This window comes from Gouania willdenowi, chromosome 15, assembly GCF_900634775.1.
Source record: "Gouania willdenowi chromosome 15, fGouWil2.1, whole genome shotgun sequence".
In the NCBI taxonomy this organism is placed as follows: Eukaryota; Metazoa; Chordata; class Actinopteri; order Blenniiformes; family Gobiesocidae; genus Gouania; species Gouania willdenowi.
Window position 1 is genome coordinate 19492810 of NC_041058.1, and position 64774 is coordinate 19557583.

General features: G+C 36.9%; 1 protein-coding gene across 1 annotated transcript; it reads right to left on the reverse strand.

The window, feature by feature from the left end:
- Positions 1-18466: 18466 nt before the first annotated feature.
- Positions 18467-57916, reverse strand: mlip (muscular LMNA-interacting protein). The gene is made up of 12 exons (XM_028468619.1): positions 57723-57916; positions 50860-50988; positions 43096-43233; positions 40491-42062; positions 39444-39515; positions 38547-38621; positions 38381-38464; positions 38267-38302; positions 35599-35646; positions 34308-34364; positions 34089-34208; positions 18467-19066 (listed from the first exon to the last, which is right to left on the reverse strand). The coding sequence occupies exons 1-12, from the start codon at positions 57750-57752 to the stop codon at positions 18875-18877; spliced, it is 2553 nt and encodes an 850-aa protein (XP_028324420.1). The 5' UTR covers positions 57753-57916; the 3' UTR covers positions 18467-18874.
- Positions 57917-64774: the final 6858 nt, after the last annotated feature.

The window sequence follows — 64774 nt, forward strand, 5'->3', positions numbered from 1 at the left end:
ACTGTACATGTAAAGTTGCCCTATGATAATAAGTTGCACCAAAAAAATACATCGTTAAAATGTACAATGCAATGATTTTTAAATAAATGTGAAACGTTGATAGAGAAGATTTAAAAACACACAAGTGGCAGGTGAAGTTCATTTTAAAGACTCGAGTGTAAATGAAAGATGAAGATTAGAAAGGTTCATGAGTGGAAACTGTGAATGCTGACTCAACGAAATGTTTACCAGATACCAAAAGCTTAATTCCACCGTTCTTTCCTTCTTTCTATCACATTGCTGTCAAAACTTTCACTCCATTTTAAACGAGGTTTAAATCAAAGCATTAACTAAAACATTCAGTGAGAGTTGTGTAAGTCCAACCTCAAAGCTGACAGTAGTTACACGGAGAAGCTTTCCAAACAGATGTGGTAACAGCTTCATCTCCGGAGTGTGAAAGTAAACAAATCATGTAAATCCTTTCAATAACTGCTGGCTTTTTTCTTACTTTCTTATCACTCATTGCATCCAAGTTGTTCTGTTTTTTTCATCGTTCTTTTCACGGCAATTTTCAAGTCAGCGTTCAGATACTTATTCAAAATCAAAATTAATCAAAGTTATTAAATGTCCTTTGCAAAAATTATTTATGTAAAAGCTACACTGGTAAACTGTCTCCTTCACCTGCTCTTAGACAATATTCAACAATGGAGCATGAAATATTTCACGCCAGTATCCTGCCAGTGCCCATCCACGATGCCATGCACTCAATGTCATCTTTAACACTTCTTGTGTTTGATCCGAACCAAGAGTGTTTGTGGTCACAGCCCACCTGAATCACTCTCGACTTTGATTGGAAATGCTCCGAGTCCGGCGAAAACATGTGCTCGAGAATTGGCCTGTCCAGGCTTTGTTTGCGTGTTCACACTGCCAAAACGAGGCGGACTATCTGAGCAAACACATCCTGGAGTATTTAACCACTTCTTCTGCGTGAACGCATCCTTAATCAACTCAAGATGGACAGACATGGATCATTGGAGACCTTACATTAGGTCCTAAAGAACTTTAAAGATCTGCTGCTGCTGTTTTGTAACACGTTTCTATTTCACATCCTCAGCATTCCGATGTAGTCAATGCCAGTGCCGTATAGAGAGAGAGTTGCGACAACTCCGTTCACTCCAATAGTTCGTTTACTATTGCAGCCAATTAAGCTAGAGTGGATTAGACAGTTTGTGATGCACTTTTGAACAGTAAGACGTTTAAATCATCATATTGGATATTATTATTATTATTATTATTATTATTATTATTATTATTATTATTATTATTATTATTATTATTATTATTATTATCAACGAATCTAAACCCAGTGTGGTGTTTTTTAATGACCCTTTTTTAAAGAAAATTCAAAGCAATACATACTGTATACAATACATGTTAATAAATTTTTTAACCATATTAATGTTGGCCTTAACTAGAGTAAAAGTAGATAAGCTAGCTTCTATAGCGAGGAATACAGATCTTTAAAAAAACACAAAATTGAGGACAGTTACAAAAGAAAGGTGCATTTCGGTTCAGGGTGTCAGAATATGGAACAATCTATATGATGACATCAATTATTAAGCTCCCTTAAATACACAGACAACTTGACTTAAAGCAATACACAAAATAACAACAAAAACACAGAAAATGACTCCAAAAACTCACAAAAATAGCAACAACTACACTGAAAATAACTCGAAAAACACATGAAATATAAAGAAATACCAAATACACAGAAAATGACTCCATAAACACACAAAATAACAACAAATACACAGAAAAGAACTCCTAGAACACATAAAAATAAGGAAATACCACATAAACAGACAAAATGACTCATAATTTAAAAAACATTCAAAGCAACACATACTGTATATAATACATATTAACACGTTTTTTAACCAAATTATTGTTGGCCTTAACAACATTGAAAGAGCAGGTAAGTTAGCTGTTTACACTAATCATTAATACAAATTTACGTTTGGGAAATATTTATGGAACTACGTAAACATATTTTGTATATACACATACATATGATGGTGTACTATATAAATATTGTCAATCAATGCAGTTATTGCAGTTATTGTTCCTTTTGGAGTAAATGATGTTCAAGTCATTCATCTATGATGCATATACTATGATTGCATATACTATGATTTAATCTATATATATATGTATATATATACTGTATGTATACAAGGCTTTAAATGATCAAAATTAGTTAGGAAACAACAAACAGAGATATGTGGAGATATTTATCGGGAGTTGAAAAATCTGAACTGCAAACAAGGGAGGCTGCTGCTGACACGGGAAAATGAAGATGAAAGAGAATCTGAAAAGAAGAAGAAATTGAGGAGTTTTAGTACTAAATAGATGTCGGGTCGTGAGTGGCTGGTATTCAAGCATTTGTTCCCTTTAAAATGTGCACTATGCAGTTTGTGGGGAGTGGGATTTGTTTGCATTTGAAAAGTATGCATGTTAGTAAAAAAAATATCTCCAGTACATGCAATTCTTAGTTAGTACTGATTACTGTACTTCTATTCTTTCTAACTACAGTGTTGCAGGAATCCAATTTTTATCTGTGTCAAGATTGTTTTTTAAGTTATGAGAATATACTTATTAAAAGGTTCACTTCTCTGACACACCCAAAGTTCCATATTGCACCTTTTAGGCATTGTTACAATATTGTTTTTAAATGAAATGTTTATATTTTTTTTAATCATTTTAATGTATTTCTGCATTCAACCAAAATAATAACTATTTAAAAAAAACATGAACGCTTAAATCTATTCTGTGGCACTCATAATGTAGTTTATTTTTGCTGAAAAAAAACCATCTTTAAGTACACATTGAGCGTATACAACATAGCTCTTCAAAATGGATGCTGTGCAAACAAGTTTTTCTGTTAACTGTTTCATACACTAAAAAGTGACATGATGAAATAATATTAATGTCATTCGTCACAAAGCTCATTTCGTCATACATGCCTGGATTTGTGGGCACATACAGCTCAGAAAACTATCTTCAAATCTATGCTACATTTGTTTGTGGGCTTTAAGTTATCAAGGTCATCCTACCATAGAAGGATTTTCAAAGAACTCGCAGACATTTTGGAGCTATGAGTTACAGGAGACACTTGCATTTATTGCAATTCAGTTTTAATAAACCTGTCCTTTAATAAACAGTATCTATATGGTTTTGTATTTATTTCCTGTCTTTTCTTCTAAATTTTTCATTCATCTGTGGCCATGAGAGCAAGCCAGGAAATTAGTTTTCCTTTATAATCACAGTTTACATTTTAAGTGCAGAGTTATTATCTATTGGGATTGAATCAGTTTTTAAAGACATCAGCTTCAAACATTTTCATTAACTGAGAGTGATTACAGGTCACAAGGTGCGTGATTAGTACGTTCATACTCACAATCTTAAAGATTCTGTTTTTGCTTTGCTGAAAGAGAGCAAGGAGGAACAAGATATGCACTTTATTGTTTGCCCTTGTTTTGAATATGGGTGTGTGTACATTATGTAACGTTAGTGAGCTATCAGGAACTTTCTCATTATTCGGTGACACCCAATCCATGTCGTCACGGTGGACTCCTCAGGCTGTTCTCAGCCCCGGCTGGCGAGTCTCAGCAAGCAGGATGTCGGTGTGCGCTGTTGAAGTCTCTCTAAACAGACCACAACAGCTTTGGTAAACAGCTGAGAGTATATATTGGAGTATTTCACAAAGCAACAGCTTCTCATATATGGTTTTATTCATTTCCGCGATGTCATCTATACCATTTGTTTGTGGTTGAAATTGCCAGTTTTTATTAGTGTGTGTTCTGCAGAACCCACAGATTGACAGGCCTCTTTGTCACATCTTTTATCTGTCTTTACAACACGTGGATCAGGCAGCTGGTGAAGCAAAGGGACAAAGTTCTGAATGGATTTTCAATCCTGTAGTTTCCTATCTGTGCCTGTTGCTCTTTGTTATCCCCATTGGATGAATGGGATGGATAGATGGATAAATGGATGAATGATTGGCTCATTAGAGATTGTGTGAGTGTGCATGTGTGAAAGAGGCTGATGTGAACAATGTGATGCTTGAAACTTTGTTTGGGTCTATTCAACAACTGCGATAAGATTGCATGTTAACCCGAGAATGTGACAGTAAAGGTGTCAGTACAACAAGAAACATACACTCAGACCTGTAATTTGCCCTCCTGAGACACTAACTACAATTCAAGAAAAACAGAGGTTTTACCAGATATTTGGTTGCTGTTGATCAGACCTTGTTCTGCACTTTGTCTGCCGATGATGGGTTTCTACAAAACTCTTTTTTATATTAAATACTACACTTTATTAAGCCGATCAAAACATTTCCTCCAAGCAAGTAGCGGTCAGACAGAAATGTTTAGGTAATGCTTGAAGTCATTGACTTTATAAAGAATAATCAACCCTGTCTGTATAGCTTTTATTTTAAAACACAAACACAACTCCCATGAGTTCTTTAGATACCAATGTTTAACGCAATACTGGTATTGAAGTAATTGAGGTAAGAAAATGTTTGAAAATGTCCAGGGGAAAATTACAGACTCAATCTAGATTAGTTGGAGTCTGTTTCTTAACACATCATTCTCACTTTAAAATGCAATTGTTTGATTCATTTATTTGATTCGGAGATTTGAACATTTGCAGATATTCCATAACTGCATGGGTTTGTATATGTTTTAAGAATGATATGCCTGTTTATTAGGAAATGAAAAATGTTTTATTGCCATCTTAGAGCAGGTTCAGTGCATGGGAAGTCAGAAATAAAACTCAACTTAGTATTTAAAACAGCACTTTACTTCACCTTACCTGCTTGTTTTGTCATGCATCGTGCAGTTTATCAGACTTGGCCTCGGGCACTGCAGGAAGAGAAATTTAAAAAAATATCTCATAAATGTTGACATCAAAGAGGAGAAAAACCTACTTTTTAAATTTCTGTTTTACACAGTGTGACTCAGCCTGAAAGTTTGTGTTCCTCTTTGCACAAGCAACAGAACGCCAAGTCAAACCATAAGCCTATATCTACAAAGCAAATGCATCAATATACTGAGAAATGACAATGCACAAGGTTTCTATTTTCAGGATGCTGCAAAACAAGTTGTCTCTTTCATACCTCTCATGTCTAGTCAATGATGGAAAAACTACAGCTGGTTTTAAACCCGTTGGGAGCATATATATTAAATATATTGCATATCTTTTACGTGAATGTATTCAATTAGATTAACATTAAATGGTGCAGGCAAATGTCTGTTATCAATAATATTTACCCGCTGTTGAAAAAAATACGATGTAGATTTATTGACAAATTGAAAAACACCTGAAATTCAGATGTAAATAGATAAAGTGTCCTTCGGTCTTGCAAAGAATGACTAAGAATGCTTTAAAGTGCATATGACACCATTTCTGACATCTTGTGTTTTAAACCATCTAATTCTATGGAAGAAATCACGCTGGTATTCAGTAATGCAGTAATTCAGTAAAGGCAGGCAGACACTGTGCGATTTTTTTCAATTGTTGTAATCAGCTCCAGCTAAAACTGTGTGACTCAAGTGCAAAGTCCGAATGTGCACAGCTCACGATTCATGGTCTCACACTATATGGACCGACACTCTGACACGATCTGACTGCTCACACTGTACGTCCATACACGACACGTCGGGGTTTTGTTTCCGGAAATGCAACTTAAAAGAAGAAGAACTCTGAAGCACTGCCATTAAAACAGAAGAAAGAGAAGGCAAGGCAAATTTATTTGTATAGCGCATTTCATACTCAAGGCAACTCAATGTGCTTTACATGATAAAACATTCAATTGTTTAAAATCAATAAGAACATTTAAAATCATCAGTAAAATCAATTAAAATCATCAGTAAAATCAATTAAAATCATCAGTAAAATCAATTAAAATCATCAGTAAAATCAATAAAAAATCATCAGTAAAATCATCATGACATCAACAACATGACAAAAAATCTCTCTCTCAATCATACGCAGTAGAGAAAAAAAGTGCCTTTAACTTTGATTTAAAAATGTTCACATTAGATGCTGACTTCAGCTCTGCTGGCAGTTTGTTCCACTTCTTTGCAGCATAACAACTAAAAGCAGCATCACCATGTTTACTGTGAACTCTGGGCTCCACTATCTGACCTGTGTCCATAGATCTGAGAGATCTGCTGGGTTCAGAAGAACCCGGAAGTGGAGAGACACTCGCAAATCTCAGCAAAAGGAGCTTCTAAAAAGAATAGACGTCTGTCAGTGCCCAATCCTTTCACGGACCGGATCCTTTCAGATCCTTCCAACGCATGCGCGAAATGCCTCTCCATCTGGTCGGCCTATTTAACGGCAGTTTGTGTACTATTTAAAAGGTTGAAACCCTGCTATTTAAAAATCATTAGAAATGTATGTTTTGGGTTGAAATTCGATTTATTTTGGTTTGGTTTTTGATTGTCATATCCATTTTGTTTTTTTAAATTAACAATATAAAACACCACAAACCAGTCACATTTAAATGTGTACTATTAATATATTTAACAAACATCGTATGGTCGGTTTATATACAAATAGCACGTCCCAGCAGCTCTGTCGTAAGGATTGCGAGTGAAGGAAGTAACGCAGTCTACGCGTATGCGAATCTGAAAGTATCCAGTCTGTGAAAGTATTGGGCACTGATAGCGGTGATGTGATGAACCATGATCACTGGCTGGACAGACGTGGGCAGCGGTCCTACGGTGTTCGCGCATGCGCAGTGTGAAACATTGAGGTGAGCCGGTCCGTGGCACTGCTTCAACGATTGCTGATCGGGAGCTGGTCGTGAAGTGTTGATCACTTCTCATGAACCCTAAATACTACACAAGGCACGACAGACGATTTAGATGAGACACTGGAGTACACTTGAAAAAAGTTTACTTTCCAGGCTCAGATGTGAAGGAATCTCAGAATGAGTTGCCGATAGACATTCCACTTGAAGGATTTATTCAGCTTTATCTACATGAACCCAATTTAAGTGACAAGGAAGTACGGTAGTCAGTCGGCTGTTGATGGAGCAAATCAGTGCTCAGGCTGTAGGAGAAGCACACTGAAAATACTCAGAGAAGAGTATAATTTTGGTTTATATTAAAGCTTCGGTGGCGTCCGAAGCTTGCAAGTAAACGCAAACCATCATTTTGTTGGGTTATGGAACTCATCACAACACCTTTTTATGACACCACACCCTCTAAAATCAATAAAAAAGTCCTGTTCAAAATCCTTTCAGGCAAGTTTACGCATGACTCCTCTTCACTGTCACTGTTCATCCATTTTCATGATGGCTCTGTGTCGGGCTAAAAAAGCCTTAGGTTTGCTTGAATGACAACCAAAGACGCTTTCAATAGTGCACGTGATGGAGGAGTGCACAGTGTGTGCAAGTGATTGAGAAATAGCAGAGACGTGTCAAGTATACTTACGTGACATCTAGTTGTTTAAGTCAAGATGATGCCAAAATATAATTAACAACCCTGTTAAAGGCCAAACTTAGATTTAGTGAATTATGTAAGGGGAGTTTTCACATTAATTTCCATGGAAAGTTTCCAACTTTGAGAATGATCTTAATTTTGCAACCCTAGATAGAACACAATCTTAACTTCAGGCTGAAAATGAACAATTGATGTCACAGTTGGCAAGCCAAGAGACTGCTTTATCTCAAACACCCTCACAAAGTGAGCATGTGCTCTTTTCTTCTTCATTCAACCAAAAGCGAATGTAATTGTTACAGTATCGATCATCACTGTCAATTTCTTTAGATGAACTATTGCAATCGTAAAGATGTCATTCTGGTCCCAGTTCACCCACTGCCCAATATCTCACAGATAATCTTTGTTGAACATATCTAAACTAAATACAGTCTACAGTTTCCCTACAGCATCATGTTGGGCATGTAAAGCAAAGTAGTGGTGTTTCCAGGGTTCACTGAAATGAGGTACTTTATATACAGGAATGTCCTGAAGGTCCAGGGAGCACCTCACACCCCTGCAGTGTATAAGACAAGCGTGGGTAAATAATATCTATTTTCCCTTCAAGTCTGTTGATTCTGATTAATGTGATGTCTAACTTCTGCAAACAATGATTTATTGAAATTTAAATCAAACTGCACACCAATGCACATATCCATGTTTTTTAGTATTTATGAGACTCTCGTCACAAGTGATACAGGCAGGGTTGAGAGGGTTACTTTAAAAAAAAAGAAAAAAGTAATCCAGTACAATTACAAGTTACCTGTTAAAAAATGGAATCAGCATCTTACTCTAAGTATTACTACAATAAAGTAATGTAACTGATTACTTTTGGATTTCTTTTGGATTACTTCAATAACAAACACGAAAAAGGATAGAATACGTGTAACCTGCTCACTGTATTATTTTAGACAAACATAAAATCATCTTTTACAATCATATAACATTAAAGAAAATGTTTTTAACACAGACAATTCTTCCGGAGTCGAAAAAAATACCTTCTCAATGAAGACAGTACAGTGCATAAAATATACAGCTATACAGCTAAATTAATATCAAATAATTTGGTATTGGTCAACACATGCTAATTGCTAATTTCTTGCAACATATTAAACTGGCATGTTGGCAATTAAATAAATCTTTTCCCACACAAATAAAATCTATTTTCTTCCAGAATTGTCTTTTTGTTAGTTTAGTTATCTCACCAGGGATTTAAAACTTAAGGCTAGAAAATTGATTGATTGAAGTAGAAAGGTGCAAAGTTATTGCACAATGTGATTGAGTTTTAGGTCAACCAATTGTTTTATCCTAATTTTTTTTAAGTTAATGTCATTAATCATCAATACCCTCTGTAAGAAATAACAAATCATTATTATATTTTTATTTATTTGTTTTTTTTAAATACAGGGAGCCAGTTCAGAAGAGTCAAAGAGCCACATGAGGCTCCAGAGCCACATGTTGCAGACCCCTGACCTAGATCACATACCATACAATAATGACTATTGTATGGTGTATAATAAATGTTATTATTATAATTTTGTAATATATGTAAAACAAAAAAGCAACACCTGAAAGTGGTATGTCAGGTTCAAACAAATTCTACAGTTACAATACAGCTACAAAAGTTACATAACACAACATAGTATCAATTGTCATTTCTACTAGAAAAAAGGCTTTAACATGCTCCAAAGTAAATTTTAAGTCATTTCCCTAAACTGGTGTCAGCCATCTTGGCCATGCTAACATGAAAAACATGGCCAAGATGACTGCATCTACAGACAGTGGAGACGCTGCTCCTCAGTTGCCGTCAGACAAAGACATTTTACAGCTAAATGCCAACAAAGAAATGACCAAACTACAGGAAGAAATTTGTCGCCTTTCTAACGAGGTAAAAAAAAAAAGATGAACTACTCACCAAGTATACAGACACGGTCGTAAAACAGTCAATAGTGCTGTCGTCCTTCCTTCATAGTACTCTATGTGACAGCGATACAGTTCACTGGGAGAATCTGAGTTGTTGTCTGCGGACGAGAGAAAAACAAAGAAAATGGCGTCCCCCTTTCACTTACTCTCCATAATCGCTTTGAAGACCTTTCGCACGAAGATGGAGACAAACTCAGTCCAATTAAAGCCACTGAAACAACCGCCAGGTTAACGCCTCCACCACAGCTTGGATTGGGTTTTTTTTCCTTTTTATTACGAATTTTATATTTTGAAAGCGCTTTGACTTTTGACTTTTGTTGTAATTGGCGCTATATAAATAAAGCTGAATTGAATTGTCTTTCATGTCTTTCAATTGTCTGTACATGTGTAATGTACAGGTGCTGACTTTGATTAAATGTGTGCCAAATACGATTTCCTGAAAATGATTTCCTAGATCAACAAATGAAGTTAGCCTGCACCCTGCAGCCTTCTAACATTTATATTTATATTTCACTAAAACATGATTTGTTTTTATTTCAAACTTCCCTAAGAAGAGCTTTTAAAAGACTGGATGGCTATAACCAGTGTTCGGAACATTACTGTAAAAAAGTAATTAGTTATAGTTACTCACTACTTGTTCCAAAAAGTAACTGAGTTAGTAATTACTGATATAATTACCCTATAATAAAAGTAACTCATTACCAAGGCAAGTAACTATTACTGTTAAAAAAAAAAAAGTTGCTATTTGTCAAATAATTCAGATTTTTTAGATACGTGTGTCGTTGTGAGGTGCTTCATTAAATTCGAGTTGCTCACAACGGATGTCGACAAAGTCTTCACTCCTGGATATAATGAACACTTCACGTTCGCTTGTTCATGTGGATCTTGTTGGGTTTTTTTCTTATTTATAATTATAATTTTATATTTTGATAAGCGCATTGAGAGGACTTTTTTGTAAATTGAGCTATACAAATAAAGTTGAATTGAATTGAATTGAATTAAAAGCTCCGGGTTCAGCCATGCAGGCAGCGTTGATTTCACGTGTATGATTGTTGTGGTAAAGTGCCGTGAATTGTCCCAATGTGTACACATGCACCGTGTGTATCTGCTGCACGGTGTATATTTTGCTTAATTTTAAAATGTAATCCCCATTTTTATTAAAAAATTACGGTAATCTGATTACATGTTTTTAAAATAAACTGTAACGAATTACAGTTACATTATTTTTGTGTCCGGATTACGTATAGTCGTTACTTGTAATCCGTTACTCACCAAGCCTGGATACAGGGATCATCAAATTTAATGTAGTTGTGTGCAGGTGAAAGTAATAGATTACAGTATTGTATTACAAGCTATTGTAATTAAGTAGTTTTTATCAGTACTTGTACTTTTTTGAGTATATTTCTAAATCAGTAATTTTACTTCTACTTAAGTACGTTTTAAAAGATGTAAAGTAGTTTGTTACATTTCTACACCCAACAGTTACTCAGTAATTTCTGAAGATTAATATTTTTTGTTTTAAAAATAGCCACTGACATTGTGAAACTACAAAAAATGAAATGACCAGTAATAATCAATTGATCAACAATCAATTGCATCACATCATAGCCGACCAATCAGATTAAATGAAATGCATGGCGCCAAAACAGCATTGAATGGAGGTTATTTTCTCAGGCTTAGAATTCATAAACTTAGCTTAGAATTGTTTTTATACATTGGTATTATTTTATTTAGAAAAATAATGTTATTTTACACAGATGCCTTTATGGATCTCTTCCTTTTTAAGTTTATACATGAGATGTTTACTGTATGTAAGGGAACCGTATCAACATTTATTACCAAAAATAAACGTGGGGGGTGAAAGTAACTAGTAACTTTTTACTTTGAGTACTATTTAATTGAGCTACTTTTTACTTGTACCATAGTATTTTATGTATGACTTACTTGGACTTGTACAAGTACAATATCAATCAAGTAATAGTACATCTACTTGAGTAGGATTTATCAGTACTCTTACACCTCTGGTTGTGTGTAATATACTAACAAATTTGCAGTGTGTGAGCTTTTAAACAATCAACTGAAAACTGATTTCACTAACTTAGAACATAATAACCCGTTCCATTTGTTTAGAATAATGGTAATTCCCTTGCTGCTTAATGAATATAACCTTACTTTTGCTTAGTGCAAAGAAATGTTAGGGATTTAAAAAGATGAGCAGAGATTTTATTTGCTGAGTGCCCTTCAGAATGTGAAACATTGACGAGAAGTTTGCAAAGACAAGGTCAAGCCTCAACTGAATTAAACAGAATGAAAAAAAAGAGAGAAGGAGAGACGCTCAGAAGAACCAGTGACGAGTAAAAAAAAAACAAACAGAAAAAAAAAAAACTCAAGTATTTTATCATGGTTCCTTTCTAAAAGTGTTTCAACATGCGAGTAAATGTTTTTCTTTTGTGTTGATTACTCTGCAGGAAAAAAGGAAATGACCTGAATTGTATGGACTGGGCTGGAACATTAAAAAAAATGACATTACTTGTAGTTTGCTTCATGTCGATTCAATATAAGGAGATCTACGCAATATTAGCGCTGTTGTGATGTCACATGGTGTAATGCGACAAAATCCTGGTATTAAAATGTAGCTAAAGGTCAGTATAATAATATGTGTCCCTCCTGCAGTGCATATAGGCAAGCAGACGTTATGCATAGATATTCAAGCTTTTGTCACATTGCTGGTGATTATGTGCTTTTGAAGGTCATTTATACAGATGACTCCTTAAAGGGAGTCATTACACAACATGGAATTTCTTTTTACTTAAAAAAAATGCTGAATTCACTTGTGATATATTTGGTATAAAAATAAATGAATTTAAATAAGGATACATACTTTTATGTAGGATTGCTATAGTGGAAAAAAAAAAAAAAAAAGTACTTTTTTGTTTTTTTTCATCCAAGATCTCAAAAAGCAAAAACAATACTTAGAATCTGCCATCCATTAGATTTTTCATTTTGTGCATGTATTTATTAATGCATGGCAGTTTATTTGAAAAAAAACTGTCAGAATGAGAGATTGTGGAGGATTCCGCAGCAGTGGAGTAGTTTTGTGTGTTTTTTGATTATTCAATATTTGAGCAACTACTTATCAAACTCATTTAGGTAAATAGATAAGTCAAATATGTGCAGAGAACAAGCACAAAAGAGTGAATGAGGTCGATCACATGACTGGATCAGCCTGAAAAACCAGATAATCTCCCGCAAAAAGAGCAAGAGGTTTTGATCCTGGATACTCGTATACATGGCTTTGACCTTGTTTATTCTTTTATGTTATTATGATGACAAAGCTTTCAACTGGAGTGCAAGGTTTGCTTTATATAAAGCTGCCCACTAAAGCTATACAACTTCTATTTTCATGTCCTTGCTGGTAGGTTGGCTTTGAGACTATACAAGTATGACATGCACCTGCGAAAATCAGTGTATAAAAGGTATAAAAGCATCTTGTAACACATGAACAAAGCTTTCCTTACTCCACATTGACTCCTTGTTTTTGCAATTATGTTCTGAGGTGCAAGATAAATGGAGAAGGGACTACAGAAAAATATTACACTTTCATTGAATCAGAAATCATAGTGACGGAGGAAAGACATGGTTTTGCTGCTTGCAAAATGAGATTTTATTTTTGTGACCACCGATGAGCTTTCCGTTTAGATTTCATTTTAATTATCCTTAATTTAAAATGTAAAGGATTAGGAGCATTATATTTGTTATGGCAATTTTTATATTCATCATCATATCGTCAAATGTATGTTCATGTGTACAATTTGTCATGTTTTAATACATGATGACTCCATTACTCTTTGCACTTTTGAACAGCTGAATCATGTTAGATTAAACAGTACAGATCGTATTGTACAGAGTCTCTGCTGAAGGCCAAAACTCAAACTCACATGCAGATATACACAAACACACACACTATCAAGGATACGTAGATAAGAGTGGCGCCCAATCTTCCTCATAATATACATGTCTTCATCATCCTCAAATGTTTCCACTGTTGGGCATCTGACTCCCCCCTTCTCCTTACCTCAGGGTGGAACTTTTCTGTTATCTGTATAAAAGCTTCAGCTGTGAAACTGTTAGTTAGAGTGGGTCTTGCCTTTTTGCTCTGCCACGAGCCTTTTGCCATTCATTCTTTCAGGATGGAAGCTTCTTTTTTACTCCTTTTTTATAAAATCATCAATGCCTCGCCTGGACTCCATCATTCAACCAGAGCAATAAATCATGTCTCCAAATGAGGTCAACCGCAAATTTGCCGTGACACATTCCACTGTGTGACGAGTTCCAGTGACCTGGTGGAGGATCAATTTCTGTATCAGAGCTATAGAGGTATTGATAAAACATGTGTCTGTGTGTGCTTGTATGTGTGTGTGTACGTGGCCTTTCTGAGCAGTCACCATCTTCCCTCTATCACTTGAAATTTTCTTGCACTGAAAAAAAAAAAATCCATATTTGACTTTCAGGTGGAGGCTTAAAATTGACCCTATAGGTGTGAATGTGTGAAGTTATCTGCAGGTTAGCCTCGTGATGGTTTGGTGACTTATCACGAGTTTACTCTTCTTTGTAAGAAAGCTGGTACTGTATAGGCTGTATTGGCAGTAACCATGGTTACTGATGCTGAAATTAAATATAGTCGCTTCTACCACTTTCTGTCTTCTTTAATTCATTGGTTTTTGTCTACTAAACATTTTTGTCATAGTTGACAACATCTTTTAAAGTGACAAAAAAAAAGAGACTATGACTAATTAAAACAAGTACATGTAGAGATTCAATTACCATTGATCAACCTGATATCAGATTTATTTATGTATTTATTTATTCTTTTCATGATTGGAAAGGAGCAGTACGAAGAATAAGATTATTATAATTCTGCCCCTTAACATAATAAATACATAAGTAATGACCCCACCAACCTTGCTCTCAGTCCACACATTTTTTAATATTCTCTAATAACCTAAAAATGACAAATCAAATGTTACAAATCATAATTTACAAATCACACCCCATGTCACTTGCTCAAAATGGATGGTCCATTCCTCAAAAGCAAGTATTCATGTTAGTGAAACTGCCAGTGTCATCAAAATGTCTTGACATTATGAACAAGGTAGTCAAATGGCGTTGTCATGTTTTCATTATGAATCAGAATCAGAAATGTTTTTAATGGCCATGTACAGTTTTAAGGACAGTGCAAGGAATTTGTCTTGGTAGTTGGTGCACAAAACAAACAACAAAAATAAATAAATAAAAAAAACAAAGAACAACCCAGCAACAATAATAATAATAATAATGATAAATATAAAGGATGAGGGATAAATAAAGGATATGACAGTTTATTCTCTCAGTGTTTTCCAATGCAAAAAAAAGGTCAGAACTGATTGACGCTACCTGAAAATACTCAAGACAGTACTATACACTATTGTACAGCCATTTGAAAACTACAGTAAAGTTACACATTGCTGTAGCTAAGGTGAATACAAAACACTGAATACTAGGGGTGTTGAAAAAAATGGATTAGGCAATATATCGCGATATTACGTTGGATCGATTCAAAATGCATCCAAATCGATTTTTTTTTTCTTGCCTGCTCTGATAAATGACTCATTTTGTAAAACTTACGGAAACAATTGATACAACTTCTCACGTTTCCATCAGGATAACACTAACATAAGCCAGAAAAAGACACATTTCTACAAGAGTTTATATAATTGATTTTTATTAAATCTGATAGTTGAAGCAATTTTTTCCTCCCAGACCACACAATAAACTCCAGACCATAATGGATAAATATGGGTGATTATGAGCAAAACAAACATTATGTATACAGGACTTATTTGAAGAAAAAAAGTAAAATGCCTTACAAAAGTTATGTAATAACAAGAAACAAAACTGAACAAAGATTTTGGTAAACCTGGAAAGACAAAATCATCAAATAATTTAAAAAAAACCTGAAATGAGATTATGAAATTATGTCAAATGAAGAAAGAAAGAAGGTGGTATTGGGAGTGGCTGAAAGACAACTCATGGCTTCAAAGCACTTCCTGTTAAAGGTTGTTTAGCAGGAAAAAAAAGAAAATGAACCAATGTATTAATATCTCAATAATTGTGGGGACAAGTACGTTCCATCTTTTAAAGACATCTTGACTTGAAGCATGAAGCAATGACATTACATACTGCAATAGAAAACAGAGTTTAAAAAGTTATTCCAAAGGGATATTTTCTGTGAGAGGAACGCCAGAACCCTCTGGTTGGGGGGTCACTGGGTAAAGTTTTGGTCCATTTCTTCTGGGTGGTCTGGACTTTTATTAATTATGCGTGCCTGTCAACACGATTCCCACATATTTTACATGCTGTGCAGCATATAAACATTACGTTCTGGGGCTTCAGGATACCTTATGTTCTGGCAAAACTTAGAAATATTTGAATCCAACAGATAGCTCTGTCACACTTGTAAGCACACACTCACTCCCTCTCGTCACTCTTATCTTCCCACTGTCTGAGCATTTGGATTATTTTCTTCTAATATTATCTCTATTATGCCACTACACTAGCACAGCAGATTTGACTCTTCTGCACAGTAGTTAGTATCACATTAGACCAACAGCCAAACCAAAATCACTCCTGTCTGGTCCTTATTTTAAATGATCTCCCAACCCTTTGCTATTCTCTCACTCTTTTGTAACACTGCTCTCTCTTTTTGTTTTTTTGTTTTTTATATTTTTCTCTGCCAAGCTTATACTCTTCCCTAGGGAGGGCTGGAGATGGTTACAATTAGGCAATATCATAAATGCATTGTATTATTATTTGCAAGAATGAAACATGCACAGTTGTTGCGAAAGGACAGGGACCTATGGACCAGAATGCAGACATGGTTAACAAATAAAAAGAAAGAACCAAAACCACAAGTTGGCTGAAAAGAACTATGACTAGCATGGAATACTGATTAAAGTTGTGAGTAAAGTCTGTGATTTTTTTTCTATCATGCACTCTTTGCTACAATACTTCTGCTGCATCGCTCCTGCTTAAGGTTTTATATAGGCCAGCTACAGTGTATCTGATTGGAGGTCCTCATTAAATAATATTCACATCTTTTAATGCTCTTGACCTGTTGAAAGGATTTAATACAATACACCATATGATATGACAACAGAAATAATTAGAGCTGACAGATTAAAAATCTATTATTCAATTATGGTATTTTTTTTTTTTTTTTTTTTTTTTTAATTAAAATGTGATATCAAGCACCTTAGTGCATACACTGATATCATCAGTACAGTTGGACGTGTATAATATTTTTATTTCAATGACTGAGAGACACTTTTTTAAACTCTAGCACAGCCTTAGAACTAGAATATTTTTGCAATTTAGAATGTTTCTCTTGTGGAAGTTATGAATTGTGAACAGCTGCTGTATTATAAACAATTACTATGTATTGTTTAGTATTTGGACCTAAAGTGATATCCAACCCATCACATAAATGTACTTTAGATAATAGGTCAAAAGCTGAATGATAAAACATAGCTCCATGTTTCGCCTTTAAATACTATATCTTATTTTGGAGATTCCAGCCTAGTAGATGTTGCATATTATGTTTGCATCACATCACAATTATTCTTATTGTATCCTGTCCCATAGAGAATCAATGGAGACATTTCTCTATGGAAATCTAACGTTTTAGCAGAGTATCCCAACTTTTTTCGGGTGGAGACCCCATTTTCTTTTCACAAATGTCTTGCAACCCCAGAGACATTTTTTAGTTAGTAATTAGTTTTTGATTAAAGTGTTTTACAAATACAGACAGGATTAGTGCACAAAGTGACAAGATGCACAACCTCAGTTATTTTTATATGTCACTCACCACAGCCCACACGAAGGCTGCAGTGACAGCAGCGCATACACTGACAAACAACACATGCACCACAAAGTTCTAGTGTAACAATTACAAATCAAACATAATGTAAATCAAGCAGCAGTAATTACCTCTCAAGCAGAAAAGTGGCCAATTCCATCTTCTACTCCTCAAGATCATACACTGTAAAAAAAAAAAAAAAAAAAGACGGTGCTCCAGGCACTACCTTACTATGAGCATTGCTGTGTTTTGGCCATGGTGGAAAGGGGCGGGGGCTGTGAGCAACAGCTGTCAGACAGTTCATCAAACACAATCCTGGCTCTGATTGGTTCTTTTTGCTCGGTTTGGGTGCATTCGGATATTCTGCCAAAGGCTGCAGGAGCAGCATGAGGGACTCAATGAGTCTTTTTTTTTTCATGTAAAGCTGTCCTTACATAGTGACAGCTTTAGCAAATATGTCAAAAGGTCACTTTTATAAGAGTTGTGGACTGCAACTTTAAAGTGCTTTCTATTTACCTACTACTAGTAAAGTTTATATAATTGTCTTTCAGTTGAGCTGTCTTTGTAAGTTCTAACGTGAAAGTTTAATTTGGATGTTTTTATGAACATTCAACATTTTAAGTTTTAGTTTCTAAGCCAAAATATGGTCGATCACTCTACTCTTTACACCCAGAAAGCTCATTTTCCAATCCAGCCATGCATTTTCTGTTTAATAAAAGGAAGGAATGAAGAGTCAAAGTTATTTATATAAAGTTTATATATATATATATATATATATATATATATATATATATATATATATATATATATAGCATTGCAATAACCATACATTTGTAAATTAGATAGCAAACAAATTGGCATTCAAATGTGAAGGTGCAGACTGACATTTATACATTAGACCAGATGGGATTTATTCTTAAGGTCATTAAAATGGCAGTGTGTGATTAGCTGGAAGCCGCTCCTGCTCACTAAACATGCTCTTTGCTGAAGTCAAAACATGCTGTTTTCTGTTTCTGTTCAAATTCATATTTGACAAAAGAAACCTCAGTGCCTTTCAAACGGCCATTCAGAAACATTTTTTCCTGTAAAAAAAAAAACAAAACAAAAAACAGCAAACCTTTATGAATTTTTTTAATGTATTTTGAAAAGAAAGAATGTAGAGACATAACAGCACAGTTTTCTGCGTTCCACCTCCTTGGAAATGATGGGATCATTGGGATGTATTTATTTTCAATTTTCATCTCTGGTCAAAGAGACACATTGAAAAGTAAATATTAAAGGAAAACAAGGTGCTATGGACACGCTGCGAACATTTTGTATTACCAGTGCGGCTAAAATGAATGTGGTGGATACAGCATTTAGTTACAGACAAATTATCAGTATTCTAACTTGTGATAAAATCATGTTGTCATTCATATGGGATGGTTCACTTTTGCAATTGTTAAAATGGTGGAACTTTTTGACTATGTGCCAGACACATCTGTAATAGAGCAGTAATTGCTCACTGAGTGGGTTAGAGAACTTAAATATGCCTGTCAGTCGGACTGAAAGTAGTCAAAACATCTTTTCTGGTGTCACTGATATTTTCTTTTGTCTCAGTAATTTGCAGATCACACGCTGGGTAAGAACTCAATAATTGTGGCTTCATCTCCTCGCTCCATAATTTCCCTTTCCGCACAATTATCTTTGGCTGTTCTGGTCTTGCAATTTCCCCCTGAAATACAAATAAACACAAAAGCGTTAGAATATTTAAATTTTTAAAGGTGAAAATAAAATTTACTGGGCTAGACACCTTTTGGATATACATATAACAGTTGACACTGTGACTAACATTCATTCAAGAATCACCTTAACACGATCCACAGAAGATGTGGATCACACTGTTGACTAGGGATCGACCGATATGGGTTTTTTAGAGCCTATGCCAATACCGATTTTTTTTCCATCAGCCTTAGCCGATGACCGATACGGACTACCGATTTTCTTGAGCCGATATTTGGAGCCAATGCTACATTTGCTCCCTCAATTTACATCATAAAAATCACACAATGATTTATTAAAATTTATTAAAATTAACAAAGGTGAGGTAGAAGGACACCAAGTAAAAATATTTAACAAATAATAAAAACAGGTGATGTAGAACAAGAACAAGAAAAAAATAGAGTGAGTCATCTTATGAAATATTGTGAAAAAAAAATGTTTGTCCTTGTCCTGAAAATAGCTTTGACAAAAGTTGGCCTCACTGAAGATATATTTTATTAACAGGATTGTTGAGTTCAAGATATATAATTATAGTATTAAACACAAAAAGAAACCATGAATAATAGTCCATTCCAACACAACCCAAGAACATGAATTAGCAGAGGGAAATAACGTGATGTCAGATGCGCATTAAGCCACAAACTGTTCAAATTTCTGTTCTAAATTGCATCAACAGTAACAGGAATAAATATTCAAACAAATAGTAAACTGCTTCTCAAAGTTAAAAAAAACTTCTTCTCAGCGCAGCAAGTGAGAAGCAGAGAGGAAGAGAGAGAAACACACACACAGACACACACAGACACACACACCAAACCTCCAGCCAGCTGCTCATTAACTACAAGTGCGACAACAACAACATGTGGAACCACGGAACAACGCTAAGTTAAATAATTAAAAGATGCTTTGAAAGTTTAAAACTTGCTGTTGGGGTTGAAGAGCTTGCTTTACGCTCTGCTAGTGGAGGGTGGGGCTCTGCTATATCCAGCAACAGCCTGTAGCAGCCGCTCAGTTGATAAAGTGGATCGGCGAACGCAGCATCGGCCGATGCCGATACACGTAAAACACTCAAAAATCGGCCGGCCGATGAATCAGTTGATCAATAGTGTTGACATTGTGTGTAATGTCAGTCACAGGGCAAACACAAAGACAGATTCTGCTACAGGCGGCAGACTTGGTCAATTTAGAGATTTTGATGAGCCAAACATACACGTATTTGGTTTTACGTGCATAAAAACGCATGCTAGCTTGACAGCAACACAAATGCATATTACAGTTGAACCCTGCAAAACAAAAAGGATTCATTTAATGCATATGAATACCTAACCTGGGATTCTCTGCCATAATCAGCAAAATATCTCGATGAGGAGAAAATAGATTTGAATAACACAATAACCTGGAGCTGATTATGGTAGAGGAACTACATCAGAACTCATCATGTTGACGACACTTCCTGTAACGTACCCGTCCCACTCTTTCCGGTCCCGCCCCTCCAAAAAATAAATAAAAATAACATAATTCCCACCCCTTTCAGAGTAAGCACCTGGATCCAGATGCTTACGTTGTAAAGAATGGTAGGCTTTTACCATGTTGAGCACATAGAACGTCACTTATTAGAGAGATGGCTGTTACCATCAAAGCATAATGCCAGCGTTCATGAAAAGTCCACGGTGTATCTGCAGAGGACTCAGACCCCTCCTCGAGTTTCTTTGCAGAAAGAACAGTCTTTGGAATCCTACAATAAGTGCAGTAGCTAGGGATATGTGTTCAAGTACGAGATGGGGGCGTTGTGTCTCTATCAAAAGGATGAAGGTGAAACACTGAGATACCTAGCAGCATTGTCTTCAACGACTGGGGTGTGTTAAAGCTTGCCAAACCTAGAAACATCAACGAGAATGAAGAAGAAGAAGAAGCTGATTCTGAACCTGCAAAAAACAAAAGCTGATTCCTTTTCCCACTGCCAACCAGCTCTGTGAGTGAAAAGAGCCATTTGTCAGTACCTATTTGGCTGACAAAAACCTCAGCTACAGGCCGTTGGTTCTATTGCGCCAGTTACAAAATTAAAAAAGGAGGAGGTGTCAGAGAAAAGGAAATCCTGTGAACAGGAATCCAGACATTACTTTTGTAACTGCTGCTGAAAAGGAGAGTACTTTAAATAGGGTACATGTCATATAAATGCTTTAAATACGTGGAATAAATAAATATCAATAAATAAGTTCATGATGAGCAAAGTTATAAAATATTATTACAAAATGTGTGAGTGTAAATTCCTCCTCTGACGGTTCCGCGTTGTCCGGGCCGTTCCTGAACGCAGCTCCAGACGGTGCTGCATGGTCCGAGCCGTTCCTGAACGCAGCTCGTGTCTCCGCGCTGCATCAGCTGCTCTCTGTTTGTTTATTTGTTGTTTACCGATTGTTTATTACGCATGGTCTCAAACACCGAGCTTGGTTCTGTCTTCGCGGAGCTCGGTTCTGTTTTGCGGAGCTCCGGCGGAACGAGTGATGTAATGTTGCGCCCCCACGGACTGATAAGAGGGGAGAACATGCATGAAAGGAGGAGGTATGAGCACGTTGTCTTCAGCTCCTCTAAAGATTTAAATTAGTTCATTGAGTTGTGTGAAACTTCAAGCAAATCCCTGTTAGAACCTCCTTTTGTTACAAGCAGCCAACGAGGTATTGTATTTTTGTAATTTGATTTCTTTCTAAGTGTTTATTGATGCAAAACAATGTCTGACGTATTGTATTGTACTGTATTTTTCTAAGTTCTCACGGCGTGGATGGTGTGTATAAACAAGAAGGAGGCATCAATAAACGCCCGTTTTCCAAAAAAGAACTTTCCTGTGTTGCCGTGTATCGAAAGGAGTTACAACTTTTTTCTGGATTTTTTCAACTCAGACTGCGGCGTTTTTTACGTGTTACTCAGCCAGTAGCAGCTTGATCCGAAAAGATGGAAGAAATCAGAGATAAAAATTACGATAACTTTTCATAGTTGCAGCAACTGGAACAACACTCTGATGACAAAAAAAATAGCCTTTCATTTCAGACCACAACCCCTGCCCCTCCATTTAAAAAAAAGGAGGGGTTTACTTTTGCATGCTATAAAAAACACCAGTTCGGAAAAAAGAATATCCACTGCTGGAAAGAAGAAAACACTGGAATAACCATGCCTTCTATAAATAGGAACACCAAGAGCAGCCGTTAGCCACCAAAAGTTTTAGGGTCCATACACTAAAGGCAGTGGCTATCCGTACAGTTGCTGTATCAATATTCCAACATTCTATCCATACGCGGCGTACCTATTTGGCCAGTTTAGGTCATATGACTCAGACTAAACCTTACCCTAAACCTAACTCTAACCCTAACCATAAAAATTATTCCAATATTGGGTTATAGCCTAACCCTAACCCTAAACCTTACCCTAAACCTAACCCTAACCATAAAACGCTACGTACTTGTCCTTCGGTAACCGTACCTATAACACCGGGGGTTGTCCAAAGGGCAACCATACAAATAGACACTTTGGTTGTCAAACACGTCAACCAACATCTGAACAGGGTCAGTTAGTCTACGAATTCACTGTTTGGGACTGAACATTACCTCGATGGTAGTGCCAACACAGTGAATCACAAATGTTAATTCAGTAGGACTTTCATCTGTTTATCCGTCTCATGTGTGACAGAGCTCAGATTAGATCTAGTCATTAATACAGTCTTTTCATTCTCCAACCTGCAGCCACTCAACAGCCTGCATTAGTCCTTTACCAATTACTCTGAAGAGCATCTGCTTGCTGTGTGTTGTTTTGTAGCCATTATGATTGACAAAAAATCTGATATTAGTCACACTTACCATCTGATTGTTCCACCACCCGTAAGTCGTGTTTATCTTTTCACTTGCGTATCTCTCAGGAAAACAGATTGCTGGTCGAGAGTGTGAGGCAATAAGACAGAACAAAGAAAATGTGGACTACAGCCGACACTTTGGAGGTCACATTTCAAAAGGAGAGCTCGTCTTTAAAGATGAATGCAGCCAGGACACACAGGCAGAAGGCTCTGTGTTGTCACAACAGACTTTAGAAAATATAAGAGCCTTTGAAAGAAACTGAATCACCACAACCAAGAGCAGGGGTGCCAGAGTGAAATTGGTCAGGGGGCCAGATTTTTTTCAAGTGAGACCTCAGGGGGCCAAATTACACTTTCGGCCTGAAAGACCAAACGCAGTCTCAACGCATGGATATGCTGCTTGAAATTATTCATGATGGCCTAAACATCAACAAATGGTGCTATAGCCCCATCAGGAATTTTGTGTAGCCCCAGTTAAGCTCCTTGAGGATTTTATTTAATATTTTTATTATTATTTATTGGGTTGAAAAACATGAAAAAGTTCCAGAGTAGCCGTTCTGTTCCAATCAAATCCCTGCTTGTACCCCATTCAATGGGGCCCATTGATTATCATATACTACAATGTGTGTGCGTGTGCGTGTGCGTGTGCGTGCGCATGTGCGTGTGCGTGTGTGTGATAGGGGATGAGGGGGCGGAAGAGTCATTTTAAAAAGAGTTCTCGTAGAAAATGAAGACCAAGAGCTCGTCTCCCAGGGAGCTTTTACAAATTTTTACCCATTTCTGCATTTCTGTCACGCTACCTGTCACCGCCGCTTCATGTGAGCGCAGTTTTTCCTGCATTTCCTTTAAAACAACCGAAAGGCAAACCCTCGACTCAGCAATCTTCCCTGCCTGTCCAAACACGCAGAAACAACAACAAACACATTGTTTTTCTATAAAAACAACTAAGTTAGTTCTTTTTGGCAGGTGAAAGAGTGTCTGTTATTAAGTATTGAATAGGTCACATTTGCTTTTTTATTTTTTTTGTTTTGTTGCCATTGCCTTGTGGTCACTTGTAGTACGCTCTACTAATTTGTTAAATATTCTTTGACCAAATTCAGTTATAACTACATTTACATCTACTTCTTTTATTGAAGAAAAAATGAGAAACTCCTTATAAAAGTAACATTTTTTTTTCTTTTTTTTTAAATTATCAACACCCCCACATATCAATCCTTAGCACCGGGTGAGAAAAAATCCAAGAGATGTAACTCCCTGAAAAAAAGTTGTCTGAATAAATGAAACGATGCATATTTTGCACAGATTAGATCAGTTAACTTGTTCATGAAATGTGTGTGTGTGTGTGTGTGTGTGTGTGTGTGTGTGTGTGTGTGTGTGTGTGTGTGTGTGTGTGTGTGTGTGTGTGTGTGTGTGTGTGTGTGTGTGTGTGTGTGTGTGTGTGTGTGTGTTTTCATTGATGATGATTTCTGATCATTCAGGTATACCATCACCAGTAGCACTTTGTAAGACAGCAGGACTTCCCCGGTAAGACACGGGCTGTGTTACAAACTGCTACCAAATGACCTTGTAATTCAGTCTTTAGTTCTAATTGTTTTTTACTACCTCATTGTTTTGTGTCTTGATTATTGTTAGTGACTAAATTAACCTTTTTATTTCCTTTCAGGTTAATAAAGTAGGTTTGTCTTGTCCACACTTTGAGGACTGAACCACTCAATTTATTACACATGTTATATTATTGTGCTTTAGAACAACTTATTGTATATCCATATAAATATGTTATTGTCAGAAGTTTGCATAACTGTTATTGTTATTTTTATACATTTCAGTGCATTAAACACTACCTACTTTTCTCAAAACAAAAAGGCAACATTTTATTTATATTTTACTTTTCTGTCAATATTAATGCTATGTTTTACCATGATTTTCATGGTCTGACCCAGCTTCATTCTCAGTTCACCTTAATAACAGTTCAACTCAAACCACATTTTTCCCATCTTTTTTTCTGTTTGTTTGTTCTTTAATTATTTTTTTACAGCAGCTTCTTCCAGACATGTTTTTCTTCTGGATTTGAATGATGGAATCTGTTTATTGTCCTTAGTCCACGTCCTTGTTCGCTCCTCTTCTATTTGTTTTTCAGCTCCTGTTCCTCCTGTTTTTTAAAGGTCTAAAGCGAGTTTAACTTTGTCAATGTCAGTCTCTTCCTTGTCCAAGTTGTGAGCTGCCAAAAATCACATTTTCTTCCTTTTTCCAACTATGGTTCTCCATGGTTCTTGGTCAGGTACAGTCAGTGTACAGTCTGAAGCAGGGTGTTCATAGAGACTCACTGCAGCAGCTGATTCAGAGTGGCTGGTTGATGGTTCTCTTGTACCTGACTCTTGTTTTCATGAGATGCAGGTTGGTCTCCTTTTTGGGCCAGTGGCTTTCTACTTCTTCTGCTTCCTTACCTTCTTCCCAGAAGTCTGCTTTGGTTCCCCCTTCAGGTGGAATGACACCGCACAGGTTTCTTTGAATACATGCTCATCTTCATCAAAGTCACCAAAAGAAAATTTTATCACTGTTTTTTATCTCCAGCTCCTGTGCCTCCTTTTTTGAAAGGTCGGCTTTGTCAATTTCATTCTCTTTCGTTTGCAACTGGCAAGTTGCAAAATATTTCTTTTTTCCCCCTCTTTCCAACTAGTATATGCCATTTTCCTTGGTTAGCTTGCTGTGACAGTTTCATCTTCATCACCAAAATAAAAATTGTCAATTAATCTTTTGCTCCAAAACTCGAGTTTTTAAGCCGTGAGCTCTGAACTGTGTCTGTTAGTCTCAAAGAATCCAGGCCTTTTTAAGTGATTAATAATGACGACCAAACAAACCGACCCTGACAAAAGACAGTGACTGAAAAGTTTGCAAAATGTGTTTAAAATTCTGAATTATTTGTCTAAAGTTTTTTGTGAACTACAGAGAAATATTAAATGCAAACAAATCAAAAAAAAAATTCACAAATACTATAGAAGAAATAAAGTGCATAAAATCATAAAATTGCTATTAAAAAAAATGAAAACAAAAAAGTAAAAATAATAATTTTTTGGGGGGAAGGATAATAGTTTTTTTTTTTTTTTTTTTTTTGATTCTATATGGAGTTAATATGTAGACAATAAAAGAGAGATAAATCATGGCATGTGTGTTAAAGATGAACTGGCCTCTTTGTCTGGAGTTTGCATGTTCTCCCTGAGCACATTGACAGACAATGGTTTACCCAGGGATCTCTTGTTTCTTCCCACTGTGTAAAATTAATAAAACTATAAATAGATTAAAAAATAAATAAATAAATAAATAAATGTAACAGGACTGGGACAATATGATTGACGATAATGGACTCATTTTTGGAGAGCAGCTCAGAGGTACTTGTAGCATGCAGCTTTCTAGCCAATTTACAGTAAAATCATCCTAAACTGATTTTCTGTTAACAAATCTTTAATGATACCAAGTACACACTTGGCGGTGCTAACTTAAAGCAAATAGGAAGCTTGATTAAAAAATTTTCCCAGACATGGTGGTAGTAGCGTGGGTGGGGGAGATACTGTAAATGTTTGAATAATTTATCAGATTGAATTGACACGACTGTAATGCTATAAACGGAAATGTTTTGATCTTCCTAATGTGTTCTGACAAGATGAAAAAAGGAGAAAAAAAACAGATGGGAAATAGACTAAAAATGGAAGAAAAGACACAGCCTTACCAGCCATCAGAGGTGTAAAGAGTACTGATAGATCCTACTCAAGTAAAAGTTACTAGTTAATTTCATCTCCTATGTATATTTTTGGTAATAAATCTTGCCACTGTTCCCTTGCATACAGTAAACATCTCATGTATAAACTTAAAAAAAAAGAGACAAAATCTTGCACAATTGGAACTTGTTTTATTTGTCAAAATGTACAATTCTTTTTAATATAAGATAACACCAATTAATTTATTTCAAGTGCTGTACATTTATGAACTCTAAAACTGAGAAAATAACCAGCTTTCAATGCTGTTTAGGAGCGGTGCACTACATTTAATCTGGTTGGTCGGCTATGATGTGATGCCTTTGATTGTTGTCTGGTCATTTCATTTTGTGTAGTTTCTGTTGTTGATTGCTAAAAAAAATTTTCAAGTAGACAATGGGAGTTAGCCTGGCAAAGCCACACCCACTTCTTTACGTGCTAATGCTGCTGTTTCTGCTCACTTCCTCTATCCAGAGTAAATCGAGTCAATAAGAGCCGAACAGGAAAAAACGTCATATCCCGTGCGCCAAGCAGCATTTAAACAAACATGGCGGCTGACACAGAGAAGTAGTTTGAAACTGTGCTCTGCTCTGTTTTAAAAGATCTGGATAAGTTGTTGAAACTACAACAAGAAGAGGCTTTAAAATCACAAGTCTTTACCGTACTATACGCTGTTTTCGTCTGCTGGCTCTGTTTAGGGGGAAAAAAACGTCTTCAGGTCCGCTAAACGTTTGATTGGTTACTCTGCGCGTGTTTGTCCCACCTCGCTCAGCCACCAGAAGTCAAATGCCTGGTGAGCGCTTCCAGACTAATTGCCTGTATGAATAATACAAGGAGGGCATCCCTTTGGAACAGTCTTAATATTTATCTTAAAAGTTTTACCAACATAAAGATTAATTTCTATTAGATCAGCACAAGGAGTAGAATCTGATGGGTATGTTTTTATCAGGAAATTAGATCTCCTGAAACATGTCTGAATAAATGAAATGTTACATATTACGCACAGATTAGATCAGTTAACTTGTTTATGAAAGTAAAACGATTCTGACATAATAACCACAAATAAACAGTGTGTGTGTTTTCATTTGTGATGATTTCTGATCATTTAAGTATACCATCACCAAAAAAAAAAAAAAAAAAAAAAAAAAAAAAAAAAAAAAAAAAAAAGTATACCATCACCAGTAGTCGCATGACCGGCAAATTTGCCACATGTATTCTTGACCCCAAGATGAGCAAAAAGTTACAGTATGACCCTGTCCAACACCAAACAGGAAGTCAGCTATCGTGGGTCAAAGGTTAAGAATGGCATTTCACCAGTTTCAAACCAGTTTGAGCGGCTTCACCCGATTTGCTTCAAACTGGGCCAGAACACTTAAAATTCATCAAAGGAATATGCGTACCTCTAACTGTTTGGTCGTGGCTCCGCCGCAAATTTGCAATGCTAATTTTTGTCAGCACGCCACAATTTCAAAATCCCTATAACTCTGACACAAAGTTTGGTCAGGTTCAAATTTCACACAAATGACATTTGCCCAAGCCTATTCATGACTGCTTTGAAACCTTACCCATCATGCCTTGCGTTTTTGACTGGCACCATTTACGGTCATGTTCATTGTTAGCAACTATAGCACACCATAATAGAACAAGTTCAGATGAACTACGGCCGGGCCCGCGGAACATCTGATTTCTTCTTGCTGCCTTTTTGGATTTTGGTTTTTGTTGGAGAAATAAACATAGACTGGTTCCAAGAACGCTACTCCTGCATTCTGCCTCCATCTCTCCATACATTTGGGTCCACACCTACACTCAACCCTGACAGAATGAACCAGTGGAGAAGAGCTTTGTGGAGAAGATTTTATATTTCCAAAGGGCGGGCAGGATTTTGACTGAGGAGGATCCTGTCAGGGACCCCTACTTGGGGACTCGGCCGGCTTCCGGAGGACCCCGGAGCCTGCAAAGGAAAAGAGGTCGGTCCAAAAAGAAGGCCCAGCCAGGCCAGTTTCCTAGCTTCCAGGCTAGCGTCCCTGAGTCCCCTAGCTTCCAGGCTAGCGTCTCGCTCCTTAAGGGGGGGGGTTATGTCAGGATCTGTTAAGTTTATAGCCCTTAATGGTCTTCTTTCAGTTATTCTGTGTCTTTGTTTATTCTGTTTGAGTCTGGCCTCCTGTGTTTAACTCTTGTCTGTGTTTCAGCTATTCCTGCTTGTGGCACCACCCCCCAATGATGTCTGTGTGCTTGGTTGGTGACTGATTAGCTCCCTCATGTTTCCACTCAGGTGTGCCCAATCCTAATCAGGCCTCCTCCACTATTTAGCTGAGTGCTTGGCCACAGTTTGGTGGCTGTTAATGTGTATTGTCAACCCTCTTTGTGTCCTGCTGCGTTTTGTTCCCTGCTCCCTGATTTCTTCGCGCTGCCATTTTGGTTTTTGTTGGAGAAATAAACATGGACTGGTTCCAAGAACGCTATGCCTGCATTCTGCCTCCATCTCTCCTTGCACCTATCCTCAACCCTGACACCTTTACGCTCTATAGATGTTTTTAACTCGTTTTCTAAACAAAATGTTGTAGTCAGACAAAGGGGCTACTTGGATTCAGAAATAATGTTATCCTCAAAGGATGACTGGGTTGGGTGAATGAACGTGTTAGGTCAAAAGGTTCATCATCTGTCTGCGTTACATTCTTATCATGATGAAACAATAAGAACATTAAGCTGTTTTCTGTCTCCAGAGGCTGGTGGTGGGTCTGGAGAGGTTAAATTACACTTGATGTTTTTTAATGTCATGTCTCCTTTAACTTACTTTAGAAAATGGCTGCTCGTTATTTTACTCTCTTTTTCTCAGCAAATGATACTTTTAGTCTTGGCTAATTCAAATTCACTTCTACACTCTCACGTTTTATGTTGTCCACAAATTCTCTCATGGCTTTGAGCCAGTCATGACATATTGAAGCCAGCATGTTATCAGTTGTAATTAAAATACTGCTGCCAAACTCCCTGTTTTGTTTAGGTGACCTTTTTGCTGTGACTAAAGGCCGTTTACAGTAAAATAAAAAATCCATTTCACTTTTAAAACAGCATCAGCATCAATAAGGTGTCCAACTCAAACTGATGTCAAACTTTGTGAACCTAATGGTTCACAATCCAACCAGGTCGATTTTAGAGAGAATAAGCTTCTCTACCATTTAAAAGTGTTTGAAGCATTGCACCCTTAGATCCTTTGCACTTTCATGCAGTTACCTGTGATCTTTACGATCAAAGATTAATGTTCTGAGGTCAATCATGTTGGGTTATGATTTGAGTTGTGATGCAAATCACTCATAAAAAATTTACTTCATGTCAGATTAACTTTTGCTATGCGAGTGTTTTAGTTTATATCGTTACACCTGGGGACGGATCTCTGTAGATCAAAGCAGATAAAAGAAAACTGGAAAGATGGAACATCACCGGAGAATGATATAAGTACCAAAAGTGAAGTGAACTGGTCATGTTTCATCACTTGTGCGTATAAAAAAAAAATATTATTTTAAAACAGCAGTGGACCAAAAGTCTGTAACGTACATAAACACTTTAATTATATTTTACATAATTATATTTTACCTAAATTAAACATTGCAGACTTTAGAAGAAAACTTACTACAAACAATAAACAAAATGAAGAAAACATTTTATTTAAGAAGAGTGTAAACTTTTTATGTATGTCGTTTTAGAACAATGACAAATGAACTTAACTAGTACATCAATGATTTTGGAAAAGGATGGATGCCAGCAATCACCTTACCTAATCACCTGCAAAATATACATATTAAATAGAGTTGGGACAACACACTGAGTTAACGATATGATACAATAGCCATTAATGAGCTCGATACGATACAGTGTGGCCAAATTGAAGTTTTCTACTATTAGAAATGTAGATAAATAAATAAAATAAGAAGTTGAAATATTCATACAGTAAAAACCTACAAATTTGTCAGCACTACCAGTTTCAAGTTAGAAGTATTGACTTTTTGACTGTCAAGCACATGCCTGCACAATTTCATTCCCATCAGAAAAGATGTGACTTCAAGTTGACTGTCTCATTTCCTGTTGACATCTGACTGGCAGATGGTGTGTTGGAAAATACAAGAGTTGTATTGCATATTGTAACTGCATCCCAAAATATTTGTTTTAAGTGAAGTGGGACATTCACAATGTGGCAAAGATGTCCTTTAGGAGTTAGTGTGTGTTACACATCAGTCTAAAACACAAAGGTTGAAAGGAGAATAAAAAAAAAAACCTTGTATCACAGGAAGCAGATGCTGATACAACCTTTTATTTTGAATTTACACTCAATTATTTCCAAACAAGCAGTTGTTTTGGTGCAAAAAAAAAAGCAGTGGATTTGCTTCTGTCTTAAGATCCTTTCTGCTCAGATCTTTCTTATTTTAAATTAGAGCGACTGGTCACAGGCGGAGCCCACACCTGCAAGTCCAAATTAAATCAGCATACACCAAAGCAAACCAAATGAAACATTGAACAAATAAACAGAACTAATAAACATTGTTAGTGAGAGGAATGTGCGCCTTCCTCTTCACCTTCAACCAACTCAAAAAAAACTAAAATAAAGAAGAAAACAAGCCCGTTACTTCATGACTATGTGATTGGAGACATTTTTGCTATAAAAGGTGTTAAAATTCTCTCTGAACACAAACACTTTAGAGACACCTGAATCGGGTGCTGCACTTACATTTGTAATAGAGATAAGTTGAACCCTATATGTTACATGACTTTTACTAGAGTCGTATTTTCCTGCTGGCCCTGTTTCCATGTTTTTCCCAAAGGTTTCATTAAATGTCAGTAGGAATGTCAGCATCCATCACCCCCAACAAAAGCAGACAAAGACAAAGAGAAGGGAAGAAGTAAAGCAAAAGAAACACGGACAAAGAGAAAGCACCCCCTTGTTCTGCGATGACTTTCACCTATTTCATGATGAGGTCACAATGAAGCGGAAGTGGCCTTTACAAAAGCAAGCTAAACTTTACTAAACGTACTTGTTTAATGAAACAGTTACAACAAACAAAGGAAAAACAAGAAAATTAAAGGCACGTGTTCTCAGACACAGAGGACATTTGGCACCATTTTATTCTCATTGCACCAGACAGACTAATTAAATTCAACTAAATTCAACTTTATTCATTTATATAGTGCCAATTACAACAATAAGTCATCTCATAGCACTCATCACAAAATATGAAGGCCTGTCCATCTTATTCAAGATGCTCATTTGTCCTTCTTTGAGACAATCCCTCATTTCTTTTTAATCTATTTGCATATATTGAATAAATTATAGGTGTTATGTGTGAGGTGCTTCAAATAAACAGACAGTTTGTTGGTACGGCTGGTTGTATGTTTGTTTTTAAGCATATTTATTTAAATTTGCCCCTTGGGGACAAATAAAGTGGTTTAGATTTAATTAAATTAAATCGTTGAATGGAAAAAAATAAATAAGAAGGAAACAGACAGAGAAGAAAGAAGCTGCTCATTTATGGACTTATTAAAAAGCTTATTTAGCGCTTGGTTGGTGAGTTCAAAGTGCTTGAAATGCTAAATGTGAGCGGTGTTTTGATAGCTTTAGAAGCACAGGCTATATATCTGAACGAACATCAAATCTATTATTATTGTGTGCTCATGTGTGAATGTGTTGCTTTTGAAACAGTTGCTGATTTAGAAGTTCATTTAAAAAAAAACAAAAAACAAACAACTGATTTGAATGAGAAAAGTATTAAATACTGAAACAAAGTGATTATATTTTGGGAATCAATATTTTAGAATAGAATAGACCTTTATTGATACACATTCACATGTTGCAGCAACAATAACACACAGTAAGAACAAAATAAATACCATAAATTATAAAATAAAATAAAATAACAATAACTTTAGAAAAAAAACAAAAAAACAAACACAAGCAAAGCAGATTATATTATCAATTAAAACTTGTATCTGAGACACTGACTGTAACTGAGCTCTATGAAACTCTACACTTCTATTATATACTGTAGGCTCTGCACTCCTTGCTTTTGGGACCCGATACTGTTTTTCCGGAGCGTTTCCATTGAGCACCAACATGATACATAAAACTGCCAGACTTCACGGATTGCACTTTTTTTGCTTCCATTCCCACAAGATCGCCAACAAAAATCAATGGTGGTCAGCCAAATACTTCCCCTCTGTACGTGAGTTGATGACTCTACGCTGTGATGATTCAGTGTCTGCGTTGTGTCTACGTCACATTTTCAGACCAGGGATGATTCTTTGGAACCTCAACAAAGGAGGTACTAAAAAAATCAGCACCAGGTACCACAAAAGAGGTACTTTTCGCAGTGGAAACGCGTAAAAAGAAAGTAAAGCCGAGCCAAGTAGAGCCGATACCGCCAGTGGAAACGTGCCATTGAACTATAATATTTGAAAACATAATAAAACATGATATGTGACGGGTTTGATAAATTATTTTTCTGTATTTTGTCTTTGTCAAATCGTAAAAACTCTCCTCTTTCTTTGGTGTTATCAGTTCTCACACTAGCTGTGTAAGTGTATAGCTTGATTTAAAGTAGTGATTTAGGATTTAGAGAAGAGGTTAGATAATGTATTTAAATTTATAGTGTGACTGACAGGTAGGTGGAATCGTGGAGAACAGCCAACAGTGGAAATGACCATGAATAATACAAGAACCCAATTACAAAGCTAAAATAAGTTCCCTGTTGGCCTTTTCATCAAAGATGATGCTAATTCACATCTTGTCTGAGTAAATGCATGCCTTTCACAATGAACGCTATTTGTTTAGCGTCACTCAAGTCAAGAAGATTAACGTCTTTAAACCGCCTTGCAGCTGAGCGCTGCTGAAAGCATGCTTTTACTAGAATGGATAAGCATGTGCATCTCAACAATTATGTGTCTATGTAAGAAAATATATGTGGACAGAAGATCACAGAGCAATCATTGCGACATTTATTGCAATATGTCTGACACAATTGCTGCAAATGGAGCCCTGTTGGCCACTTGGAAAAAAAAAGACTATGTTTAAGAACTGTGCAATAATGTATGAATGACTCAGTGGCATGCCTCTGAGTCCAGGGATGTCTCACTTCATGTCAGAACACTTTGTGTTTTTATCTCCAATGAAAGCTGGGAACGGAAGAAAAGTGCCACAGAATGCCACTTTTCATTTAAATGTGACTAACAATTGTCCCTGTATTACTGAATTTTCTGAAAACATCCATTCATATAATGCTCACATATACAGTAGCTGCTGGATATAACCCACACAGAGAAGAACATGCAAATAGCACAAAACGGTGGTGTGACAACAGTTGATCACTTAAAAAAGATACGTTTGTGTGTAAATGTCACAATCCTACCATAGTGTTGTGCTTGTGATGTAACGTAGGTTGCTTGAAGCGATCCAGGTGAAATTCATCCTCATTCTCCAGTGTCAGTCTTGGAATGGCCGTCATCGGGCGAGTTATCCCAGGTTTTGTCTGTAATGGTTACATAATTTCACTGACAATCTCATTTACAAACAATAACTGTCGTATAAAATATTTCCCATTTTGATCGAATTCCAGGAGATCGTGTACCTTCTCATCATGCATCAGTTTTCTTTCTGCAGATGGATGCAAGCTGCAGAGACTGGCCTAAAAAACAATTCAGAATAATTTAGACGGCAATTAAAAAAAACTATATGTAAAGTAAACACAATTTTATATAGATAAGATTTTTTTTTTTTAATCCTATTAAAAACATGCTGTAATATTTTCCATTATTTTAGTTACTTGAAAGGATATTGCTTTTATTTAACAAGATGCCCAATGAAACATTTCAATCAAGATGCTGTAAAAATAACACAATATATCGCAATAATACAGCAATAATTTCACCTTTGTTAATAAGCAAGACAGGTGGGACCTTTAGAAAATAAAAAGAGATGAATAACAATGCTAAATCATCATTAATCTGTCTGATTCAAAGTTTCCAATGCTTCCAAAATAACTTTTTCGCTCCTCCAAGTAGGACTTAAACATTGCAGTACATTTCCATTTAAACCCACGTTTTAAGTCTGTGCAACAAAACAAATTTGGTTTTGTTTGTTCTAGTTTTTAGTTTTGTGCAACAACACTAATTTATAGTGCCTTTACAACTGCTATTTTTGTCATTAGAATAGCAAATATTAACAGTGCTTAGTCATTTGTTGTTTTGCATTACTTTAATTGATAGATGTAGCTATACTTTCTAACTTTTCAAAAGCATCGCATTCTTTACTGTGCACAAAGAGAGTGAGTAAAGTAAGCAGTGCAAACGCAGGAAAAGTTACACATTTTTCATTTAGAAATTCAGAAAATCCCATTAGTTTAATTCTGATGGGGAATGTATAATTGCTGTGACCTTGAAAGCATTTTTGAAAGAGTTCAGAAATTCATTTGAAGGCACAGCAGAATAAAGGCTCAAAGTTAAAACTCCCTTTACGGTTGAGGAAAAAGCACGGAGCTTTATACTTACTTTAGATGTGCTTTAAAGACTGAATAATTAAAACAGAGCTGCTTGAAGTCTTTATCATAGCACAACGTTCCTAGTTTTAAACAATGTTTATATATGAATTTCCCCTCTAGAGATCAATAAAGGTGTTTTTTATTCTCTATTCTATTCTATCTGTACAGCATTTATTTTATGTAAATTATATTCACTTGGTATTTACATGGTAACATATTAAACCATCATTATAATAAAGAAAACAACATGATATCTGTGTTTGCTCAGTCTTAATGGAATTTGGTCTAAGAAGATGAAAAATAAAAAATAAAAAAACTTTTGTTTTGGAGCTTTTTTTTGTACTTAATAAAGAGTATTTCAGTGAGCTGGAGTCTTACTTACGTATTTGGTTTCACGCCCCAACAATTTTGGACGATGTGTTTTGTTTTGCTGAAATTAACGACAGAAATAAAGCAAAAAAAGGATGAATTCACCAGAAATATTGGAGAAAAAAAACATCTGTATCTGTGGACTCATGATTTTAACAGAAATTATAGGAACACTATTCATAAAAAGGATTTCTAGAACAGTTCTTCAATTTGTTGATGTACTTATTTCCAAAAATAAAATTCTGCAACTATTGAGCAGAACTAACAAAATACAAAATTATTTTAAACTTAGAATAATGCATCACATGTGCCCATCATGTGATGATTTGGTCCAAAACAACAACAGACAGATCATCATATTTACAAAAACTTTTGAAACACCCAGAAAGGAGAGAGACCCTGAAATACATAAGGCAAGTAAAAGATCTTCTCGGGGAAGAAAAAAACACGAGCAGGAAATCAAAACGGTATGTATGCTGTGTTTGTTGGATGAAAACTACAATACTAAAATACATTGATTTGCATCTATAGCTTGTAAGTTTTAAAAAGTTTGACAATTGAATCATTTATGCTTAAAGGTGCAGTCTGCAACTCTTATAAAAGTGACTTTTTGTCATATTTGCTAAAGCTGTCACTATATAAGGACAGATTTACATCAAACTAGTTGTTTTTGTGAAAAAAAACAGGCTCATTGAGTCCCCCCTGCTGCTCCTGCAGCCTTTGGCAGATTACCAGAATGCACCGCGACCGAGCAAAAAGAACCAATCAGAGCCAGGATTGTGTTTGATGGATTGTCTGACAACTGTTGCTCACAGGCCCTGCCCCTTTCCCGGGCTGGAGCGCCGTCTTTTTTACAGTGTATGGTGTGGAGGAGTAGAAAATGGAATTGATGACTTTTCTGCTTGAAAGATAATTACTGCTGCTTGATTTACATTATGTTTGATTTGTAATTGTTACACTAGAACTCTGTGGTGCATGTGTTGTTCATGTGCGCGCAGCAGCCTCTGTATGGGCTGCTGTAAGTGACACTGTGTTTTTGCTGCAGCTAGGTTGGTGTACTGTGTGCACATTTAGAGAGAGAAGCACAGCAGTAATATGCTTTTAACAGAGCATGTTATATTACTGTGATGTTGCTGTTGGACTAACGTTAGCTTGCTAGCTCCTCTGAGGGAGGGACTTTAGAAAGTTTGAAGGCAGGACAAGAGAGCAGCGGGGAGGGAGGGGGAGAGAGCGATCTGAGAGTCGCGGACTGCACCTTTAAAGTGTTCGTAACCAACCCAACAATCATGTGAAGTTCTAAACAGTCAAAGAAACAGCAGAAGAACCAATAGTGCTGTAACTAATTTCTGTACAAACATACGTCTTAACTTTGTGAATCAACGCAGAATCACATGTACTATAATTGTCATTACGACCATGAACAATACATTGCACAGATACAACATATCTATCAATTTCCTGTCTGTATGTCCATGGATGGAGGGAAGGAACTCCTACTGCCTTATAATCATCAAGCACCCATTTTTCTATGTGCTTCTATTGTGTGGGTTTGAACATGTAATTAATGTCAGGTAGGCGTCATGCGAAATGTGTCAAAGTCTGTTTTTCTTAGTTTGTGGCTGTCTCTGCTTTGAAAAATGGACAGCTATCAATGATAATCATTAAATGTTTTTTTCAAAGAGGATGCAATTAAAGTTTCAGGTGGAAACTGAATACGGACTGTGATGCCTCCTCTTTCGCTGAAGGAAAAGAATAGGTCTTTTCCTTTGGTTATTTGCGATGGGTTTAGTAAAACATTTGGGAAGTAATGACTGCAGGCATATTTCTAGCAAATCTTTTTGATTAATGTTTACGCTGACGTTTACTTATTTTGATTTCACACACAAGTAGACAGAGGTGTAAAGAGTACTGATATATCCTACTCAAGTAGAAGTACTGTTACTTGATTGAAATTGTACTCAAGTACAAGTAAGTCATACATGAAATACTCAAGTACAAGTAAGTCATACATGAAATACTCAAGTACAAGTAAAAAGTAGTGATCAGGACAACGACCTACGAAAGGGGAAAAAGTAGTGATTTTTTTCTACCATATTCTTCCACAGTGTTACAGGGCTGTAACAGTTCTAGACAGTTTCAGCTGCTCTCTATGTCATTGTCCAATCAGCGCAGGGCCGTGCTCTATGAAGTACCGCCGTTCACTGTTGAATGCGTGCACTTTCATTTACACTTAAAGATAGTAAGGCTGCACTAAATCTTTAAAATGGTGTAAACAATATGGCAATCTGTACATATACTGCATAGGAGCCGCCACTGCATCTGCATAAAATATGTTTTTCAGAATGTACAATTATTTTCTTTAAATAAAAAAACATCAATGAATTCAATTCAAAATAAAATAATTATTAGGCTGTAAGTATAGATACATTTATGAACTGTATGATATGATGCATTTGATTGTTGTCTGGTCATTTCATTTTTTTGTAGTTTCATCATTTTAAAACAAAAAATAAGAATTTACTCAGTTGTACAAGTAAAATTACTGATCTAGAAATATACTATAAAAAAAGGGACAAGTACCCATAAAAGCAACTGAATTACAGTAATGTGAGTAACTTGTAATCCATTACTTTCACCTCTGAAAATAGATAATAGTGGATTGGGGACATGCATTATATTACCTGCACAACTGGCTTTGTAGACGTTGATCGTGACGACTGCAATGACAAGAATGTTTGACATCAAGAAACCCGTTAAAAGTATTCTTTTAATCATTCTGGCATCACTGTACTCACCTCTGGAATGGAAGTTGCTAATATATCATCAATAGCTGCGTACAGTTCGTCTGACTGCTGCCTGAGCTCAGCAGGTGAGCACATCTGCACAGAGAAGTTTTGGTTTGCATACTATTAGCATATTGCAGCAGTTTTGAAAAATAAGAAGTTCTACGAGGGGTGATACCAAAGCGTGGGTGTCTACGCCTTCATCCAGCCTGCCACAAGAATTGTGTCGTCTCTCGACCTGCTCATCTATTACCTGTGAAAACACATACAGACGTTGTTCAACACTGTGTTGAAGCTTACTCCACTATTCATGAAGTACCGGTACAAGTTGATGCGCCGAACATTCCCTACCATTTGTTCCACCGAGCTCTAAATTCATTATTGATAACGTCACACTCATAGTAAACAAGACCTTTCTGTTTGGAAAATGTTTACCGACATTTCCTCTCACTCTACTAAAAAACTACACATGCAAACAAAGGAAGGATGGCTATTTATAATTTAACAAATAAAAAGTAAATATAAATGTTCATAATGACTTCATTCATCTTAAGTAGTTATACATGTTTAGTTTTTATGTAGAGAGAAGTCATAAAGTGAGCCAGCCAGAAGTAAACTGACAAATGCATAGTTTTAGTCTACTTTTTAAATTGGATTTACTGAAAGTAGACTAAAACTAAAAATAATGAAAAATGACTTAATTATGACCAAAACTAAATACAATTTGTGAGACTATATTTAAATTTGCAAACATCCTATTTCTGCTATGAATCATTCAACCTGAGAACTTTGACCCCTTAATAATAAAAACGTACTTGTTAATAACAAGAAAACTGAATTTAGTCAAGAAAAAGGTACAGAGCAGACTGGTTTGTCATATCATTGACATTAAATAATGACGCTATTAACAGTAAATGTCAGAGTTCAGATTTATTGTAGTTGTTTCAAACAGCACTGCACTCACCCCATCTTCCACTGTTCTACATTGTCACTTTTAATATTTGCATTGATAATCATCAAAGCATGTGCATCTTTTGTGTTTTTTAGATTTTTATGTGGACCAGTGTGAACTTACTTGCTGATCCTGCAGAAGGGTGTTTGTGGGAATTGCTGCGAACGATTTGTAGCTCGACTTAATCTTGTGAGTCTGGAGTTTGAAGAGAAAAAAAAGGAACCACAACAAAGACCATCATTTCACTGGTAATTCAACAAATACATTTATATTGTAAATACTATAACAGATAACTAAATACGTATTTGATACATTTGTGTATACACAGTGCCATGACTCTGGCACTGGAAAAAATTAGAAAAACCATGAGTAGCAATAAGTAACCATGATGTGCATCCCACAATAAATACACAAAAGCTATGAAGATGCACAATATGTAACAATGACCGGAAATGCAACAAGACCCAAATTGTTATATATTTTTAAAAAAATGTAATAAAAAATGAAAATTAATATATGTAACAAGATTCTAAGCCCAAAACGTAAAAATGTTTTGGCCAGAATGTAACAAGTTGTTTTGTTATGGAACAAGCAAAGCCTTTTTCCCATAATAGTGTAATAATTTTATTACATCATAGAGTGAGTCAATTATTTATTAGGGGAAAATATCTTTTGCCTGCTCCATAATGTAATAACTATAAGGGCAAATGATTTTACATTTTGGGCTCAGCATCTTGTCACTTTCTTGACCAGTTATAGATTTTGGGTTTTATTACATTTCTTATGTTGTTACATTTTGGGTCATTGTTACTAACAAGCTAACATAATATGTCAAACACAAAAACAAGCATGTCATACACACGATCTAATATACACTTGATTTATTTTATTAAGTTTACGCTCCAATGGGGTTTCTTTTTTTAGTAATGTTTATACAACATCTGACAGTATCTTGTCCACATGAAAAAGATAGCTATTGCTTTATAGCTTTATTATTTATTTATAGCTTCATTACTATTATTACTATTATAGGTAATAGCTTTATTATCCGCTTACATCACATGCAACTGATAAGTGAGATGTATTTTTAACCCACAGACAGAGTAAACAGCGAGGAAGAGAAAGCAGATAGAGTAATATTTCCCTGTCATGCAGCCTTGGCGACTATACCTTTCTTTTTTTACCCTCCCCGTCACTGCAGTCGGATATTCCACTCCCTGGCCTCGGGGAGGGCGAGCAGGGCAGAGAGAGCAAAGGAGAAGGAGTGAGATCTCTGACAGTTGGGGCAGGAGAAGGTGTAGGTGTGGGAGTGTTACTGGGTGACAGCCATCCAGAAAAAACAACAGGTGTGTAGCAGGAAGGAGATGGGCTGTGGGATTTGGGGAGTCCCTCTGAATGCATGGCACTTTTGATATGAAGGCAACTCCCCCCTGAAATTCTATTGACATTTTGTACTGGAGACAGAGGTGAGACAGCAGATGAAATGCTGGCACAGGAGCGTGAAGGCTGTAGATGTGAAGGGTAGACAGGTGAAGATCGAAGACGTTGTGAAAGCGAGTGAAGCTTCGAGAGGGAGGAATTTGGTTTATGAATCAATTTTTTGGGTGCAGGGGGGTCAGGTTCAACAAAGCGGTTTGTGGCCGAGGGAATTCCTTTCCTTGGGTTGCTTTGCAGACTGTCTTTGTTGAAGTTATGAAAGCCGCTGGAAATCTGCTCTGGGGTTTGGTAAAAATCAATATTTGTGTTTGACAGTTTTTGGGGAATTGCGTTGTTTCTTGTTTCACGCTTTGGTGAAGAAATTGATTTGATGTTGGAGCTAAACTGAGGCAGGGGAACTCGGGCTAACGTGCTACTCTTCTTTGGAGGCGGTGAAAAAGCCCGCTCCCATTTGGGAGCACTGCTTGGACGAATTTGATCCGAGAATCTTTTCAACGGCGTTTTACTCTGACTACTTGAGTCCTGTAGTGGTGGCGCAGTGGTGCACCTGTGGGCTTCTCTGTGAACGTCGCTCTGACTATCTATAGATGTGGATGATGAGAAGCGAGAGGAAAACTCCAGAGGAATAGAGGCGACGCTGGAGGCCGCTGAGCATGCATTACAGAAGGACAGGGTCACGGGGTTAACAGGCCAGCAGGGGGTGTACGGCCTCGGCAATTCAGATGACAAGACTGGGAGACGACCTTTCCTCAGGATGGCAGTGAGGAGGGAGAGTCGGGTGAGAGGCGGACGGTGCCGGGGAGGGGGGGACTGTGGACAGGATGAGGAGGAAAGACTCTCGCAAGAAGAGAAGCAGGTTTGGGAGATGTTAATCAGACTTGAGCCTGGAGCAAGAAAGTGGCGCTTGATTGGGACGACAGCAGGAGAGAAAAGGCCAGAGCGGACAGACGAGCACGGAGAGACAGTGCGACTGAGAGAGAATGGAGAGGTGATGGAAGGAAACGCCACTTTGTCCGAGCATTCTGACAGAATGGACTCACTGGATGAAGCCGGTGTGGGGAACAGGTCCCTGTAGTTCGTAGGGCTCATCCTCTCCTCAGATTGCTTGGCTTTATCGGAAAAGTAACCCAAGCTAACCTCATTTTTTCTGGGGGTATCATGACACTGAGTCTGGGAAATGTCCCTGTGTGTACCAGCAGCTGTTACCATGGAGGCATATCGCTGGGTGGTATTTTCAGATTGGGCGCTGACTGAAGAGGCGGCTGGAGTTTGAGAGAAGCTCATGTGATCAGAAGGAGGCTTCGACTGAAATTAAAAAACGTTTGTTTGGTAAATAGAATAAACTCGATTAAAGCACATTTTGACATGCTGAAAAAGTTCACCTTAAAATGTGGAAAGTGAAGGACAAACAACAGGGTTGGGGTCAATCACATTTTAAAATTACAATTACGTCTCCAATTATCCATGTTCAATTACAATTACATTGACCAGCATTTTTTCCAATTACAATTAAATCAAAGTCAGACCTTCATGAAAATAATTCATACTTTCACCGCTTTTTTTTTTTTTTTTTTTATTTGGCAATATGGGTTCATTTGTTTTTTATCCAGCTAGGGATACAATGGCCATGATTCTGCTGGAGCCAGGGTTTGGGCCAATTACAATTTTCAATTACAAATACTTTTTCAATTATCCATGTTCAAGTACAACAATATGATACAATTACCAGCATTTTTTTTCCATTTACAACTAAAATTAGAACAATTGTTTTCCCCCTGAGCTGTAAAATACACAAAAAAATATTATCTATCATCAAATTTGTTTTTCATCTCTTGGTTATTGTTAGGCTTCCTTATCAATGAAAATATTGTTATTAAAGTTTTTAATGTGGGCTTCTGAGCCTTTTTGTCTCTTAGTATACCCCTAAATTATTTATTATTTAAATGGTAAAATGATTCTCAAGAAAACTCACAGGTAAACTTCATATTTTATAATTGTTAACTACATATGTGTAAGCCATAGAACTGTAACATGGTTCCCAAGTTTTGCGCTTAGTTAGATTGTAAATGTCAATTACAATTACAAAGTCAATTACAACAGCAACCGTTTTTTTTTTTTTTTTCAAATTACAATTGTGGTCATAATTTTGTCATAACTGTAATTAATTGCGAATTATGCAATTACAATTGTAATTGACCCTGACCCTGACAAACACATCCAACAGCTATTTTTATGACTAGTTTGAAAATAGCTGTTATTTAAGTCAGAGCTGGGTTCAATGTGTCTCTACTAGAGCTCACTATTCTCACAACATTGAGAGTCCACATTCTGTTCTTACTTTAGACTCTTGTTCCACTGGGGTCGGTTTTCCCATTCTTTCATCCAGAGACTTGATGAAAAAAACTCTCTCTGCTTTGAAATGTTCCTGGTCAGACATGGTCCACCGAGTTGGTTCCTGATGCCGCGTAGCCACAGTCTGACATGAGAAAAGGGAAACGCTTTAGTTTCAAGGCATCTAAACTGGGGTGAACTTACTATCACGGGGCCTCTGCCGGCTCAGGGTGTGTCTAGCTTTACAGCGGCACATGCCTCACATATATAATGCATGCTAACATGCACATGTCCCGCACACATTGTTGTCCCAGTGTCATTGGCAGACATGTGGTTGGCATGAACGTGATGGTCAAGTTTCAAGTTGTCAGGCTTAAAGGTTATAAATAGCGGCTTTGTATTTCTTAATAACTCGTATCAGGATAAAAACATGTCAGCGTGGGAGTTTTCTTCTGTACTGCAGTTAGTGAGCAGCTAAATGAGTCACATTTCTCTCACAAAAAGGAATTTCCACTAATCTTACGACATGCATTTAAGTTTAACTTTTTTATCTTTTCCTTTTTTTGGATCACAAATTGCTGGCGACCCCAAACAGTTTTTTTTAGAAACATTCAGAGTAGATAGGATTAGTGTACAAAGTGAGAATATTCGCCAGCTCAGATGTTTCCATACTAGATGCAGATACAGATGTTATTTTTTAGAAAATAAATAAATTGTATTCATCTCTTGCTTTGTATATGTAAATTGCTAACTTGTGGTTTGGTGCGGTGGCTTTATAAGACTCTGTGGTCTTCAGCACAGTTGTGTTAGAAATGTTTGTTAGATTTTAAAAATATTTTGTATGTGCAAACAAACAAATAAATTCTATATTTTATTTCATGTATTTATTTATTCTTCCTTTTCTGTATTTGACAAAGTCAAAGTATAGAATACAGTTGTTTGGGATTGTGTGTTGTTTTAATTTGAAAAAATGATGATTAGTTTGTTTGTCATTGCACATGTTACAAAGCAACAGAGTAACAAAATTACATTTCAGTTGGATTGCAGTTTGGTATGAATACTCTATAAATGAATATGATGAGACGCTCGAAGCCCTTTTTTTTCAAATGGGGCCCGGGGGCCCACTTCCTATTTCCGGCAATTTCCAAATTCATGGCAACATAGTCGTGTGATATATCGTTTCAAAGGTAATTAAATGTAGATTATGATTATGCCTCGCACAATTCTATTAGGGGCCCAAGGGGCCCCTTTTTCATCAATTTCCATTAAAGTTGTTTTTTCATTTATTTGTGAGTCAATTATTGTGACAGTTGGTGGTACCAAATCATTGACGCATACCAGTGCATGAATGGGGCCCATTACTCCGTATGTGCCACTGGGGTTCCAAATGACTACTCCTCCGGTAATGCTCGTTGAATCGGGCTGTAATTTGACATGGACATTCTATGAGCGGATGTCAGGAGCCTCTCAGACCTTTTTTTACTCTGTGGAGCCGAGTCATTTAACTGAATTCTTGGAAATGTAATATGTGCTGATTGGCGCTGAGACATTCCGGCCGTAGTTCATCCAAACTTGTTACATTTGCAAGGAGGATGTATGATCAACACTGTTTATCAGGCCATTTTTGACCAATTTACTTTGCTGTGTTTGTTGATTATGATTTATATTTCTAAATCACCAACGTGTGCCTTCCTCTGGTCAGTAATCAGCATTGCAGAGACTGAATGCAGCAAGTAATGTTCATCAAGGACATCACTGTAATTACATATAATATGAAATGAGATGGTAAATATACCAATGGTCACATTCCAAATCAGTAGTGATGCATCTCTTCAGGCTTTGATTACTGATTAGTTTTCTACGCATGGCACAAACATACAATTTGTTCCTTTTGAGGGGAAAGATGTGCAGCATCCTTCAAATAACCCTAGGGAAATGTGTAGCTGTCAAAGGTTTCAAAGGTAATTATTTGCATTTTTGCTACCAGATATTTTTAGGATTATGATTATGGTAATCACATTGCTTGCACTTCTTCTGAAAAAAAAATGACAGGGATTAAACTGATAATATGTAAAAGTAACAAGGGGAAGGAAAAGCTTATATAAATAGTACGTTAGCTTGTTTGGGGTCTAAAATACCCTAACGATGCGGCCACCCATGGAGTTTTTTTGGATTTTTCTGTGCTTCAACACATCAGGTGGGGGCTGTAGATTTGGACAAGAGGCTTTCTAAAAAAAAAAAAAACATTTAAAATAAGTTAATTAAAGTGTAGCTTTAGAAACAATATAAAACATGTGACTGTTACTCCAGAAACTGAGAATATAACAAGAGCTGCAGTCAATAATAGTGGTTTTTGTTAATATGTTTTGAATAAATTGTATTATCATTTTTTTAACTACTCCTTGCTTGAACAGCTGCTAAATGCTACCAATATATGAAATGCTGTATGCAAGAGACTTTTTAACTGATGATGACTAAAACACAAAACCATACACAGTGAGCATTAGATCAATGTTTAATTTAATCCAAAAGTTTTTCAAAACTCAAAAATATGTTTCACCCTTTAGTTGTTCTCTTTTACATGTCATGGATTCATGAAGCTCCAATAAACATAATAATCAAGCAAGTAGCTTGATTATTATGATGTAATTTTAAGATTCTTTAGAAAAAAAAATACTTTCAAATAGCAGTCATTTATTTATGTATGCATTTATTTATTTAATTTTTATATATATATATATATATATTTTTTTTTTTAATAGAAAAAAAATATTTAACATTTAATCATCAACATGTTCCCTTGAAATTTTTAGGAACCAAATGTTTGCCACCTTTGAATTTTCAAAATAAAGGATCTTTGTCTGGTTTATGCTTCACCAAATCTTACATCCTACTGAAAATATGTCTGCAACCTTTATTTGCTAAACTGCCTACCTTTTCCCAAGGTTAACTACTATTACTATTCTAAAGGACACAAAACGGATCATATTAAACTATATTACAGTTTTTCTCAGGTAATCTGAATTGAAATTCTCAAAACTACATGTTTGAGCTTCACATCATTGTGTCACTTGTGCACATCAAAAACAGCAGTTTCTCGTTTCTTTGAATACGTTGCAGAAGCTTTTGTACATCCTTACAACATTTGTACTATTCATCTCTGTTGAATTGTCTCACCCACATGAAATTCATGGCAAAGGGTTGAACATGTTTTCATGAAAGGTCAAACATATTTCTACACATTTCCATTAGTTGTTTTTCTGTCTTGACTCGGTAAATTGCTCTCAGATGAATCTTGACATCCTCTAACAATGGGAATATGAATTTGGTCAAAGATTCATCTCATTAACCAATGGTGGAGGAGTTGGGAGACAGAAGTGGCTGAGGGCGGATGATGAGATAAGAGCCACACTGAGAGCATGTTTTCAATCATGGGCTCACATAAAATAAGGATAAATAGATGTGATGGATCACCTTTGTCGTCACACATATAGAGCTACATGCATGAAATGTGTTCTCTGCATTTAATTAAGCCATCCTTGAGGAGCAGTGGTTAAAACTGGTGATCCTCTGATTACAAGCCAGCTTTCGTAACCACTAGACCACCACAATGGTCCTTACAGGGTGCAAGCAAATGCTGGGAGAAGAACCGTGTCCTCACTCATTCAGACTTTGGGAGATTGTCCTTATATGTTTCTTGCTTTTTGTGTGCTATGCAGTGCTGTTTTTTTATTTATGTATCACTATGACATTGTCTTTGAACAGATTACAGTATAAATAGCAAAAGACTAAATGTGAATCTTGTCCAGTCTCTTACAATCAATGTCACACATAAACACACTATCTACCAGTGGCGGATGCTTTAAGACTACAAGGGAACCTCAGCTTCCCCTAAGATCAGTGGTCAAATATGTAGTGTTGTGTGTACATTTCATTGACTAAATATATGACAGAACACATGTATGTTTAGTTCAGAATCAGCTTCTTATAACAGGAAACTGACAGTGACAGCGTGACGTTCTTCATTCATTACCGCAGCGTCACAGTGTTAATAAACAGTGGTGAAGTTCAGCTTCAATTGACTTCAATGGGACAGGATTTAGGGGTTGATCCACTGCAGTCAAACTAGACGCTCATTGGATAAATGCTCGGTTATGACGCACTTAGTCCCGCCCATCGGACGCCGGGCTTCACAGGAGGTCTTGGGAGCAGTGGGCTGGAGCTGTCTGTTCCGGACGCTGGAATAATGGATGATGATTGGATGATCTGTCTCAGGCTAATTCAATTTTGATTGACAGCGAAATGAGCCAATCAGAGAGTATGACGTTGTAAGCACACAGGCGGGTTTTTCAAATATTTCAGTCCGTTGCTCTGTGTTGACACGGAGACTTTGCTGATCCTCTCATAGCGAATTAACTTCTGACAAACCTAGTGTCTGTTTTTGGTGTTTGTGGAGACTGTTACTGCTTGTGTTGTGAGACTTTTGACCAAACACTCACACTCCAGCGCGCAGCAGCTACGCGCGTGCGTGCGTGATAATCTACAAATAGTTGTTGACAACAAAATGTGAATTCTACTAGAATTCACATTTAAATAAACAGATACATTTTCTGAAGTAGGCAGAAAATGAGCTTCCCCTGCATGAAAGACCAGCAGCCGCCACTGCTATCTACTGATGTTCACACCATACTCATTCTCATTCCACTCACACATAGTCTAGCACCAGGTGTTGCCATGCAGGCAGACATGCTAATACTCTATCATGTTTTTCTGCAGTCTGTGCCTTCTCCTCGCCCTTTACTCTCTTTTCTGTGACGCTGAAGCTAACAGTTCCTGATTGTTAGTTTGTGGCTCAACTAGTCTGGGACACTCTGATGTTCTATCTCTCTATCTTGTTCTGTTGGTCCTTCTGTGCACTAACCCCAACAGTTGAAGCAGATGGCTGCCATCTCTCAGCTCGGTTCTAACAAAGATTTCTTCCCAAAAAAAGGTAGTTTTTTCTCCCCACCATAGCTGATGTACAGTATGTTCATGGGAATTTGTTGGGTCTTTTCTTAGGAATTTTACATTTTGAATGAACTGTAAATTATAAATTACATAAAATCATCTGAACATCCCTGCAGAAAACACTGTTATATTGACAGCATGACTGAGAATTGTGAGTCTTATTCCTAAACAAGGACCATCACTGACATGTTCATCTACCAAGATATTTACTTTTGATGGATGAAAGAAGGATTTTGAGCAAGAGACTGGCTTTTGCAGGTTATCCATAGTGTTTTGATATTTGTACAAAATGTTTTGAGAAATGCACATACTGCAAATGAGATGAGATGAGATATCCTTTATTCGTCCCACAAAGGGGAAATTGGTATTTCAGTCACATCCCGTCCAAGAAACATAAAAAGACAATCACATTAAACATGGGAGGACAGGAGCAGGAGAACTGCGGGTCGCCGCCAGGGCGGCGCCCCATATCCTTAGTTGAAAAATGGAAAAACAAAGGAAAGGAGAGGGGGAAAAGGCAGATCCTACACTATGTTCCCTTAGGGGCGCACATGTAGGACTAGGAAAAAAAACTCCTCAGCACATAAGCCCATAAAAAACAATTTCAACAAAACTTCACATATTATGTTTGGTCGGGGGAGGAGACTTTTAGGGGGGGATTGCAGCCGGCCGCTGAGGGGCGCACATGAGTGCAGCGCCCCTCCTGCAGCCACTGTGTGGGAGGGAGAGGGGATGGGGGCCAAAAAAGGGGTTGAAACATGATCTGTTCGCTTCATTCTGTACAGTTCAGCCCAGGCGCAGATGACATGAAACAACCTTGGGTAGGTCTGAGTTCAGAAACAAGGTTCCAGGTGGTGGTGGTGGGGAGATGAGGAGGAGGAGGGTACCGAGCGTCAGTCAACACAACATCTTGGTGAATAGATGAACCGGTCTTTAACGGTTGGCTGTGGAGGAGCCAAATGTAGATAAAGAATTTGTTTTCGGCCGGCTGTCACCTAAAACGGTTCCGTGTAGTTTAAAGTTCATCTCCCAGCAGTAATACAATATGGTGACCTTGTTTCAAAAGCAGAGCATTCAACTCCTCCAAGTTAGATTTCAACCCGCGCAGACAATCCAAAGTAGCATCCTGCTTACTCTTGAGTTTGTTTATCGCATGGGTCTGAGCGTTGAGAGCCCTTCCCAATCCACCAGAAATGACTGGCAACTTTCCCAAAACAGCTTCCGACGTAATACGGACTTTGCCATAGGTCAGATAATTGCCAGCTCCAATCAGCAGCATACCTGCTACCATAATTCCAATCATGTAGATGTCTTCCGCGTCCTCGACAGAAAGGATGAACAGACACATAACCGTCCACTTCTCCCACGAGTCCATCGCGTATCCTGCCGCAATTGCACCTCTGCCCGTTCTCTTTGCATTGAAAGACCAGCTGATCAAATGATCCCCATGGTTCAAGAAAGGTACCAAAGTGACTGAGAAAAACTGTAGTAAGTTAAAAGCTGAGGAATTGCAATGCCCTGCTTTTTGACCAAATGCTCAAACACAGTAATATAAGAAATCAATTATTATATGTACATAAATTAAAGAAGAAAAACCCTGCCCATGCTATAATACAAAAGTGTTGACTGTTCAGTGGGGACATGCCAATATAGTCATAGTAGTCTCGCCTTTGACATTAAAGGCAGTTGCCTTTATAGAAAGGAGCTGTGGAACAGGCTAAAAATTGAGGCTGCTTCTCTTTGAAGGAAGACCTTTGAAGTCTACACGCAAGCAGACACCAAGCTGACCGCAGGCCAGCAGAGATGTGGTGCTGCTGCGCTGCTGCGGAACGTGCAAGGACACTTACTGATCAATGCCTTCACACCCTATAGAGTGTGGTCAGAAGCTGCCAGGATGATGGATTAAACAACTATTAAATACATTGGATTTATCTGTTTAAAACATTGAGGTTAAATGGGAGGAGGACTTGGGCGAAGTGATTTCTGATGACCTGTGGGAAGCAATTTTACTTTGAATCCACTCCTCTTCATTCTGTGCTCGACATGGACTGATTCAATTTATAACCAATCTGTATACTGTGCTTTAGTTACCTCAACTTTCTACCTCGTCTACTTATTTTTTGTAAATTGTTGAATGGCCTAGCTTAGTCTGTGTTAGTTTGTATTATGTTCAAGTTGTCTTTTTACTTAAAGCCAGTGTTATATTGTTGAAGATCCAATCAGACATATATCTGTATGTTCCAAAACTCAATAAAAAAAAAAAGTTGTAAAGAAAAAAATAACAACAACCATGTATCACGCCTTTCATAGACACACAAAGTGCTACACACAGTGGTGGTAAGCTACTATTGTAGCCACAGCTTCCCTGGGGCAGATTGAGGGAAGCAAGGCTAAAGTAAACATTTTGCAACATTATATTTGCTACATTAGTCAAGATCAAATTTCTAAACAGTCTCAGATATATACTATAATTTAATACCAGCTTTTGTACTAATGTGCAAGTATTCCTTTTTAACGTTTGTCACTTCCTGATGGTTTCATGCTGCTGCAACTGCTTTGGTGCCTGCGCAATGAAAATGTGACTGAAGCCTAAAAGAACCTCACACTGTCATTATTCCAACCGGTTTCCTGCTTTGAATAAACAAAACAAAAAATCAAGCCACTTTCTTATTTATAAAGCACTTGTGAACTATGAATCAAACAAAAATCATCCTGATGACTCACCTATAGAAGACAGTGGAATAAAGCATTGTGTGTTATTTACCTTATTTGTGTTTCTTGTCAAAGCTTCATATCTTGCCTCTTCTTCTGTAATAACATGTTTGATTGGCAATTTCTGCACCGCAGGCACAAATGTAAAGAAACTTGGCTTTGACAGCTTTCCTGCTGATTTCTGTATGAGAGAGACAAACAAACAAGTGTTGGCACAATCTCTTCATGAGACTTCTTCAAGACACAGTAGAATATTAAGAATATATATTAATGTTAACATTGAAACTTCTTCACTAAAACATTGTCTTGTTGAAAGATTCATTCAGGCGAGGAACGCCAAGCCTTTACCTTCGTCACAGTTCACTCTGCAGGTTTCAGTCAGTGCGGCTGGATTTGTTTTGCTTTCTGCATCAAATAACTGTTCCTGCGTCCCACTCAAACACACGCACTAAGCCAAATTGGTTTGTGCAGAGTTTCTTACAAATTCTGAACCATCTTTACTCATCAAGTCTTCATTTCTTAGAATCATTAAAGCTAAGCCAAAAGTTCATAAAGTCAACAAAGTCCCGTGCCTGCACGTCTTGATATTTGAGTAAACAAAAGGAACTCCACACATAGTTCACAAATTTTGCTAAACCTTGTCTGAATAAACAAAACCTTATTATAAATTTCTAAAAAAAAAAAAAAAAAAAAAAAAAAGCAAAATTAGTTTAATGGAATTATTTCCACACTGATAATTTGGAAGGAAATAATCTGAAGCTCAAAAGTACAAATCCTGCTTCAGCAGAATCATGGCCATTATCAACAGACATTGTGAAATTACAAACAATGAAATGACCAGACAACAGTCAAATGCATCACGTCGTAGCCAACCAATCAGATTAAACATGATGTACTGCGCTAAAACAGCATTGAATGCCAGTTATTTTCTCTATGAATGTAGTTTTACTTTGAGCCTGAAAAAAAATATTTTGATTTAAATTGATTGGTGTTACGGTATTTTATTTAAAAAAAATAATTGTACATGTTGACAAACCTCTTATTTTATACAGATGCATTTGTGGAGAATAAATTAAGGTCCAATTGTGCAAGATTTCTTCTCTTCTTTTTTAAGTTTATACATGAGATGTTTTACTGTATGTAAGGGAACCGTGGCAAGATTTATTACCAAAAATAAACGTGGGGGATAAAAATAACTAGTAACTTTTGCTTTAAGCACTATTTAATTCAGCTACTTTTTACTTGTACTTGAGTATTTTGTGTATGAGTTACAAGTACTTGTACTTGAGTAGGATATATAATATCAGTACTCTTTACATCTCATTTTGGTGGAGGTCTGAATGGTGCCATCTGTGGTAAAACAGAGTAAGTTTACCTTGTGCACTATGAGTGATGGTCTCTGTCAAGCACATTGATTGTTTGTGTGGACTGATCGATGATTTTGTTTTTAGTTCAAAGAGTTCCCCTTGAATATTGTAGAAAGAAAGAAAAAAAAAAGAGTGCTAGCAGATATCAGTCAAACTGTGTATGTTTGAGAGTGAGTGTCTTCACTACTGGAACCTCTCAACCAATCATCCACAGCACGACATTTACCATCAGGGTAAATGGCTGAAATCTTAGTAGAACGGACCATGCAGAAAAATATGATGAACTCTTTTTTTTTATATCTTACATTCAAAAATTCAGATTAAACTTGTATCAGTGCTGTCAAGCTTTTCCTTTCCAAGTCTTAGGAGGGCGTTTTCAACATGTATTCTGGTCAATAAGGGCACTGAAATGTTCTCAATCTATCAACCAAGGCTATTTCAGGAGGTACTGAAAGCTTAATGAAAATGTGTTGCTCAACCTTTGCTGGTCAATGAGGACAACACTTGATATACGAGGTATTCTTTTATTCTATGCCAAGTAAGAAAACCACAGTCATTTACAGATCAATGCCATTTTTACAGGTGTAGGAAATAGGAATAACACTACAATGTAAGTCATAGTAACGACATGGCTACAATACTGTGCAAAAGGGTCCAAAGTGGACTTTCGTATGTGAAAAATACATCATGCACTCTAAATTAGACAAACTCTAAATTGTCTTATTTTTCTACTCTATTTGGAATCCGTTAAATGTTTTTTTCTGTTTTGTTTGTGCTGCGGGTTCTCGTTCTGATTAATTACTTTCTTTGGCTCCATGTGCCTCGCAGGGGATGGTTGACAAAAGACTGCAAAAAGATTAATCGCAACCAATGAAATATGCCCATCAGCAAGAGCGAAAGGGGGGGGGAATACCTCCCCCAAAATAATGTAAAGGGATACGTTTGTCCCACCCAAAATAAATGGAAAAATGTCACATAAGCCATATTCAGACAGGATGAGTTCTACCTACTAGTCCAATGCCAATGGGCATCTCTGTGATTTGGACAGAAGTGGGCGGGATCTGAATCCGTATACCCTTCGTTCTTTGAGTTTTCTGGTCCTACTCATGTTTTCATTCAGTGTGTGGATGTTTTATCTCGTAAAAAGCTGCTCATGTGCGGTGTTACGATCCAAATAGTATGCAAATAAACTGGAGACTGACTATCAACTGTGAGGCTGGTGTGATAAACATTATAAATGTTAGAACTTCTACCATTTATTTTGCAGGTTATAAATACTACTAACAGCAGCCGTCAACGCACACGGAAGTTGATAACAAGAAACAAGGAGCACCAGTAGATTCATTACAACACCTCTGGTTCCACATATGTGCATGTTTTACGTAGCACATTTTTCTTTTGGTTTTGATTTATTTATGTATTATTAACATTTTAATTCACCAGTAATGTGACTTATGCGTTGCTTCTTTTTATGTTCGGACCGGGAGCAAAAGTCCGCCCAGTCACCAGTTTATCTGGATACTATTTGGACCGTAACACTGTTTGGTAAAGTTGGCAGATATTCACAGATTCAGACTTCCAGCATCAATAACTCTTTAACGAAACGTGATCGACACATAAATGACACCTCTGCCATCAGTGTGAGGTGGACAACATGATACAAGATCATTTTTTATCAAACGCAGCAGAATAAAAGTCTGTCTGTTGGTCGTTCTGTGTGGTGAGATTAAAACATGAAGCTGTCGTCCTGGTTTAATCGTAAATATCCAAATATCACACAAACAGAATCAGATTTAATTTTAAAACAGAAAAACGCTTCTTGTTATTTTTTTTTTGTTTTCCTGTTTCTGGTTTTAAATGAATAAAACAAAAACAAAAAAAACAATCCTTTTCTATATTTTTTAATTTGGTTTTAAAACAAAATAACCAAAGAACAGAAGGTAAACGTGTCGCCGGCACCTCAAGTTACGTAACTCTACCAATATTTACCTTGCGGGAAAAAAAATGGAGTCACATTGTGTGTGGGTGTCCCCATGTTAGCCTGCTTCCTACGCCCTTACTCATCATTAGTCTGTCAATTTTCTAATCAAAGTGTTTGTTTACTGGTCAGCTACATCGCTAGACTATACAAGCAGGGCCATCCAATGCATTGTTTTCTTTAGATGGATGGATATTGTACCAGAGCCTTGGCAGGATAAAAGCAGTAATTTATTTGATGGACATATATACAATACATTGTGTAGAATAAACCTTTGACTTCACATGGCGAAGCGATCAGAGGGTTATCACACAGCAAAGATGCTGGTTTTCAAATCAGGACAAATGTCCAAGAAGGCTCTTTATTTTTCTAAGAATCCTACTTGATAGTTGAGATCTGGTTGTGTGTGAAATGCGTTCTGCAAATAAATTTGCCTTACATTTAATGCCCCTTTGTGTAAGTGATATTTCATGTCATTTCAACAAATTTTCAGGACATCCCACGCATTTTGGTCTCAATAAATTCTGAAATTCTTGAAAAACCCTGATTTTAAGAAACTGTCACACAAGAACCAATGCATATATGTGACTAACCATTAATGATTTGATCAGTCTATGAACATAGCTCACAGCTGATCAAGTGTTTACTGAAGGCCCAAATATGTTGGAGCAGATAGAATGTATAGCATATGTTTATGAATATTCTGTGAGGGTAGATGGAGATGTATTACAATGCCAAAGTTTCATATCTGATGTAGTAGTTCCTGAGATATTGAAAGCTGAAAAGGGAAAAAAAATGACAGTTGAAAATCGACACATATACCCCCCTCACAAAATTAGCCATATGTAAGAAAGTATACAGTGCATCCGATCAAACTAAAATTTTGCAGTGTGCAATTTGAAAAACTAAGGAACAATTGGTAATAATTTCAGAATTTATTGAGATGGAAGTGCATGAGGCATTTGTTGAAATTACATGGAATGACCCGTAATAAAAGAGAAAAGTTAGAGGTTAATTCCAGCAAATTCATTTAACATTGTTAAAGGCACGCTGTGTAACTTTTGGCCACTAGGGGCGCTAGACCTGTATCTTTCACGTCAACCAGCGCCGTAGCACTGTCGCAAATATCAACAAACAGCCAGCCTCCCTTGTCTTATGATTGTGTATGCTGACAGTAGTTGATCTGTAACTTCGGGATAAGGATTTGCTATAAGAGCCATGTCAGTCAGACTGGGTGCAACCGGAGGCCCGGCGCTCAGCCCTCCTCGCCGTGTCAGTGGCGCTCTCCCCCTACTCCCTGCCCTCTCCGTCATCATGGGCCCCCTTCATTTAAAACAACTCATATGGGTCAACTCTTTAGGTCACAAAGTCAGTGGTGTGCCTTTAAGGTTTCGCTTATTCAGAGGTGACTGTCAACTGCAAGTCTTCCTCAGAGGTGATTGCGTTGATGTATCCCTCTGAGGAAGGCTGGCAGTTGACAGTCGAAACATGTAAGGAGATAGAAATTTCCAGAAAAAATGTCTGAATTATCGAAACCTTAACATAAAGTTAGAGGTCATTCAAATTCTTAATGGATAACTTTTACTTCATATTAAAACCACCACAGCAATGTAGTGTGTAAATAATAAATAATAAATGAAATATTCGTGCTTGTGTCATTATTGACTGTGTTTATCTTCATGACTCATAAAGATAACAGAATGAGTATTTCACAGGACGGATAGTAGTTAAAATTAAATTTATTGCTTTTCGTTTTTATCTTTTCAAAGGTCACGTTAACTTTTGCCAACATTGTTGTTGTTCGCTCACAGTGTCAAAATATTAATCACAGGGAAAACCGTTTAAATGTGATGAGCCACAAATAGGCAACTTATGATAATCATAGCCTCACAGACTTGTTTAGCTGTTTAGGATTTTGCGAAAGCTTCTTGTTTGCCTGCCCCCTGTAGTCACAACAGTGCTAAAGGTTAAACGTCGTGTTTCCTGTGCGGTGCCTGTTTTTAATGTGAGGGCTGCTGAGGTCACGTTGTCCTCGGATCACATTTTCAGCCATGCTTTTGAAGGCTCTCACACAGCTTCTACATGTGGCGTGTCACACAGAAGGAACACGAGCAGCACTAAATCAAGTCCTGGGGGAGACCTACCACCGTGTGTGAGGGTCACCAGGGACTCTAACACAGTTGGAAAATGTTCTTCAGGAAACTCAGACGTTAACTAAAAAATACAGCGCATAGTGTCACTTACATTGTTGTTTAGTACTATATAGTAATAGATTTAAGACTCCAAAAAGCTCATTTTAGCTGTAAACATTGTGCAACAGTTCACACTTTACAGGGTGTGTCACAAGACTTTAATGACAGACAAACACATCACCCCCTCCCCCTGGAGTAGAGACAACATTCAAATATAGCTCATTGCCTGCTTATTTATTTTTTTTAGCACACTGTGCTATCTCTAAAAATTCAAAACAAATGTTACAGATACCAAGCTTATAAACAAAGAAGCATGCACTCATAGCCAGAGGTGAAAGTAACAGATTACACACGCGTTACTGTAATTGAGTAACTTTTATGGGTACATTTCTAAATCAGTCATTTTACTTATACTGTAGTACGTTTTAAAAGAAGTAATTTGTTACATTTCGACACCCAACCAAATTAAATTATTATTTTTTTGTTTAGAAATGATGAAAGGACATTGTGAAACTAGAAAAAAAATTAAATGATCATAAAACAATCAACCAGATTAAACGTATTGCACAGCACCAAAATGGCATTGGAATGCTGATTACTTTCTCATATTATAGGTTTTATTTATTCAGACATTGTTCTTCAGGCAGTTGAGAGTAGAAACATGTCAGGAAATCAAAGGACATTTCCTGGAGAACAGTTGTCTGAATAAATGAAACTTTAACATATTATTCAAAAAGAAGACCAAAAGAACATGCTGGAGTTATTTTCTCAGTTTTAGAGTTCATATATTTAGCTATACTTACATACATTTTGACAAACATGAGTTTACTGTATGCCAGGGAACCGTGGCAAGATTTATTACCAAAAATAAACGTTAGGGTGGAAGTAGCCTATAACTTTTACTCTGAGTACTATTTAATTGAGCTACGTTGTACTTGTATTTGATGTATGCCTTACTTGTACTTGTACTTGAGTACAATTTTAATCAAGTAACAGTGATCAGTACTCTTTACACCAGTTGCTGTTGCTGTCAAACTCTTTCCTGGTGTTTAAGTTTCACTTTAATGTTCACATATTATGTTAAAGGCAGTTCTACAAGCGATGGGGGTAAACATCAAGGATCAAAGTGGATGTTTTTCTGTGATCAATCACAGCAGGGCTCTGGGTTCAAGGGTATTGGAGCAGCTTGGACACGTCTACAACCTTCTGGATCGTTGGCCCTCGGGACTCAGTGTCTGACACTCATGGGTTAGATAGAATGATACTACAAAGTCGCAACAACAAACGGCAGAGTGTTGTTATTTCACCTTGTGATCTGGATGCCCAGGAGATATTTTTGAGGAGAAATGCCTCATTTTCTTTTTCTAAAGCCTCTTACCTGTCCCACATTGTCCTTCAAACGGTCCATTTCTGCATCAGATCACTCCCCATCCAGAAAAAAAAACTCACATCCAAACTCCAAACACATCCACTTCCAATGCTGATGAGACTAAATATGAAAACCAAGATGCCTACATGTCCCAGCCCCTCTCATTAGACCTCAAACTGTGTAGCGGGTGGTGTGCACAGTCATCGCCTCCCACAGATGTCCTTTTATAGACACATAATAGCCACAAATAGCATGCACACATCACTCGCTCAACAATGTCAACGGCTGGAGCTGCATCCGACAAACACTCAGAGGAGGAGTCCCCAAAGTTTTAATATAACTTCTCCAAAGTTCACCCCTTCTTTGCTCTTTAATATTTTATCACCAAACCATTGATTAGTGTCCTATGCGGGATATGAACAGATCAGAGAATTAAATCAGTGTAGAAATGTGGATATTGATTGGATGGTGAGTATAAAGTTCCACAGAGGACAATTAAGTGGCTCGAGTCATGAGCTGTGTCTTATCAGACTGCACCAGAAACAGTTGTAATGACCACATTTGATTTAGTGCAGGAAACGGCCATCAAAGCTGTTCTAATCATAAAGGGAAAACTTAATAAGCGCGTCTGTCAATGAAGCGAAGGGGCGGAATTACAAAATTAATTGGAGATCCATTGTAACTGTGATCTAAATTACTATTCAATGATTTGAAATGCAAATTATAAATGTTTTAAGAATTATGTGTGAGTAGAGATTTATTATCCTGGTAAATTGCCATCTTGGTTGCTTTAATGAAGACTGCAGACAGACACAGTAGACATCTCAGCATGTTCCCAGGGATGAGCTATCAAAGAGCTCACACTGACTCGCTGTTTTTCAGTGCGAGAGTGAAAGCAGACCTATGGAGTGGATGCTAATCCCTCATGAAGACTACATTCTTCATGCCTGTCACAGCTGTTCTTGTCATTTTCACTCTGTTGCCTCAGCCGTTCAGAGAAATAAATGAATAAAAAACACCTTCTCCTATCAATTCATGTCAGATGTTGAGACCTCCAAAGAGCATTTCAATGCACATAAACACAGGCTTAATGGTCATATACAGTAATTGAATGCATGAGAGCAGGTGTGTTGGGAATTTACAGCAAAAAAACAATCTTTAACCCTGAGATTATTGACTTTGATCTTGTTTCTACAGAATGAAAAATCAATTTGGAATTTATTTTCTTTTTATTGAGATCTACTCAAGCATTACTCACATTATAATGATTGCTGATTTCTGACACCATGGACTTTTTCTTATGTTAATAATTGAAAGGTAATTTTAAAATAAAAGCTGCTATAATCCAGATGGAAATCATATAATTAAGTTTTAGTCAAAGAATACGTTTTTTTTTATAAAGAAGTGATATAAGAAAAATAGTAGATAAGTGAAGAATTTGGAATGAAGGGAAGAATTCAAATTTTTAAGAGAGAATGTTAACAGATTGAGTTTCTGTGAAAATCAAGACTTCCAGTGGGAAGGAAAATCATTGTGAGGTTTTGGGTTATTAGAGTTCTCATGTAAAAGCTGTTAATTTTTTATCAGATAAAGACATAGGCCTTAGTAAAACAAAAAAATTGAAGAGTTAGCTAAAAAAAAAAAAAAAGATGTAAAAATAGCATAATTCCAATAATGGCCAAAATTAAATGTCTCACAGAGTAAAGTGATAACACGGGGAATGCCGGGAACAAACTAGAACAAAAAAGGTGTCAAGTGAATCACTTTCCTCCTAGTCTGTCAAAAAATACAAGAATTAACAGTAAGAATAGAAATGTAATATAAAAGAAGTTGTTTACACGCTGCAGTGTTTATAGAATGAAGGACAACGTTGAGATCAACTGATAAGTAGTTTGAGTGTAGTGATGGATGGAAAAAAACGACCTTGAAACACCGAGCAAGCAAACGGTCGTCTGGACGGTTTGTCTGAAAACTGCCTAAAGTATCCGCCAACTTTTTTCATCAACAGAGATTTGTTACACATTTGTTACTTTTAATTGCAATATTTTTTTTTTGTTTGTTATTTTTTATATTGTTTCGTGAGTTGACTATTTTGTTACATCCCTAAGTAAAAATGAAGGGAAAACACTCCTATGCATCTCTCTATGGGACTCCACATCCCACAATGCAATGCCGAAACTTTTTCCAACAATGTCACCAAACCAAGTGTTTACAGTGGAGATAAAAGAAAGAAAAAAAAAAACTTTCAAGAGGCAATTTCAACCATTTTACGTCTTCTTTTTTTTGAGTAAATCATTCTAAATGTATTGTTCTATGAAGGCCTATGTCTTTATCAGATCTAGAAACTCTTACAAACAGGGCACAGGCATGACTGCTAACACTTGGATTATAGTTATTAATTCCTGATGTCAACATTTGTATCTTTAGCATTGACATTTAGACTTAGCGTTCACATCACATATAGGCCACTAGTGTGAAGCATGCAGTCACTTTAGTAGAGATTTGATCAACATTCATTTAGATACAGTAGAAGCTGCTCTGGAGGTTTTTGCCTGAAGACAATTTCCAAACCGATGCACTTGGATGCCTCACACCCTTCAAAAAAATCAAAATTATGTATATCCTCTTCCTTCTCAGCCCATCCCATGAAGATCTTTAGAGACTGATGTAGTCCTTCTAACTTACTTGGGTTTTCTTTGAGCGAAACATGTTGAATATGGTATCACCTTTTTTTTTATTTGGATGGTATGGTAGCTAAATGAATCATCCTATTCATGAAACAAAACAATAAAATAACCTTGAGAGTACCGTTTGCCGTGGAAATAGATGTGTATTGATTGCAGTTTGTAGTGAAAAACATATAATGGTAAATCTGTGAGGAGTGAATCCAAAGAGGTGGAATACATTCAAATGAAATAGAAACTTGTATAAGAAAACCAGTTTCTGTTAATGCAGTGAGGAACTGTAAATGTGCTGCTAAATGTTACCATTCAAATCACTTTGAGGTAGACAGCTGCAGTGGGAGGCCCTTAACTGTTGGAGCCTCGGAAGAGTCGTGCTGTCTCCAGGTCAGGAGGTTGGGACACAGAGCGGCCCCTCACGTACTGACAGATGCTCAAGAATCACAACCAAATAATCAAGACAGTTCTGCAACACTTCCAAAAAAAGATATTAATCCAATAATAAGCATCCCAGCCAAACCTTATATTTAAAAAAGTGACAATCAGTCACAATATTTAGTGACAATATTTAACAATAATATAACTTGATAAATAAATTCACATGATTGAAAGGATTTTAAAATATTCCTCATAGATTTTGTGGCGAGGTTTTAAAGCAAGAAATACTTCCTCATGAAAGAATTCAGGAGTGTGGCAACTAGCGGCCCGGGGGCCACGCGTGGCCCTCAGTCTAAGTTTTTGCGGAATGTGACGCCCACAGTAATACACAAAATAACTCACAAAACACACAAATTGGCAGCAAAATGCAAAAAAGTACACAAAAAATCCAAAAATAACAGCAACAACACACAAAAGAGCAATACATTTACAGAATAGCTCCAAAGACACACAAACTGTTAACAAAATTACACAAAATGACAGAAAACAACAACTAAAAACACACATAATGACTCCAAAAACCACACAAAATTGCTAAAAATGGAAGAAAAAAATCAACACCACAGGCAAAGACAAAAAAATAAACGAACCCCTGCACGGCAAGGCAGCACAATATCAAGTGTTTCTCACTCCTTCCTGGTTTGGTTCGAGAAGCCGCAGAGATTGGAACTATCGTCACCACCGGTCACAGATATTTTCGGGTCACAGATTTTGGCACAACACCGGCACTCGGCTGCAGCTCTTGGTGACGTCATCGACTAGTCGACGTCAACTCGACCAGTAGGAACATAGAGTCGACCTTTAAAATGATGTAGTCGTTCAACCCCTAGTGTGCTGTAATACTGGGAAACTGATTAGAGCGCTGTCTGTTCATCATCCTGATCCAATGGCTTAATATATAAAATAATGTCATGCTTTAAAGCTTTCACAGAGTCGGCAATTCGCTGCCAGCGTTCCCTCCCTAACACTGTTGCTCTTCACTGTCATCATGGATTCAAATTCATTATATTTGTTTAAGACGATAAGCTGTTCCTTCATTGTAAAAAAGGACGTTCTGCCAGTTTTCTCCATTGTAATGATTGGTCAGACGTTGCAATCTCCACCCCTTTTATGGGAGGCTGAAATCACTTGCCTTAAATTAACGTGTTGTTATCGACCTTCGTAGGACAGCTTCTCTCTGACAGGGAATGTTTGGTTAGGTAAAGCCCGCTAACGGCGATTAATCCAAGATGAGCATTTATTTAATGTATTTAACTTTGTGTGATTGTTCAAATAAAAATTCAGAAAAATTAAGAATTTAAAAAAAATATATATATATATATATATATATATATATATATATATATATATATATCCTTTGACATTTTTGAGTCAGAGTGTTCACAAACAAACAAACAAAATAAAAATGGCATAATAATTAACATACCTTCCTTGGTGGAAATAAAAAAACTCTCATGGACATCATCCTTGAGTGAGCATCCACACGCATTACACAACAAATCAGCCAATTATCATTGCACACAGCTTGCATGCTGCTGCTATGACCCTGTAGCAGCAGGTGAAATCTCCTCATGATGTTTAGTTTCGTCAGCAGCCCTTCTCTTGTTAGCTGCCTGCAGCGTAATCACTCAGTGTAGATGGACAACCTGGAGTCACAGAAGGAAACTCAAGAAAAGACACAAAAACAAGCCATTTCCCCTTGTATATTCTCATAGCAATGTGCGACATGTAATGAAGGGATTACATGTATTCCCAAAAACATGAATATCAATGTTTCCATGAGATAGGCTTGATTGCTCGATGATCCAGATGATGGCAGGTTATGAATTTGAACCCCAGGAGTCTAAATGTTGGTGAAGGTCGAAGAAAATGTCAGAGACGCACTAATAAGCCACAAAGACTAGGAGGTGAAATCTTTGAGTCTTAAAAGAGAGGTTACCTGAACTGAAATGATATTTAAAGGGCAGCATGTGACATCAAAAGAGGAACTCATGGGGGGAAAACTGTCCCATACTTTTAAATGCTAGTAGTTACAGCCCAAAATCATTGAATTTGTGACATCAGATTGGCACCTTTTAGCAAAAAGAGTAAATGAAGCAATGGAGGCCGTTCCGTGTGCAAGGACTTTTCATCTTTTTTTTCAGGAAAAGAAAATAGAGATTCATCGCTTTTTAAAAATGTGTGTGGCACTTCTGGACAGATTCTATTACCTGTGATAATTAGTTTAGGGGTGTCAAACTCATTTTAGCTCAGGTGCCAAATACAGGCTAGTTTGAACTGAAGTTGGCCACAGATTGTATTAGGAGAAAATTAATTTTTTTTTAACACCGATGTGGCCTAGTTTGCATTTTCACGTTTAAATGATATGTAAAGTATGTAAGGCACAGACATGGCCTAGCAAAAAAATGATAGATATCAGTGCATGCAGGAACTTCACTTAAATTTCCTTGATTTGTGACCATTTTTATTTAATTAAAGTTTTGTGCAATAATTTGAAAAAAAAAAAAAAAATGAGGGTTCTTAACAATTTGAGACTAAAAATAATAATAATCATGTGATATAAACATGGGAAAATTGTGCGCCGTGTAAATATTTCAGAGTTTCATTGAATCTGTGTATTAGTATATATTTATTTGTAGTTAATCTGTGTACTAAGTACAGGCTCCTATGTGTATATATCTTCTATTTTTTATTATGCTGTTTACTCTTTTATTTTTTTGTTCATCTGCTGCTGAAACTGCGAATATACCTTTGTGGGACTAATAAAGAATATCTTATGTTTTCTCAATTAAATATGTGTAATTAAATTGCCAACAACGATTTACGTATGTTTCCCTTCATGTTCACTTTTTCCAACAGACCGAATTGGATGCAATGTAAATTAGTTAAATCAAGAAACTTTAAGAAACTAGTTTAGTTTGCTATACGCGGTTATTGTCAGGTTTGGCAGTGTGCCCTGTTTTGTTTAGTTTTTTCCTCTCCATGTCTGTGTGGGCCAGCGCCTCCCTCAATCAACTCACCTGTGCCATCTACACACCTGGTCATCATCAACCCTTCAGCACCACCTTTTCCTGCAGTATAAAGGGACTGTGGCTACGTCCGAATAGTCCCTCCTATCTCCTTTCCTATCCACTGTTCCTTCACCCCCGGAAGGGTTTAAGTGGTGGCCATGATAAAGAGCGTCCAAGTTCACTTTAAGTTCAGGTAAAAAGGCTCAATGCTTCCTTTATAACCTCCTTTGGTCTAGGAAACACTGATGCATCCTTTACCAAAGGGGACGAGATAATGTCGACCCACAATTCCTTGCGGCGACGGCATTTAAAGGGACACGCACACCCGAGAGCAAACGGAAACTCAAAACCAATGCAGTAATATGCCTTGAACAACTTTAAATAATCTAAAACCCATATCTCACTATATGTAAGACAAATTATCAGATTATAACTGACATAAAACAGACACTCTGTGATTCAAGAATAGACCCTTGCAACTGACGTCAAGGCACATTGACCCAGCGCCATCTTGGAAGATGACGGTCCTGTTGTGCATCCATATAGGGGGTGTGTTTACTTGAATAATAGCGTTGTTTGTTTTACTTATAGCCCATGTGCTAAACAATTGTCAAAGATCGTCTCCGTTTGGCCTAAATATGTCGAAGGCCACGGATTATGTTGACACTCTACCAGAAGCTGAGAGAAGTCGGTACAAGGAGAAACTGGGTCTGATCGGCAGAAACAGCCCCAACAACGTCCCTGTTGACAAACGGAATGAAGAGGTCTCTTTTTTCCCAGGAGTAATTTATCCTGACATTGTGACCTACCTCATCTTTACATCTAGCTCATACACAATGGACCACATGAAATGTTTCAAGGGACTGAAAGCTTATAACCACTTTGTGGCTGAATTTGTGAAGTAGCTGCTTTTATTCATCCGGACTCCATG

Coding starts and splice junctions, on each gene's coding strand:
- mlip (XM_028468619.1), bottom strand. CDS start 57,752: ATGGACCGTTTGAAGGACAATGTGGGACAG. Junction 38,622..39,443: donor CCCTTCTGCAGGATCAGCAA/GTAAGTTCACAC, acceptor GTGTTTTCACAG/GTAATAGATGAGCAGGTCGA. Junction 34,365..35,598: donor TGGGGCGTGAAACCAAATAC/GTAAGTAAGACT, acceptor ATTGTTTTTTAG/GCCAGTCTCTGCAGCTTGCA.